Source organism: Cucumis sativus, unplaced genomic scaffold, assembly GCF_000004075.3.
Source record: "Cucumis sativus cultivar 9930 unplaced genomic scaffold, Cucumber_9930_V3 scaffold54, whole genome shotgun sequence".
Taxonomy (NCBI): domain Eukaryota; kingdom Viridiplantae; phylum Streptophyta; class Magnoliopsida; order Cucurbitales; family Cucurbitaceae; genus Cucumis; species Cucumis sativus.
In genome coordinates, this window is record NW_022279554.1 from 19,475 (window position 1) to 91,563 (window position 72,089).

General features: G+C 36.7%; 4 protein-coding genes, 2 long non-coding RNA genes and 1 pseudogene across 6 annotated transcripts in view; 4 read left to right on the forward strand and 3 right to left on the reverse strand.

The window, feature by feature from the left end:
- The window catches only part of LOC116406023 (E3 ubiquitin-protein ligase UPL6-like), a gene marked incomplete at its 5' end in the record, with an annotated part of 2,080 nt that extends 1,375 nt beyond the window's left edge, over positions 1 to 705 (forward strand). Inside the window, 2 exons of the mRNA XM_031889722.1 lie at positions 307 to 380; positions 486 to 705. Of these exons, the coding sequence (XP_031745582.1) occupies positions 307 to 380; positions 486 to 567 (156 nt within the window). The remainder of the gene's footprint in view (positions 1 to 306; positions 381 to 485) is intronic.
- A 14,561-nt stretch (positions 706 to 15,266) lies between these two features.
- On the reverse strand, positions 15,267 to 24,329 carry LOC116406024 (annotated as a pseudogene).
- Positions 24,330 to 26,279: 1,950 nt separating this feature from the next.
- Positions 26,280 to 28,098, reverse strand: LOC116406025. The gene is made up of 2 exons (XR_004219099.1): positions 28,056 to 28,098; positions 26,280 to 27,128 (listed from the first exon to the last, which is right to left on the reverse strand). It is a non-coding gene; the product is annotated as an uncharacterized LOC116406025 (long non-coding RNA).
- A 588-nt stretch (positions 28,099 to 28,686) lies between these two features.
- Positions 28,687 to 29,166, reverse strand: LOC116406016 (chaperone protein dnaJ 49-like). The gene has a single exon (XM_031889717.1). It carries the CDS (start codon positions 29,164 to 29,166, stop codon positions 28,687 to 28,689), a length of 480 nt encoding a protein of 159 aa, XP_031745577.1.
- Positions 29,167 to 30,271: 1,105 nt separating this feature from the next.
- Positions 30,272 to 31,334, forward strand: LOC116406026. Its single transcript, XR_004219100.1, has 3 exons — positions 30,272 to 30,694; positions 30,946 to 31,055; positions 31,276 to 31,334. It is a non-coding gene; the product is annotated as an uncharacterized LOC116406026 (long non-coding RNA).
- Positions 31,335 to 31,380: 46 nt separating this feature from the next.
- On the forward strand, positions 31,381 to 32,937 carry LOC116406017 (E3 ubiquitin-protein ligase UPL6-like). The gene is made up of 5 exons (XM_031889718.1): positions 31,381 to 31,395; positions 31,840 to 32,087; positions 32,175 to 32,261; positions 32,385 to 32,525; positions 32,713 to 32,937. The coding sequence occupies exons 2-5, from the start codon at positions 32,064 to 32,066 to the stop codon at positions 32,935 to 32,937; spliced, it is 477 nt and encodes a 158-aa protein (XP_031745578.1). The 5' UTR covers positions 31,381 to 31,395; positions 31,840 to 32,063.
- Positions 32,938 to 44,221: 11,284 nt separating this feature from the next.
- Positions 44,222 to 45,156, forward strand: LOC116406018 (E3 ubiquitin-protein ligase UPL6-like). Its single transcript, XM_031889719.1, has 4 exons — positions 44,222 to 44,359; positions 44,447 to 44,533; positions 44,658 to 44,798; positions 44,986 to 45,156. Exons 1-4 carry the CDS (start codon positions 44,336 to 44,338, stop codon positions 45,154 to 45,156), a joined length of 423 nt encoding a protein of 140 aa, XP_031745579.1. The 5' UTR covers positions 44,222 to 44,335.
- The last annotated feature ends 26,933 nt before the right edge of the window (positions 45,157 to 72,089 follow it).

The following is a 72,089-nucleotide window of genomic DNA, read 5'->3' on the forward strand; positions in this document are numbered from 1 at the left end:
TTTTTCAATTAATTTCGAATTCATACAATGTATATGCCTGTATTAGTGTTTGAAACTGGGTGATAAATTGATTACCATTATTCAGACTTCTAGTCCTCTCTTATGTTTCTATGACTATGAAAACAAACTTTGGACTTGTATTGTTTGTAATGCTCTGTTTGGTCAGGCACAACCATGATCAAGAAATTTGTGATAGGAAACAGAGAAATATCTTCACTTTTTTAATGATGTTCTTTTATGCTTCTGCTGGATTGAAAAACCAAATGTGGGAACTTCGAAATTTGAATTTTTATTTCATGCTTTCAGGAGCATTATGTCATTGAGATGTTTTGGGAAGTTATCAAAAGTTTCTCAATGGAAAACCAAAAGAAATTTCTGAAGTCAGTATTTTCATTACACATCAGTTGGTTACTTCTTGTCTCAAGTTGGCTTAAAGAAAAACTGAACTTCAGAAATATAACAATTGTATCTTGCTTTTTCATTAGGTTTGTAACTGGTTACTCTCGAGGACCACTTCGTATCCTCATTATTCTTAATTATTTGTTTTGGTTTCCCTTAAGGGGATAAGTTGGTTCCTTCTAGAGCTTAAACTAATTTATCCTGCTAGCAAAAATCATGTGAAAAAGTAACTCAGTATGAGACAAGGTACATTTCTGACTAGTACTTTATTGTGCAGAGACTGGCAGATGGTTTAAGTAGCTTTAAAACAAGTGAATAAATCTTATTGATTTACCTGGTTCCGGAGGCAGAAGCTAACAGGTGCAGCTGGGGAGCGCTTGAAGGAAGCACGCAATATCAACCGATCACTCTCACAACTCGGGTAACCGATCAAAACTATTGGGAGATATTTCAAATTTCATTTAAGCAGTGATCTTTCCAATGATTTTTTTCTTTATTTATTTTGTAATGTCAATTAATTGGCTAATTATTTATCAGAATGCTTGTTGATATCGCTGCATGTTTTATTTTGTAATGTTTGTACTTTTTAGTTGTGATTTGTGAATATGCTAGGATTGATTTGATTTGCTCTTCTGACTGTTAAGATCGGAATGATGTTGCTCATCTGAAAGAAGGCAGCATCATGTGCTTGAAGACTTGTAGAGTATGGAGAGTGAATGGTCAAATTTGAGGAATCGTATCTGCTGGCTTTGTAGTCCAAACAGGTTGTCTGGCTAACTTTCTTTTTCTCATTTTCAACCAATTAGGATAGCTGTCATGTTTTTTGAATTCCTTGCATTGTTGAGTAGTAACTTGGCATTTGTTTATTAAAAGGTTTTAATTAAGATTATGGTGTTCATAACTTTGTAGTGTCACACTAAATAACTTAAAAGAGTTAGTTTGATAGTTGACAAACATGATAGTAATGTTATTGAATAATGACATTCCTAGTACTTCTGCCAAAAGGAAATCTTTCCCGGCCCAACGAGTGATATTAAAATCCCCACCTATGCACCAGGCCACGGCCGAACAATCAGCCAAGGAAGACAATTCGGGCCAAACCAATTTCCTTTCTCTGCAACCACAAGGGCCATAGACATTTGTGATCCAACAAACCTTTTTGCACAAAGTGAGGCATTTGATTGACAAAGAGAGGCGTCTTTTAATGACCTCTGTTACAGATATTTTACTGTGTCCCACATGGTAAGAATTCCCCCAGAAGATCCAACAGAAGCCACATAATCCCAGCCAATATCCTTAGAACTCCACAATGATTTTATAAAAGCCGAGTTCAAGGTGTCCTTCTTAGATTCTTGAATCATGACTACAATTGTTGATGAATTTTTTAAGTGTTGCACGTTTAGAGGAGTCGTTCAAACCCTTAGTGTTCCAGGAGACAACCTTAATAATGACTGGGAGGAGGAAAAGGCAGTTGCACATCTAATTTAAGCCAGAATGATTCCACAATCACCGACTATAGACACTAAATCTTTAGGCAAATCCAGGGGAATTTTAATAGGGAGAATATCTTCATCATTGAACAAGACATTCAGATCCATCCCATTAATTTCTGGGACTAATTTAGGGTCAACTTCAGTGTTGGGGACTGCCAATTTAACTGATCTCAACAGTAAGTTGATTAAGTTGGGCAGTAGGAGGGACACGAGACAAGGCATCTGCTGCTTTGTTTTCTAGTCCCGGTTTATACACGACATCAAAATTGTAGCCAAGAAGCTTAGCAATCCACCTCTGATGTTGAGGTTGGATAACCCTTTGTTCCAATAAAAGTTTCAATGATCGTTGATCAGTTTTCACTACAAACCTCTTGCCCAAAAGATAAGGTCTACAGCGTTGCACAGCCAAAACTACAGCCATTAATTCCCGTTCATAAACTGGTTTAGCACGATCCCTCATAGCTAATGTCTGGCTCAAAATAAGCAATTGGCCGATGATTTTGAATTAAGACAGCACCTACCCCGTATCCAGAAGCATCGGTCTCTATTTCAATTGGTAAGGAAAAATCTGGCAGTGCTAAGATTGGGAGAGTCATCGTAGCCATCTTTAAATTCTCAAAAGCTTCAGCAGCTGCAACAGTCCATTCATATGCTCCTTTCTTCAATAATTGAGTCAAAGGAGCAGCCACACTTCCATAATTCATTACAAATCTTCGATAATTCCTGTCAACCCAAGAAATCCACGAACTTCACGGACATTAGTGGGCACGGGCCATTCTTTGATAGATCTAATTTTCTCGGGATCAACCTCTACACCCTTGCCCGAAATTATATGGCCAAGATACTCCACTTTCATTTTGGCAAACCCACACTTGTGCATATTAGCATATAATTTATTCTCTCGCAGCACCTCTAGCACCCATTCTAAATGTTGAAGATTTTCATCCAAACTTCTGCTGTAAATTAATATATCATCAAAAAAGACTAAGAAAACCTGTGTAGGTAAGGTTTAAAGATACTATTCATCAAAGCTTGAAACGTTGATGGTGCATTGGTGAGCCCAAAAGGCATGACAAGAAACTCATAATGCCCCTCGTGAGTTCTAAAAGCTGTTTTCTTCACATCCTTTTTACACATTCTAATTTGATGATATCCCGCCTTGAGATCAATCTTCGAAAATATATTAGCCCCATTAAGTTCATCAAACAATTCCTCTACTACTGGAATAGGAAACTTGTCTGGAACGGTCACACTATTCAACGCACGGTAATCTACACAAAACCGTCAACTACCATTTTTTTTCACCAACAAGACTGGGCTCGAATATGGACTAGTACTAGGTTTTTATGCCAAATGCCATCATTTCATCAACCAATCTTTCCATCTCCTCCTTTTGCTGGTATGCATATCTATGAGGCCGAACATTGACTGGATTAGTCCCCTTCTTAAGATGTATATGATGTTCAATGGTACATTGTGGTGGCAACTCTCCAGGCCAATCAAAAACATCTTCGTTCTTAGCTAACACGGCTGGAATAGACTCATGAGTGGTAGGCACTTCATCAACCCCATACATCGCTGCAAATGCCATTCCACCTTCCAAAGATCTACACTCAATCAGAAATCCCTGATCAAGTTCTGTCCATGTCTTCATCATGTGCTTCAAACTCACCCTAGCCTTCGTACGACTCGGATCTCCCCTCAATACAACCTTCTTCCCATTTTGTATGAATGTCAAAGTAAGTTTTCACCAATCTACTTCGGTTACTCCTAATGTATGTAGCCATTGCATACCAAGAATGACATCCACTCCCCCCCCAATTCCAATGGAAGAAAATTATCCACAACCTTCCATTCACCCAATAGTAGTTCCACTTGTTTACAAATTCCCTTCCCTTTTACAGCAGATTCAAACCCAAAAATAACCCTATAATCAGAAGTTTTCTGCAACTGCAACAACAATTGAGTTACTAACTTTTCAGATATAAAATTATTGGTCGCGCCGCAATCTATCGATACTACTACTGACCTTTCTCTAATCATACCTTCAATTTTCATAGTTCCAGGGTTTGTTGATGAATGCTTCACATCTCCACTTTCTTTTTCTTTTGCTTTTGAAGATGTGAACTTAACCTTGGTGGAGAGATTGGTATTATTAGACTTATCGCCTGTTTTGGTAGACTTGCCTTTTGAAACGGAAGTTTTTGGGTTTCTTGTTTGGACTTCCCCGTCTTCGATACATCTTGCTTGTTGGACTTTGCAACAGCGGCAGGTGTGGATGTCTCATCGTCCTTAGATTTGCTAGTCTTGTTGGATTCGGCATCATCATTCTTCGACTTGCCAGTGATTTTTGGACCTGTGCTACCAAGTTTACTTCCAATTTCAAGAGTGCCTTGATCCTTTGATTTACTTCCAATTTTTGGAGGCTGGTTTCAGCACAGGTGTGGTTTCCTTTTTATCATCATCACCTGACAATCTTTTCACGTTTTTTCCAGAAATAGATTTAGTTGATCCCTTCTTTCTCTTGACCTCTGATTGTTTTAAAGAACTCCTCCCACTCTTGCTGGTTCCATCACCCTTCCTAACAGACTGCTTCAATGTCTTAGTTTCAAAATCACTTGTAGTGTCATTAGTTTACATTTACATTTACGTTGAAGATATAATATTACATTTACGTCATTAGTTTTTGGATGAATTGGTGATTTAACATGCTCTAGAGTGGATAGTTTAGGAGGTCTGTTAGACCACCATTGTTATTTTACTTATAATAGAAGAAAGGAAAGTAAGGCACGTTAGTAATCAACACAGTTACTTATTCAAAAGGATGACAGTTATCTAAAACAGGAAGTTAAATGGATGAGAGGGAGATGGGAAAGGGCAGGCAGTTTTTAGTAAAAGGAAGGGCCTGCCAGAATTGTTCTGGTTTTAATTGTAGTATTTTGAATTGTGTTTATTTCTGTTTTGGATTAGGAGGGTTTCTTTGCTTGTTGTTTGTAATTTCTCTGTAATTTTCTTTCTATTGCAACTTTAAGTCTCAAATATCAATATAATAGAAACAGTACATAAGTGTTCTATCAAGGTTGTATGTTCAGAAGTGAGTAGATAGTTGAGGAAGTCCTATGTTCAAAAGTGAGTAGTTTAGGAGGGTCCTATGTTCAAAAGTTTGCTGGTGTGTATCTTTGTTGGCTCAACATGTTTTGAATACATTTTAGGTTAGATTGAGTTTGTTGCACTTGGTTGTCATTTTTGGTCTTGAAATGCTTTTTTCAACCTTTTTGGTAGATTATGAGTTACGAACCTACATTTAGGATTTGCTAGGTCGTTTTGAAAACTCAAGTAATACCTAGACACGTTTTGAGCACGTTTTAGGTTGGTTTGAACTAAGTTTGTTACACTTACACACTTGGTAGCCATTTTGGGTCTTGTAGTGCTTTTTTCACACTATTGGAACTTTTTTCGTAGGTTATGAGTTACGAACCTACACGTAAGCTGTTTTAGGTCGTTTTGAAAGTTCAAGTGATACTTAGACACATTTTGTTCAAGTGATACTGTTTTAGGTCGTTTTCAAGTGAACTTTTTTCTTCTTGTATGTCAGTTTTACTATTTCTTCATGGTATTTATTTTCGTAATGAATCTTTCATGTTCTGGTAAACATTGCAGAAACACATAATTTCAGCAATCTGTCAAAGAGTTGAAGGAGAAGACAGAAGTACTTAAAGGTCACATGAAGACCTAAAAGTTAGGTAATTTTTTTGAAAAACTTTTTTCTTCGTCTTGCTTAGTTTTAGTGGTATTTGTTAACAGGCTGAGACATACTCTTGTATGCCAAGGCTGGGTGGCCAATTCAATGGATGGCCTGAGACAGTGAAATGACGAGTGTAGAACAAAGTAGACAATCGAGCAGATTTACAAGTAGGAGGATGGTGTTTGGTCTTACTCTAAAGCTACTTGCTAGAAAGGTGATTCTCCCCTTTATTTACACATGTTATCTATATTTAATTACTGTTTTTATGTGATGGTGAATAAATATTTAAGTCGTTTCAAGTTTTTTACATCATGCTTGAGTTAATTACATTTCCCAACTCGCACTAATTTTAAAGTTGAGACTAAGTTTGTTGCACTTACACACTTGGTTGCCATTTTGGATTTTGGAGTGCTTTTTCTACATTTTTTGAAACTTTTTGGTAGGTTATGAGTTATGAAGTAACACTAAAGCATTATTAGGTCGTTTTTAAAGTTCGAGTGATACTTAAGCATTTTTTGAACACCCTTTAGGTTGCTACAAACTAAGTTAGTTTTACATACAGCCATGGTTGCCATTTTGAGTCTTGAAAATTTTTTTTCACACTTTTTGAAATTTTTGGTAAGTTATGAGTTATAAACTTACACTTAAGCGGTGTTAGGGTGTTTGAAAACTTATACGTGTTTTCAATACTTGTTAGGTTTGTATAGAACTAAGTTCGTTGCACTTACACACTTGACATTTTGGGTTTTGGAGTGTCTTTTTGAAAAATTTGAACTTTTTGCTAGGTTATGACTTATGAACTTGTATTGAATATTTGTTAGGTCGTTTTGAAAGTTCAAGTGAAACTTAGACACGTTTTGAACTCGTTTTAGTTGGTTTGAAACTAAGTTTTACACACATTTGATTGACATGTTGGGTCTTGAGTACTTTTTTCATACTTTTTGAAATTTTGGTAGGTTGTGAGTTACAAACTTACACTTAAGCATTGCTTGGTCGTTTTGAAAATTCAAGTGATACTTACACACGTTTTGAATACATTTTAGGTTAGATTGAGTTTGTTGCACTTGGTTGTCATTTTTGGTCTTGAAATGCTTTTTTCAACCTTTTTGGTAGATTATGAGTTACGAACTTACACTTAGGATTTGCTAGGTCGTTTTGAAAACTCAAGTAATACCTAGACACGTTTGAGCACGTTTTAGGTTGGTTTGAACTAAGTTTGTTGCACTTACACACTTGGTGCCATTTAGGGTCTTGTAGTGCTTTTTTCACACTATTTGAACTTTTTGCTTAGTTATGAGTTATGAATCTACAAGTAAGCTGTTTTAGGTCGTTTTGAAAGTTCAAGTGAAACTTAGACACGTTTTGAACTCGTTTTAGGTTGGTTTGAAACTAAGTTTAAAACACATTTGATTGACATGTTGGGTCTTGAAGTACTTTTTCACACTTTTGAAATTTTGGTAGGTTGTGAGTTACAAACTTACACTTAAGCATTGCTTGGTCGTTTTGAAAATTCAAGTGATACTTACACACGTTTTGAATTCATTTTAGGTTAGATTAGTTTGTTGCACTTGGTTGTCATTTTGGTCTTGAAATGCTTTTTTCAACCTTTTTGGTAGATTATGAGTTACGAACTTACACTTAGGATTTGCTAGGTCGTTTTGAAAACTCAAGTAATACCTAGACACGTTTTGAGCACGTTTTAGGTTGGTTTGAATTAAGTTTGTTGCACTTACACACTTGGTTGCATTTTGGGTCTTGTAGTGCTTTTTTCACAATGTTTGAACTTTTTTCGTAGGTTATGAGTTACGAACCTACACGTAAGCTGTTTTAGGTCGTTTTGAAAGTTCAAGTGAAACTTAGACACGTTTTGAGCATGTTTTAGGTCGTTTTGAGTAAATGTATGTATGTTGTGATTGTTTGATTGCATGTATGATACCTTATTGAGATGTGAATGCTTGATTGAGAAGCTGATAGAACACCAAGTAATGGTTCTTATTTGTTCATTAAGCAACCAAACTATTACAGAATACAATACTCAAACCAGTCTTGAAAACACAGAACAAATAAGTACTATTACAGACAATAACCAAGTACAAAATAAAACATTCAAACATCAAAAGTAGTTTACGATAATGGAAAACACTTTCTAAGATTAAAGTAACTGAACAACTTCTGTAATTCTGCTCTCCAGAAAATACAGCCCCTCCACTTCCAGAAACTGATTAACCAACCCCCATCTTTCCTTCCATCTCTCCCTTTTAACCTCCCCCCTGTAACTAACTGTTGTCCCACTAAGGTGGTTTCCACTCCTCCAATTCCATCACCTGTGCACGTGCAATTCCACTTGTCTTTCTTCTGCTATATTGTATTGCAATTGGTGGTCTATCATTACTCTCCCTCTCCAAAGACACCTTGTTCTCAAGGTGGGAAATGAGGAAGCTTTTGTGTAAAATCACAATTCTCCCATGTAGCCTCATGAGGTGGTATTCCTTTCCAACTAACAAGCACTTCCCACTTCTTTGTTGCTGGATTTTTAGGATAGCCAAAATTGTCTGCTGGTAGTAACTCTTGAAATGTAGGAACATCATCAATTCCATATAGTTCGGTAAATGTCATTCCTCCCTCCATAGCTCGACATTTTGTCAAGAAACCGTAATCAGATGGTGTCCATGTCTCCATCATGTGTTACAGACTCACTCTAGTCTTTGTCAAACTCGGGTCACCCCTTATAACAACATTCTTTTCATTTTGTATGAAAGTTAAAGTGAGTTTCCGCCAATCCACTTCAGTTACCCCAACGTGTGCAGCCATTGCATTCCAAGGATGACATCACGATAGAACACTGATGTAGTGTTTCTATTATATTGACAATTCAAACACAACTTACAACATAAGCAAACCGTGAACCTCAGAAAATGAGTCACGTTACATATAATTCACAAACATCAAACAAAGAAAACCTCCTAATCCAAAATTCCAAACAACAAAATACTAATAAGCAAACCAGAATATAGAACACCAATCTTCTGCTTCCCCTGTCTTTCAAGGAGTATTGCAGACCTTTTCCTTCACTCCGAAAACTCACTTTAACAAAGAGGCAGCCACATTTCAGGTACAGAAAATAAAGTAGGTAGTATGTAGGAAGGCTAACCAGAACTGAGTTGCATAAGGTTTGTCTTCGCCTCTAGAGATGTTATATCTTTTCCACCTTTCAAGTTTCTTGTGAATTCGATCAATGACTGGTTGCCAAAAAGACTTTTGTCGAGGGTAGCCTCTCAAAGGGAGACCTAAATATATAATCGGAAGCTGGAATAAAAAGAGAAGAGTATCATCGACAAATTGAAGCAAAGGGAGGTGGATCAAGTCTTTGCCAACAAGGAAACCTTCAAACTGGCTGTTAATATGAAGCTTGTTTATGATTTCTCCTAAAACCTCACTTACTAGGAGGAATAAAAAGGGGGAGAGGGGGTCCCCTTGACGGATACCTCTAGATGTTTATCCGACCTCTAGGCTTACCATTGATGAAGACTGAATACTTTGGATTTTTTAGGCAGCCCATTATCCATGATATCATTTGGAACTAAACTTTTTCAAAGATAAATTTTTTTTCTAAAAAGTTCCAATTCACCCTATCAAAGGCTTTTTCCAAGTCAAGTTTTAAAATCCATCCTTTTTTCCGTTTTGCCCTATAATCTTCCACGCCTCGTTAGCAATTAATATTGGGTTAAGAATTTGCCTACCTTCAATAAAGGCGCTTTGAGTGGGGCTTATAATTGCATCCATAACTTGTTTTAGACGTTCAGATAAAACCTTTGCAACAACCTTGTATGCTAACGTAGTAAGGCTGATTGGACGGAAATCCTTGACTAGAGTCACATTCTCTTTTTTCTGCACTAAACAAATGAAGTTTCTTGGATGCAAGCATTTAATCTTCCATTTATGTGGAAATCATACATTAGTGATTTGAAGATATCCTTGAAAATAGACCATTGGGTGATTAGGAACTTCACTGTGAAGCCATCCGGGCCCGGAGCTTTATTGTTGCCAAGTGCCTTTAATGCCTTAAAGATCTCCTCCACTGAAAATTGGGTAACAAGAGCCTCATTCTGAATTGAGGAAACACAAGACCAATTACTGTTAATAGGGATGAATCTGTCCCCCGGAATTCTGGTATAAAGTGACTCAAAAAATTCCAGCACAAGCCTTTCAATGTCGCGGAATGAAGTCGAGACAACCCCATCATCATTTTTTAATTCAGTTATGAGGTTCCTTCTTTTTTTCGCATTTAGAAACCGGTGGAAGAAGCTCGTATTCTCATCACCCAAAGAAAGCCAATTGAGTTTACTCTTCTGAATAAAATTACGCTCTTCGTTTTGATAAATACTAAGTAATTCCGCTTGCAAAGCAGCTCTAGAATTCAACTCTTCTTGATTTAATCCAATCAACTCAGCCACAGAATCATATTTTTCTAATTTTGACATCAAGGATTTCTCTGTTTTTTTTTACCTTAGCTTGCGCAGCAATATTCCAAGCTTTTACTGCCAATTTAACTGATCTCAACTGCTCATGAAGAATGAAACCAACCCATCCCTGGAAGTTAGAGTTGCTCACTATTTCAACAATAATCTGATTAGAATCACTGGACACCAACCAGCTGTTACAAAACCGAAAAGGAGAGGGACCCAAAGAAAAGAACTAGCCTCCAAGAATAAAGGAAAGTATCCGAGAAGATGCGTGCTTTTCGAGAAACCCGAGAATTTTCAAAACAAACATCCCACGTCTGATTTATGAAGAATCTGTCTAATAATGATCTTCAACGAGAATTACCGTCTCTAGACCAAGTGAACCTTCCATTTTGCAATGGAATTTCCATGAGAGAAACCATGTCAATAAACTTATTGAATAATGACATTCCTCTAGTACTTCTGCCAAAAGGAAATCTTTCCCGGGCCCAACGAGTGATATTAAAATCCCCACCTATGCACCAGGCCACGACCGAACAATCAGCCAAGGAAGACAATTCGGGCCAAACCAATTTCCTTTCTCTGCAACCACAAGGGCCATAGACATTTGTGATCCAACAAACCTTTTTGCACAAAGTGAGGCATTTGATTGACAAAGAGAGGCGTCTTTTAATGACCTCTGTTACAGATATTTTACTGTGTCCCACATGGTAAGAATTCCCCCAGAAGATCCAACAGAAGCCACATAATCCCAGCCAATATCCTTAGAACTCCACAATGATTTTATAAAAGCCGAGTTCAAGGTGTCCTTAGATTCTTGAATCATGACTACAATTGTTGATGAATTTTTTAAGTGCTGCACGTTTAGATGAGTTGTAATATGCATTATGCATATATGTGGTTCTGAGTTTGTATAAATATTATTTCTTATAGTGTATTTAGTTTCTTTAAAAATATAATAATAATAATAAATATAAAAAACAGTTTCTTTTACGAAATTTTATACACTGTCCAACTTTTTACTGAATCAAACTCCAAAAATATTGAATCCAAAAATAATTAAAGAAATTGTAATGTATAACCAAATAACTTGTATATTTTGTGAATACAACATAGTTCTGATTTTTTTTTATCTTTCACTTTTTTTTTGTGGTGAAAAATTGTTTTATAAAGGATTAGGACTTTAGTGAAATAACTCTCAAATTCCCTAATGGATAGCCAGTTTTAATACTCCTAACGTATGCAACTTTAGTGGAATCTGGATGGATATTATTGGAATAACTCCTAACGTCAAATAAAAAGCCTACATCAGAAACTTCTTTTTAAAGGAACATGACTCTTTTAATGGATAAACAAGTCCTCTGGACGGGGTCCATATGAGAAAAGAATTCTAGAAAGTTTCTTATCAATGATCTTTGTCAATATTCTTCCTTTGCAAAATGAACCAAAAATCTTTGCAATATTCTTCGTACCTCCTACTCATCCTCTAGACTTGTTTATCCATTGAACAAAAACAAAGGCTCCATAAGATAGGGTATTTTTGGGATATTGCCTACAATCAAGCGAAAATCTTCTATATATTTTTTTGTGCCCAACTCTTCTATCTTAGATTTTTATCTTTCTATATATTCTCATTTACAAAGATCAAGCCTAGGTCTTGAACTTTTTCCATAAGAAGTGGAATCCTCTATTGAGGTGCTGAGAACGATAATGTACGAGTCAGTCCGTGAAAAACTCACAACTGCTACGTGGGCTTCTTCATCCTAATCGAATTTGCGGAAATTCCATCATCTATCCCATGAAAGGGAAATAGAATTGATTATGTATAATAATGAGTTACTTTGAAAGGAGTGCAAAAGAAAGGCAGAGGAGAAAAGGCGAGACCAAAAGCTTTACCGTCTTCTTTTGGAGCAGGAAGCCTCATTCCTTCTTATTTCCTTTTATTCATTCCCAGTTTCAGCTCTTCTTGCTAAGGATGGATCACTCTTTCATTCGTGAGGTATTAGATAAGTGGCTTAAAAGGAGAAATAATAGTCGAAATACCGTAGGTATTAGCTCAAATTCAGAAATGCAAGGTTTTGACTCCCTCGCTCCTATGCCTTCCTATGCCTTTCATCCTAAAGTTTCTGAAACTTCCTTTTATTTCCAGGTAGACTTTTGAGAGCAGGAAGACAACTAATCATGCTGGTTGGAGTCTCCAACGAGTATCTGGATCTCCCCTCCTCCTCAAACCTTTTTTCTTAAATGCGCTTCTCACGCATATTGAATTGTGCCTCTTGGCACTACCCATAATGATCCTTCTCATTATTTAAGTGCATTTGAACTTCTAAGTCGATCTCTTGTGATAAATGGACATGATACCTTCTTACAGAAAGACAATTGTACCAGTTTGTAATTAGGTTCTGCGTTGAAGACCTTATTTGTAAAGCTCTCTAGAAAATAGATGAAAACGAAGTGAAAGAATTTCATTTTGATGCTTCACTCAATTTTTTGAGGTTGAAAAAGAACTGAAGGGGTACGATCGACCCACGGGGTGTGGCTCATGGTGGTTAAGCTAGTGGCTATCTCATTGCTTATGAGAATTTCACATTCATACTCTTCAGAAAGGTTTTCTCGTATTTGGCATCCAACCTGAATGACATCTAGAATGGTTAATAATTTCTTCATGCCTTGCTTAGCTTCTTCCTGATTCCCAAACTAACGACACAAAGGCAAGGAAAAGAGGTTCAAAGAATATTGATAGTCGCGGCAAAGGTTGAGGTCTCAAGAATCTTCCCCTAATCTCATCTACTCTATGGTTGTCCTATATTCATGTATATCAAGAAAAGCTAAAAGATAGACACCCATTCACTTGTCTTAGTGTACATAAAGTCAAATTATTCGATCTGACATTCTTCCATTTCCTAAAGTCCTAAAAACAAGGTGCTGTGCAGACGCGAGGTTCTAATTGATCAGTAGTTGAAGGAGAGAAAGTAGCTTATTTCTAAGAAATTCTTATTACTATGGTATGATGAACAAGTAAGAAGGAGGGAAGGAAAAAGTCCCAACAAAAGGAACCTACGACAAGGAAGGAAAGCCTATTACCCACAAGAGTGCAGAATCAAGGAAAAGTTGCGGGTACGAGCTCTCTTTCATTCGTCGAACTCAAGCAATCTCCGTTTTACACCTCTACTAAACTGAATTAATTGGCTTTTCCAAACTAGTAAAAAGACTAGAAACCTTGGACCTATGGCTATCCAACCAGGTCTTTCCACATAAAGGGGAAAGAGGTAGAAAGGAATAGCGAAGATCAGTTAAAGATCAAGAGGCATCAAAATGAAATTCTCCTTATATCTTTTCTTTCGAGATGATTAACTTCCTTATTTTTATATCTTGAGTCTATCTTCTTCTTTCTTTATGTAAGACCCAAACTTTGGGTAGTGTAGTCTTTTTCAAAGAGTTTAAGAGGTTTGAAAGAAGGAAAGTTTTTGGTTCAATATCAAAGAATAGTACTTTTTAGGCGTATTGGGTTGACTTGGCAAAATGGTTTTAGAGGTTAGAAAGGGTTTTGAGTGTTTAAGGTTGGCAAGAAAGAAGGATTAAAGAGGTTAGGTGTTTTAGCTAACTTCAGAAAGGAGTTTCTCACAACTCGGAAAATTACACTCAATCTAGACTTGAAAATTCATAATTTGAGTCTAGTTTATTGAAGAAGGTTGCTGGGCGTTTTGGATATGAGAAAGTTGACGTTTGGACAAAAGAAGGCAAAGGGTCAGTTTGCGAGTGAATCTGAGCAAGCTACACTCTTAGAACGCTACAGAACGCATCGTTTGGCGTTTTCTTCCCTCAAAATTTCAGGAAAAATTTTTTAGGGAAGAAAACACATTTAGAGAAACTTTGTAGAAGAAAGTTTTGTCAAAAGAGTTATGGATTTTAAGTTATAACTTTTCTAAGTTGGGTTATGTAGTTTGGGCGAGAAACTAGGTGAGATGACCTTGGAAGTTAACTATGCGTTTTGGACAACTATGTGGCATGATAAGGGCAAGCGGTTTAAGGTTTTAGTGAGGTGTAAAACCTTGTTAGCATGCATTTTAAGGTGTAAAGTAAGTAGGAGGTTCCTTAAGAAGGTTTAAGGTGAATTTAAGCAAGGATGAGGTGTCAACTTGTACTCATGCAATGAACTCTATAAATAGGCCAAATTTAGTATTAAGTTTCTCACAATCCACTCGAGTGTTTTGAGTGAAATTAGTCTTAAAAGTTTTCATTTTGAGTCTATTTTCTAAGTTGGGGTTTTTGATTTAATTTGAGTAACGGAGAGTTGCGTTTTGGCGGTAGAAAGCAAGAAAGGTCAGAATACAGGTGGTTCTGAACAATGTGACTTCCAGAGGGCTGTAGAGTACATCCGTTGGAATCTGAAGTTGAAAATTTTAGGTATGAATAACAAGACGTTTTTCAACAACTTTGTAGAAGGATATATGTTTATTTGAGTTCTGGATTTTAAGTTCTAAAGCTCTTCCTAATTATGGTTGATTAATCATTGATGTCCTTAAAAGTAGAAACGTGACATATCATGTATGCCCTTAAGTATCTCAGCTTGTGTAGGCCAAGTTCAAAAAAGAAAATCAATTATGTTTAATAAGGAAGAAATAAAATATAACTTGTACAAATATTCTGAAAATCAAATGAATAAATGGAGTAAACACAAACTACAATTATAAACATCCAGAAGGGTCAAATGTCTACGAATAGACTAATGAGATTCAAAAATACCAGTCATGCTTGCATAACTGACTGAAAAAAATGTAATGTTTCCAAAAGATGCCGCATATCTCAAGTCCATTATAAGAAAACCTAATGTTCTTCAGTTTGTAGTATCAACAATGCATGAGTAGTGTTAAACATGTCATTTCATTTAGTTTGCTACTATGCCTTCCTCTATTCTCATTCATTCATCATCGATCAAACAAAGTTAAAGAAATTTGATCACAAAAGCTCTTTCAAACAAAAAAATAAAAATAAAAACAAACAAATAATTCAAAAAAAATTAATTATACCAAACAAGGAATAATTAACTAAACAAAATGTAAGGGATGAATCTTAAGAAAACAAATTACTAAAACCATATCTGATACAAATTTAGGGGGTTTTTTTGTCTATCAAATAAACCAATAAAACAATGAACTTCAAGAATTAAAATTCACAAAAATAATTCAATAAAAGAATGGCAAAAAACCTCAATATCACAAAATTAATAAGACGGAATAGATGCATTCTACAAACTTGTTTTATTGCATGCTCACCACCCCTTCCAAAATTTATTTGATAAAAATTTAGTAAACTTAAAACACAGACAATAACAAAATTGTTGCAAACCTGCATTTACTGGTCAATGTCTTTAAATAAGCATTCTCTGACGTCAATTCTTGATTTTTAACTTCATAAGCATCCACCTAACCATGAGACAATTATGAGAATATTTTATTTAACCACTAACAATCATGCTCATGCACAAACATTTAAAATAGAGGTTTTAACATACTATCCTTTTATAGAAATCGTTATCAGTTTTCTTGCCATTCCAAGTTCCACGTCGTCACCCTCTTTCTGTTCATATCATACATTACAAAAGCCAGTAAATGAAAGGAATGATCCATTATGGGTAAAATATTGATAAATAACTAAAATATACTTGTAGCAAATTCATTATCTCCGTTCCTGATATAGATGCTTTCTTTTTCTCCATTAAGACTTGACTTGGTTTAGACATACAAAAACTCCTATATAACCTGAATCCAACTTGAGCCTAGAACCGAAAAATAACTAAAAGGTATCTCACACACAATTTGATGTACTCCTTTTCTTTCTTCTTCACCTCAGGTATTTGTTGAGTTCCTACTTGCTTTGCACACAAACAGAAAACAACATTAGTACTAAAATTATTACATAGAAACTAGTATCTATCTCACAGCATCCAACTACCATAACCTGATTGCCAATAACCCTTCTCTGGAGTTCAACATTTTCCTACTGTAGCTTGTCAATTTGAGCTTTAAAAGCAGCCTTACCTTTGGCTTCCTGTGGAAAAGAACTTCCTTGTTCAATGTTAAATAGAGAGAAATCATAGAATTTAGACAAGTCTCGAGATTGTACTATTCGTGTAACTGTTGCAATCTCCCTATCTTTAACTTGTACTACCGACTTTAGCCTCTCAACTTTGGTCTCCAACCTTGATATATCTTAATGTAGCCTGCCACAAGAAAATAAAGGTGACTGAATACAGGAACCATGGTTGTGTGAAGGAATATTAAAAAGCTTTGCAACATATTACCCTGAAATGAACTACATTTATTCCATATCTTAAACCAATCTCCCATAACAAGAAATGAACCAAAATTAGAAACAGTAGCTCTTTCAACACTACCGAAAGACATAATCTCACGAAGACACTTGGCAATAAAATCGAATCTTTAACGCATCACCATTCTCATCAAATGTTAAACAAATCTGCTGAATCAGTACAAAACCACATGTTACTTGGATCAAATGCAACGGTCCTTACCACCCAAGGTGACTACTTATAACCTATACACCGAAAGACAAGTGTTGATTTTTATGGGCACGAAGTGGCAAATATCCCATGCAAGATACACATAATAATTCATATGAGATGTTAAATCATAAATGAGAGAATAATAAAGTCAACAGAAAGAGACATAAAAACGGCCAGTATGCAATTATCATTTCAGTTACTATTCTGTTATTTTCAACTATTAGTATTCTTTTTCTCAAATATAATGTACTTTCTAACTCCATGTGGCGTTTATTTCAATCACTGCTTCAGAAAAGCAAGCTTAAGATTTTGTTTCTATTTATTTTTTATAAGAAGCAGGAATGTATATATTCAACAAAAGAGCCGAAAAAGAACAGTGCATAAAAAGTTATCCAATGGAGGGAGATGGACCAAATTTGGAGCTTTCTTTGAAGTTTCTCATTGAGTATTTAGCATCTATAGGCTACCGACTAGAGGCTATTTATCCTATAAATTGTGGAATACAGGACGTTTATATACAAGTTGAATTAAATTGGACCATAAGGTTAAAACTTCAACCTCATCCCACTTTTTTCTCATTTAAATAAATTACATCTGAAACACTACTGAGATCCATGACAAAAAACACATAGAGCAATAGGAAAAATATATATATAATATAACTAACCCTACTATTTCTCCATGGAGCATGCCAAACCGAACGTTGTCACTTGCTTGGAATTCTTTCCATAATTGCAGATATTGACCCTATAAGACCACGGATACTAAAAATGTGAAAAGAGCAGGCTTAAAGGGTGTCGCCTAACAAATAAAGCTCAACAATGAGGAGCTTTAGGAATGTCGAAGGCCCATTCACGGTATCAATCATATGTGATATGTCCAAAAAAAAAGGGGAGAGCGTGTACTACAAAATCAAGAACTGAAGAGCTTTCAACATGTCATGCTTGATGATTTGACAACTAATTACATAGGTTTCTAAGTATCATATTGATGTCAACCAGAGGCCTTAACCCCTGAAACATAGGGAAGGAAGCAAGCAAGATTAAGACTCCAGCTATAGCACATATATAGTTAAATTTCATGATTTTCATCCATTAGAAAGGTATAAAAAAATTTATAAACCTTCCAGATGAACCAGATGCAGAAACAATAGTTGAACATCTACCTTTAAGGCCACCATCGTTTCTGAAAATAAAAGATAATATAGATAGATTAGTGACAATTCTACCAAATAAAAACAGAACTAAATAAAAAAATATTAATTTACCCCTTACGTTAAAACTATAAACCAAACAAATGGGAAATGGCTGAAAATTTAAGATTTGAATCAAAACAAAGAATACATTCATCACACGTACCCCAAACTAGATTGAAGATTTATTCGTGATTTAGGCTCGACAACATCAATAAAATGAAACAGTTCCCACCACAAATATGGATGCCATTTGCCAATTGTTTCTCTGTACAGTCGCTCATACTTCTAAGTTATAACAATTCAAATAAAGCTCGTGATTCACATCAAAAATTAAATTAAATACAATACAAGATAAAACAATATTACAACAAAGAAAGATCCACTAATTTTCAATCCCTGTTACCTAGTTAGCCTATGTACATTAGTTTTCTTCATCAGACTCAAAAGACTGGTGTTTTCTCAAAGATTCAATCACATTCAAACGTGAAGTATTTGTGCCATTGTTTCCACCAGTACGAGACTTGAGTTTAGGCAAACTTAGAGAACCGAGAGGCGGTGTCGAAGTCCCTCTGTTCACTTCTCTAAGCACAGATTTTGCTGTGGCTGCAGCAGCTGCATCAGCAATGGCTGAAGCAACTTTCGAATCATTTTGAAGTTTTGAGGTTAGGTTGTTAAGAACACTTACAGCTTGAGGAGGAGCCTCAGGAGAAAGATAGTTAGTTGACTTTTGCATCTCGTTGACTGCCTCAGCAACGGCTGACTTGGCTTTGGTACATTCATATCTTTGAATGTCATAGAGGAGCTCTTTCTGAAGTTGCTTATCAGCTACCAATAAGTCATCAATTTCGTTCTTGTAGTCCTTGAGAAGAACTCGAAGGCATTCCATGAGGGAACCTATTATTAAAGAATACGAATAAAATGTTAAATATGTCTTAGGATCAATTTGAAAGGACTTTTTAAGTGTTCAAAAACACTTTTTAAAGCACTTACAAAACCGTCCCAAACAGGCACTTCACATTTCAATTTAAATTATTTAAGTTTTGGAGTATTCGTACCTATAAGGGGGCTATTCTTGCTTTCCATTAGCCTTTTTAACTCAATGAAGATGGGTATGGTGTTTTGTATGAGACTCTTTCTCACTGCGTGAGTGATGACCTTTCCTCTAGCAGCAGATGCTCCTCCGCTCTCACCCCCTTCCTCACCTACATCACCAGATTCTGATGATGATACTCGATTTATTGATAGTCGAATCTCTTTACAAGCAAGAATCTCAAAGGTATCCTGCGCTTTCAGCCATGGGGAACTAATGAGATTCCAGTCGCAAATACTGACAAAAGAAAATTAGAATAGCAGCAAAATTATTGACTAAAGATGATTGAATGCTTTTGAATATGGACCTGTAAAACAGAACGTGCAGTAGTATCATCTATATTGAGCATACCATCGGATGCTGCAACAAGAACTTCTGCACATAACTTTGCAAAGGTGGCCAGAAGATGCTCGGGAGCCATTTGTTTCAAAAGAGAAACATAAATGCGCATTCTCCTGGACCTCGACCTTTCATCATTGCCTCTTCAAATATAAAGTTGGAAAGATAGACAAAAGATAATCATTTTCCATTACATGTAACTGTATAATAAGGCACATAGTTCAAACATTCCTTACCGGATGGAGAATGGTCGACTTTCAGCTCGTGATGCCTTCGAATCGCTATGTCCAGAATGAGCACGATAGTCATTCAAAACATAAATTGCTTCTATGAAACTGTTGTAAGCCAAAAGTGGGGCCTTCACTGCAAATTCAGTTTCACATTTCAATTCCATTGCCACGTTGGAACGGTATGACCAATATTATAACCATGACAGTGGCTGAAAATGTAAAATTTTATAACCTTTCAAAATGTTACCAAAAAGGTAATCTGCTAGTTGACGAATCTTCTCCGATTCATCAACAAGTGACAAAAGAAACCGAAGAAACAAAACCCCTCTCCATTTCACATAGTCTCTCTGAAAATTAAAACGATATTGCTGAACATTGTTAATCACAAACATGACAGTGAAAATTGGGAGAAGTTCTTAGGAGTTGGGAAAGAACAAATTACCTGTAATAATCTGGATAGAAGTATGAATGTGTGTCTTCTGACAAGTTCACAAGGATCGCGAAGGCACTTTGTGATTTTCGTAAGGTAGCTGTTCAATTCAGAGTTAGTCTGATTGTAACAAGGAACAAGTTTAAAGAGATTCTATTTCCCTGCCATTTCAAAGTATTTGATAAAGCTAGCATATCTCCAAGACTTGTATCATGTATCAGCCTTACCAGTCAACTAGAGCAGTATAGCGTACACAAAAATCTGCCATTGTGATAATAAGATTGTTGCGAAGCGCTGAACAATCACTATTTCCAAGCTCCTAAACCAATATAAAAGACTTAAAACTTTAAGCAATTTGAGTTGTGTCGAACAAAATTTGACTACATAAAAGACACTGATAAAGGAATATAACATGAAATTTTATATACGAAAACAAGGAAAATCTCATAAATTCTAGCGCAGACAATATACTGTAAGTAAAAATAGAACTTAATGAACAAACAAATGAGTAAAAGTTTATCTACCATATATATGAATAGTCGAAAAGATTATATGATTGGCTCATGTCGTATATGTGGTATTATAAAACCAAAATGCCAGAGACCTACATGTAACATTCATTCAAACCATCAAAAGATCAGGCTACATGAGTGATATGAGGCCTGAGATTCGAGACTTAACCTGTACAAATAGAGGAATGTAACTCTTTGCTCGCTTCTCATCAGTAAGGCAAATCTTCCCATTGTCAACCATGCTTGAATGTATAAAGAAGGAGCAGTTTCCTTCAGAGATGCGGTTTGAATTGGTAGTTTATTAGATTTGAGATCACGGTTTCCAGAAGTAATAATGGTGTGGAGAAGTGGTACTATGGTAGTCATGTCAGCCGATGGACAAATGAGAATCAAAGAGCCAATGGTGTAAGCTGCAGTGATTGCTCGGACAAGGACTTGCTCCTAGCAGATGCTTTCTTCCCCATTCGACTACCACTTTTAGGAGGTGGTGTTGTGAAGTTCACATCTTTGTTTGCTTCCGCATGGTTGGATATGTACTTCTCCAATATGTCCGAGGCTTTCGAAAGAAGCTGGTTTACCCATTTTAGGATGAGGGCATCGGCTTCAGTAGATTGCGAAGCCTTCCGCTTGCACAATGTTTTAAGTGTTTTTACATGTGCATTCACCTACCAAGATATCATCATTATTTGAAAATGCGTGTGAGGTATCAAAGAAAAAGAGACTAAATATATACGTACGTGTTGATCTTTAAAAATTGGTGATTAACAGGAAAAGTAGAGTACTATAAGAAAATTCAAACCCAGAACACTTTTTTGGCTTGTATTTAGATTAGTGCTTTATCACTGTACTTTATTAATTTTTCATTATTCCACAAATGTTTTTCAGGCCTTTTATCCGACTGTATAGATATTTGAAACAATAAAAAAGAATAGTGAAACAAAATCAAGAGTGAAAAAATCCCAATTGCCAAAGCACAGGGAGCTGCATTCACACGCATTGGCTGATAATATCCACACTACACACACCGGCCATATATACGCGTTCACTACATGTATTGTCAAATAATTCCAAGAAGAATCTTTCCCACGTTAAAGACATTTTAGTAAAACAATAGCATACACGTTAGCTAGCACATTAGTAACTAGCCCAAACTATAGCATGCATGTATAGAGTCATAGAGATAAATAGTATGTAGTATAGGACAATGTCCGGATGAACAGTGTTCACATACCATAGAAGTCTAGAAGATGAGATTATTGTCCATGGAAGCGTGTTAGAAAACTACGTATAGGTGAATAGTTTTAATTATCTAAACAATTGTACCGGAGAAATAAACCAACCATGATGAAGTGTAAAACAAAGTTTGAAAACAATGATGTTGATGCTTACCTCCGTTGGATGCATGTTGAATTCTTCAACCCTTTTAAGCAATTCATGAGCTAAATCTGCTGCAGGTTCTGGAGGCAGCTCAACAGAAACATTGGAGATGGTTTGTAAGAGAAAAACCCGATCTTGAGCCCAAGCGACGGAATTTGACTCTGAATTGTTTTCTCTCCAAATAAACCTACTTGAGTCACTGAACTTTGAACAGTCCTACCATGATCATCAAGGAGTTTCCAGTGCTGATGAAGAAATTCCCAATCAATGGCTTTCCCAAGATAAGTGGACACTTCTGACAACAGGAACCAGGCACCCGGAGGAGCTGTCCACTTCTCTGGAGGCAAAGATTGGCTTCGCCATAAGGATTCAGATGTCTTTATAATTACCTGAAGTGAATCGGCAATTGTGCGTTTTAATCGTTTCTTTTTTCCTAAGTTGGCACAAACTTTCTTCACCCAAGGAATTACCTCTGCATGACTTATCTCTTTAAGAAGATCCAATACTCCTTTAGGTAAACTTGAAGATTCAGCTCTAGCCAACCGGTCTAGCACTAGTTCTTGAAACGAGTGTTCACACTCTTCTTGAATGCTAGATTCATTGTCAGCAATCAAACGTGGAATTGAGTGTAGCCACTCGACCATGACACTTCCATCTGGGAATCTTCGAAAGGCCTATAGAAGTAAATATAGATTCAATGATAGACCAATAGTGAGTGAAGAATTGAAATTGTAACTTTTAGCAGTTTAGCCTAGTAAAAAATATAAAGCAAAATAAAACTGTATATCAACTTCTAGAAAACATCCATATTTCTAAAGTGGCCAAATGTCGGTGTCCAACACCATTAATGCATGTGACATGATACAGAGACGTCTCCCCTACGTGGCCAAATTGTCAAACTTACTCCTACTCCTACATGCCATCTAAATACAAATTATATCAACTTTAAACTTATTGAACTCTTACTAAAAAACCCAACTTAGTGTAAACATAGGAATTTACCTCGGAAAGAGCCGACATTGCAGCTTTCCGTATGCTAACGAGTGGGTCAGAACAAGCAATTCCTACCGTCTTTAGCATATCACCATCCATTGCTCCACCAAGGACGGTTGTACACTTGGTAACCAGAAATAATGCAGCCTTCCTAACTGCCGCCTTTTGATCCACACACCTTTTCCGCAAAAGACCAAGAATTTCACCATCACCAGCCCCAAAATTTCCTTCATTAAGGCCTTATTCTTGTCATTCTCAGACAGGAACACCACAAGGTGAGCTAAGTTGGTAAGTGCTCGAGCACGAATTGGAGCACTGGCATCTGAACAACGTTGAACCAATGCCACCAAGCACCCAAAAACCCACGAATCCTTTAACTCAATTTTCGAATCAATGACCATTGGATCACTCAAGGACATTATCAGCATTGAGATGAGATCAACCGCTAACAGCCTAAGATTAGACTTTCCTTGAGTCATCTTCACTGCATAATCCACAAACCCAATTTGATCGGGTAATTCCAGCGCTTTAACAACCTCCATTATTGAATCAACTGCTAAACTACGAGGCTCAGATTTCTCAGGCGCCTTCTGAACCAAATACCTTGGAAGATTCACTAGAGCACTCTTAACACCATCTGATTCCTTTGCCACCTTCCCTATTTGAATAGTCACAAACTCTAGCGCAAACGCTCGCGCCTGATCTTTATGATTAAGAATCAATGGTGATAGAGACTTAATCACCTCAACAGCAGTATTCGATAGATCCCCATCCTCAGGACGCAACATAGCACTCAAAATCCGCGAACAAAAATCAGTGAACTTACTATAGATACTTAAATTGGTACATATTTCAAGTGCCAAAACAGGAATATCAATTACAGTTTCAATCAAAGATTTCAAACTATCCGGAAATCGATCCAAATGAATTACACTCATTAAAATCTCTAACCTCTCAAGTACGGGATACAAAACTCTTGCATCCAATTCACCATCATCGTATCTGCCACTAGAACTCTGCCTCGGACGTTTCCGCAAACCCTTACCCTTAAAACCGGCTTTCCTCTTCCTTTTGGGAGCACTAGACTCCTTATTAGAATCATCCTGGTCCTGTTGACCCTGTGGTCGCTGCTTCAAGAATCTCCTCACACACCTGAGAAACGAGAGGAAATCCATGGGATTGAAAAGCGTGAAGACCGGTGCATTAGAGGCCAAAAGAAGAGAGAGATAGACTGTAGAGGCTAAAACCGAAACACAGGTGGAAGATTCATCCATGGCGGAAGCAATGGCGCGAGTAAGAGAGGAAGGAGAGAGGGATTTAGCCGAGAGGTCCTCGTAGAGACGATCGAGTGGTTGTTGTTCATCGGTACTAATTGAGTTGTCTAACAAAGTTTGAAGGTCGAAAAGAGCGGATTGGGAGAGCGGAGGATGGGAATGGAGAGTTGTAGAGTGGTCGAAATGGCGAAATTCTTCGAGCTCTGTGAGAATTCGAGAAATGGCTTCCTCCATGGGAGTGAAGTGTGAAGCCCTCGTGAAGCCGCCGCCGTGTTTTATATAAATTTATTGAGTTTTAAATTTTTATTTCCCGCTTAGACCCTTTCTCCCACCAGCCTCTCAAAGTATGTATACTGTATAGTAACTAAGTTCCAATGTTTAAAAGTAAATTAATGAGCTAATATATAATGAGTGCAAACTATAAGCTAATTTTAGTTGTAGTAGTAATGCTTTTGCTAGTTGATGTTTCGTTTGATTAAACTTTATGTTGATATTTGTTTGTTACTTTAAGTTTCTACGGTATATTGTCTATATATTTAATCAATCGAGCTATATATACAATGATGTTAATGGCTTATACATTTAACCAATTGAGTTATTAAAACGACGTTGATGACTTGCACACATTTACTTCAGTTGAGTTATTCAACAACGTTTTGAATTAAATGATAGTCTAACTCAATACTTCAACCATATATATGATATTATAACTCAATACAGTAGATCGTTTTTATGTGAATTGTGAATATGTGGTAATTGACAATCACATATTTAGTTACAAAATTTTTTTAAATTCGAGAGTTGTGAAACAAAGTGATCGAACTCTTTAAGAAATGACACTACCACAAGTTTGATAGAAAATGTTAAAAACAAAGGTTGAGAGTGTTTCTAAAGCATTTTTTAGTATATTTAAAAAATTAATTTACCAATCACTTCATTAATTTTATTGATTTTTTATGTTTTAAAATTAAACATTTTAAAATCAAACCCAACTCACCGTATATTGGAATGAGCTTTGAACAATTTTAAGAGTTTTTTTTGGGTAATTGTAGTAGATAGCCATTTGAGGAATAAAAATTAAGGATATAACAATATTTTTTAAAAATTGCAAATATAGCAAAACTATCGTTGATAGACTTGTATCGTTAATAAACTTGTATCGTTAATAGACTTGTATGATCTATCCGTGATAGACCAATATTTACAATATAGTCTATTAGCGATAGACTTGTATCATTGATAGAATTTGACAAATTTTGTTATATTTGTAAATTTTTTAAAAAGTTACTATATATTTAATTATTTTGAATATAATAGCTAAATTTGCAACTATCCTATTTTTTAACGATTTGTTGAAAATTTAAAATTAAGTTTTTTTTTATTAGGTAGTGATATATATAATAGTATTTCTTATATTAAGAAAAGTTTTTAAAAAATGTTTGTTTATAATACAGGAAATGGTGAAAAATAACAAATTTAATGAAAAAAATGTAAATATTTTAATTTATTTTACTATTTTTAAAAACATCTCTATAATTTATCACTTTTTATTCTAACAAGAAAATGAAAAGAGAGGTTAAAGACATCAATTATTGTTGTATGGTAATGGAAGCAAACTTTGGAAAGATAATTGAACCTTGGGAAGAGTACTCCTTGAATATAAATTGAAATTTAGTTTGGAATACCAAATTCATAACAAACTTTGCTACAAAATTTCCACAATAAATTGGTGTGTGCAAAAGAAAATGAGCCTTTTATGGGCTAAACTTTTGGTTCATTCATAATTGGTTTCCATTTGTTACGTAATTTTATTTTAATCTAATAAAATCAATTGAATTATTTATGACTTTCGTTGGCATTGTATTGTCGTTGGAAAGATAAAGCAAACGATATATGGTTGTTGAATGTTCTTTACATCGCAATAACGCAAGATTGAAATATTCATAACATAAATCGTTCTATTCATGATCAAGAATATATTATTAAATAGTTGAGTTATGTTTAGCATGACACTCAACAAAAATCACCCAGTCGAACGAACTTAAGGACATACATGCTTTAAAGTTATTAAAATAAACTAAATGAAACTTTACTCATTGTTAATTAATGATCTCAAGAGCAAATGGAAGAAGATCGAAGGAGACCAAAATTTATTTCTAACATTCAATAACAGTTTGATAGTTTGTTTAAGGTAATAAATAGCTAGAAACATGTGGATTTAAACTACTGATCATAAAAAAAGAAAGGCGTGTCAATTATTGTTGATAAACTATATATACTAACATATATTGATCACATATTGGTGACAATAACTAATTAACAAACGAGCAAGACTAGTTATTGCATTTCTTTCTTTGGTACACAAATAGTTACAAATAACTTTTCACATAGACACGAAGTTAAAATCTTGGAGATATACATGTTCAAAATTTTATAGATTTATATATTCATGAAACGAGAAGAATGGTAGATTGATCAAACATATATATATATAACTACAAAAGTTCATATTTATAATTTAACAAAAAGAAAGGTATAAATATAATGTATATGGGAAGAAGTGAAATAAAAAAAAGAGAGGAGAGTTTCATAAATAATATAGAGCAAAGATATACAAAACAGGAGAGGAAGAGAGAGGTAAATTAGGCCCACATAATAAAAAATGTGAAAATTGGGAGAAAAGAAAGAGGTTTTGATGGATGGGAAGATCCCCTCCTCTTTTTTCTCTCATCTCTTCAAACTACCAAATGTTATTCTTTGGGAGGAAGTGATTTGAGAGATCTCTTATTCTAAAAGGTATGAGAAGAGATAAGAAGGAGGGACTAGACCGTGGTGGTGGTGGAGAGGACGGCAGCAGTGGAAATGTCATATTTCGAGTCACCGAAGATGCGTTGACGAAAGTCAGAAACCATAAGGGGAAGGCCCTTTCGAAGGGACACGGTGGGCTCCCAACCAAGAAGGTCCTTAGCTTTAGAAATGTCAGGTTTTCTTTTATGCGGGTCATCTTCCGTGTTCGGTCTGAACTCTATCTTTGCATTTGGATCTATTGTCTCTTGCACTACCTGCACAATAACTTTATTGGTTAGAAAGAAAGTACTTAAACAAAATATTTTAGTGCATCTCGAGTTGCACCTATATTTGTGTCACTTATTCAAATATTCGATGAAAAGCGAACACATATATAACAATTATTTTGTTGATATGGAACCATTTGGGTAGCTTCATAAAATAGAATTAAGGATCTATATTTAAAATAGACTGTATCATATAAATTATTAGGATGTCCTTTTTTATCACAATTTAAGTCTATAGTTTAACTTGTTAGAAAATAAAGAAATGCAACCTTATAAAGTGTTTTGATCTATAGATAATAACTAAGTCGACTATTCTTAAAATTAGTTTTGCTTCTCCATGAATTCAGTTTTGGTTGTACAAAACAAAATATTTTATTGAAAAAACCTACGAGACAAGAAAAGTTTAAAACATTGTTATGGAAAGAAAACCTATTAGTGTTTATCTATTGATGTAAAATTTTGTTATATTTTATAAATATTTTAATTCATTATCCTCTATTTGAAAATAAGTGTTTGTAATATAACTAAAACCAATATCAATAGTTTGAATTGGTTGGTCAATTTACTTAAAATGCTAAAATAGCTCCCACCAATACAAACTTATTATTAATTTTAAAATCATATTTTTTTACTTACAAAAAAATAATATACATACCTATATTCATTTTAATTTTATGATTTTGTTAGAGTTTATTTTTTCATAAGATTCAAATTAACCATCCCAATTATCTCAACTTAAATGTTTCATGAATGAAGTTAATTATTTATTACGTGAAAGAAACTTAGAGGGCAAAGCAATTAGGGTTGATGAGTAAATGTTCCAAAAAAAGGATTAAACCTAAATATTTTAAATGCTAAAAGAGAGTAGATTAGTTTAGGAGTATAAATGTGAGAATGGGGGAGTAGAGAGCTGACCTGAGCAAGTTCGAGCATAGTGAATTCGCCGGGGTTGCCAGATTAAAAGGCCCACGTGCTCGCCTTCCATCAGTTTCATTAGCCCCTCCACCTGTGACAGTTTATTATTATTATTATTATTATATATGTAAAACTCTAAACAATATCACAATAATAAATTAATTACAAAGTTATATAATATCCTATCTTTAAAAATCACATTTGCTAAATTCGAAATTAAGATGAAACAGTCCGTTAATTTTGTAGTGGTAATAAATAAATGTGTATATATTTTACCAATCAGAAACGTATTGAAAACTCCGGGTTTGCTTGCCATCTCCATAAACTGTCAACGGCTCATTTCTTAATGCCTGTGGGAGTTTTCACAATATAATATTTACTATACTTTTCAAACTTTAATCCAACATAACGTGGGGGGTAATATATTAATAATTATGCAATTAATTACTTTGTGACCACCAAGAAATAACAAACTTACTTACTGTTGCATTGTTTATATCCAAGCAAGGTTAACAAGTGAAGTTACAAGCAACAGAAGATGGATACTAATCTCCAAAAAAATAACCGGATATCATTTCTAAGAAAAGAAAGAGAACCACATTTACCTTTATCACCTTATGCTACCTCGAGATTATTCAGCTTTGCACAGTGAGGAGTTGGGAGATTTTATTCCACTGGAGTCTTGGAGTTCTACGTCACAATAACGCGAAACAAGGTTTCGATAATCCCTTATCACACTGTTCTCTATTTCAGCTCGAGCTGGGCTTCCAAGAGGATATCTTACATCAAAATTTGATGATTTGACAAAAAATTCCACGCCATGTTTCTCTGTAACCATAGGAATACTATAGGATTGATTTTCATGCAAAGAATATTCAGGCTCTGGAAATGGCATATAAGCCAACAAGTAAATTAACAATGGTAACATTAGAAGAATGATAAAAAATTTGGGACCTCTCCCATCAGATTCAGTCTTCTGTTGGCTTTCCCTACCTCCGTTGGGATCAATTTTATTTTCAGACGAATCATGATTCGTTTCACTTCTCCGATGCCTTGCATTCTGCTGTTGGTGCTGATACTGATCAACAAAAACCGTGTGATCATATTCCATACTTTCTTTTTGTAGTTTGTGATCCTAGCTAAACTCAGGTTAAAGAGTTATGTTTATATTTGTATATTTGAATGGAGTTAATTGCAAATACAACGATTAGATACAAAATATTTGCATATGTAACACATATTGTATTGCTAATATAAATATATCACTCATAGAATTTGCTATAATTATACTTGTTTAAACATACTAATACACACTTAATCTTCTTAGTTCAATAATGGTATGGAGTGGAACAAACTTCCTACGTTAGGATAAAAGGGTCACACAAATTACCTTCGTAGTAAACTTACTTTTGACATTATTCATTTAACTTAGGGTAAGTATAATGGATTAGCAATTTTATGAATAATAATTAAGTATATAACAATATCTTTTAAAAATTGTAAATGTAGCAAAATATATTTGTGATAGATTTATATCGTTAATAGACTCTTATGGCTTATAAGCGAATGACATATGTGATTTAAAATAACTGCAGCAATTAGTTTAAAATGTTGTTATATATCTACGAATTTCTTAATTGTTATATTCATTTGTCATTAGTTGTATTTAAAAGGGATGACCAGAAAAACATTAAAACAAGAGGTTTACTTTTGATAAAAGAAAATTTTAAATTTAAATTGCTAAAATAGCAAAATGTCATGTCTAAGTGAAAATTATATCAACAATAATCACGGTCGAACTCAAACTCCCAAAAACAATGATTACATTTATTCCCTAATTTGCTAATTCATTTTGGATTAGGTTTATTTTTGACAACAATAAAAAAATTGAGGTGTGGAACAATGATATTATAAATGCCAAAGAGTAGTTAAGATGCAAAATATAAATTTATATTTGCAATATTAGGTCAAAATGAATGATAATTTAGTTAGATTTTTGTCAAATAAATAAAAATGTGAACCATACCAAAAGCAAATATAGATGCTTTTTTATTATTGAATTTTCATAGAATAAAATAATAAAAAAAAGTAGAAAATATTTGCCTTTTAACTTTTTCTTTTTTAATTTTCATACAAAATATTTAATCCAAAAATTAAATAACTCTCCTCCACGGTCAATTTTCTTTCCCTCTTCTTCAACCTCAACGGTCTCTTTTATTTCAAATTTCTTTCCCCTTTTTCTTCTCCATCGGTTTACTCTGCCTCTCATCTCCCCTTCTCTTCTTCGTCTTCCTCAAACCCTGCGATTTCCTATCTCTCAAATTCCGTTTCGCTCTTCCTATACCTCCAAAATTTCGCTCTTCCTCTCTAACGTGAAGCAGCCAAGAAACTCTATCTTGCGACATACCCATCTCGTCGATCCACCACTTTCTTCTTCTTCTAGCCTTAACGGTGCCGAAATCAAGGGCCGCAGACCCCCTCGGAAACCCAAGTCTTCCAAAGAAAATTCTCCACCGTCAGATCGGTTTTCGATTCCAAATCCTGAAGAGCCCGCTTCCACCTAGGCCTCCCTCTTCTAACCCGACCGTTCCTGAGAGTTCGCTATCACATACTGCTTTTACCTGCAATCCCGATCCAAGGTAATGCTAAAATAATGTTGCTAATATCTGGAATATGGTATTACTGAATTTAGTAAAAATAAATAAATAAATAAAAGAAGTATACCTGTAACAACTAACAGTTGTGAGCACTGTCGGAAAAAGGCAATGAATTTGTAAATCGAAGTGCAGATAGTTCTGTTGTTTAGGATGGAAAAGCATGAGTATCACGTTTCTATATTCAACGGACTGGTACTTGTAAAATTTAGGCTCATAATCATTTTATTGTGCAGAGACTGGCAGATGGTTTAAGTAGCTGGTTCCGGAGGCAGAAGCTAACAGGTGCAGCTGGGGAGCGCTTGAAGGAAGCACGCAATATCAACCGATCACTCTCACAACTCGGGTAACCGATCAAAACTATTGGGAGATATTTCAAATTTCATTTAAGCAGTGATCTTTCCAATGATTTTTTTTATTTATTTTGTAATGTCAATTAGTTGGCTAATTATTTATCAGAATGCTTGTTGATATCGCTGCATGTTTTATTTTGTAATGTTTGTACTTTTTAGTTGTGATTTGTGAATATGCTAGGATTGATTTGATTTGCTCTTCTGACTGTTAAGATCGGAATGATGTTGCTCATCTGAAAGAAGGCAGCATCATGTGCTTGAAGACTTGTGGAGTATGGAGAGTGAATGGTCAAATTTGAGGAATCGTATCTGCTGGCTTTGTAGTCCAAACAGGTTGTCTGGCTAACTTTCTTTTTCTCATTTTCAACCAATTAGGATAGCTGTCATGTTTTTTGAATTCCTTGCCATTCTTGAGTAGTAACTTGGCATTTGTTTATTAAAAGGTTTTAATTAAGATTATGGTGTTCATAACTTTGTAGTGTCACACTAAATAACTTAAAAGAGTTAGTTTGACAGTTGACAAACATGATAGTAATGTGATAGTGAGTGCAAGGGTAAAAAGAGCTGCTTCTGTTGGGTTAAAGGGATGTTTGTGTTTTTTAGTGTGATGTGTTTTGTTTTCAAGTTCGTTAGTAGACGTATTACTTAATTGAGCATTTTGATACCATAGCCAGTGTAGGGGAAGATGAATGGAGGGTGCTATGAGACTAGTTAAGACTTATATGTATCCTAATTTTAGTAATATATAAAATTGAGAGAATTTCCTTTGATTTTCAGGAACAAGGATGAATAATCAATGAAAAATGAATGAAAAGGTTTATCCATGCAAGCTTCAAACCAAAGTCAAGGATGTCGATCCTTCCAGGGGAGTCCAAAGTTCCAAGATTGTTTATCCATGCATCATTTTGTCGATCTACTAAGATTAAATTGTCTCGTTGTAGTTGCAAGACTGGAACAATAGACGGCAGTTTACACCACCCAGTGACTTCCATGCTGACGCGATGAATGATTATTTCATTTCTCAGGTAATTGTTCTCAATGAATGTTTTGGTTCTAACGACCTGCTATCTGATCGTAATTCTAATTATTTACTTGGCCTTGTTTCTTTGTAGGCAGTGATAGAAAATACCAGAGCAAATGATATACACAAGCGAGTTCCCTTTTTAGTACCGCTTACTAGCAGGGTTAAGATTTTCACTGTAAGCAAGTTATTTTTTTGGTTTCCTTATCCACAATATTGAATTTCTTGGATGACTGTTAGTTATAGAAATATGTAAGATATTTTTTATTTATGGTTACTTTCTCTATAACTCATTTCACAGACACAACTAGCAGCAGCTAGGCAAAGGAATGGATCTCTTGCTGTTTTTGCCAGAAACCGGTTTAGAATTCGACGAAATCATATATTGGAAGATGCTTTCAGTCAGATGAGTGCATTGTCTGAAGTTGATCTTCGAGGATCGGTAATTTCAGACTTCCATGATTTATGAAAAATGAAATTGTTATCTTACTTTTTTCTATCTTTTTCTTTGCCCTCGTGAAAACGACCCCTTCCCTCTTCTGCATCCTATAGTTGCAGAGTTACTTGTAATTGTTTATTAGTTTTTTCTTGTTTGTGTTGGGTCAATTGCTTCACTTTTCTGCATGCAGATACGTGTGTCTTTTGTTAATGAATTTGGAGTTGAGGAGGCAGGAATTGATGGTGGTGGTATTTTTAAAGATGTCATGGAGAACATTACACGGCAGCCTTTGACGTGCAGTATGGTTTATTTAAGGTTATCACGACATTCCTTATTATTAGCATGGCATGGCTTTGTTAATCCTGTAGTATTATTGGATAACATGAAGCGTGATGAGACAGCCATAGTTGTTTGAAATCGCTTTTCAAAATAAAAATAGTTGTGAGATCACATTTCAATATAAAAATTGGTTGCTTGAAATCTATTTCATAAAATTTCAGTAATATGTGGGTATGTATTGTTCATTTTTTCTAATATAAGTTATTTTCTGCTTGGTAATCCAGCAAATTGCTGACCATTTGCTCTACCCCAATCCTGGTTCGGGAATGATACATGAGCAACATCTCCAGTTTTTCCATTTCCTCGAAGTTCTTTTGGCAAAGGTATGGCCATAATTCCCAATCATACATGGAATTTACTTTGGTTGATTAGTTTTTTCTTTTTTTGGATAAGGATATCCTGGTCTTGGCCTTATCATGGAAGATTCTTATATATCTTTCACCCATACTTTGGTTGAATTTTGGAACATTAATGTATCGCCTGACATTCATAAATACAATGTCATAATTTGAAATCTGCTGTCTTCCTACATTATGCATGTTTTTCTGTTATTGAAGTTGCTGCCCGGTTGTGCTAAAAGTTCTCAAGCAGTCATGCTAAAAGATCTCAATCACATTAAATGATTTTTGACAGGATGTTGTTGTTTTACCCTTCTTCCTGTAGGTCATGTTTGAAGGAACTTTGTTGATATACTTTTTGCAACATTCTTCTTGAGCAAGTTAAAACAGAAGTAAGGTTTTTAAAGATTTACTGTCTTACTGTTTTGTATTTTGTGCTGATCCACTAATCGTAGTATTGATGGTCATGACAATGACTAGTTGCAAGTTACTTGAATTTTTAGGGTTCTAAAAATCTTACATTTTATTATGGGTGCACTGCCTACTAATGAGATTGTCAATTGCTAACTTCCAAATGTTGAATTTGGGATTTCCATGCTACATTCACTTTCTTGATCTGCAATTACAGAGCTACTCTATACTGGAATAAAGTCTCATCTGAACTGTACATTGCTTTTGATGCTGTAATTGCAAAGCTAGGAAATCTTTATGTATAATGCCTTTTTTTTTATCATTTATTAATGAAAATGAGAAGCCTTTTTATAGGCTGGAGATTACAAGAGTTGTTAAACTAACTTGGGGTTGAGTTAGTTTACTTATAACTAACTCAAGATACAAAATTGTTAATTCAAATAACTAATCCTAAACTATAAAAATGGTAATTCAAACACCTCCTCTAGGATAAAACTCAAGAAACATAAAGAAGGGGGATGTTCTACATTAGCTTTTGTCAAGGCTTTAGCCAAAATTTTATTTATCAACTGTGGGGGAGGATTTGAGAGCTCCCCAATCTCTACACACTTCTCTAATGAGAGTCTATACCAAAATCAAGATACCCATACCCTTCCACTCAAGAAACTTAAGTAATTGCTTAGAGAAATAACAAAATACTTGGCCCCACTCTAACAAACACATTCCTAAGGGCCCACACAAATAGAAAAATACCAACTAACTCTCAATCATTCTTTCTTCTTCCTATTCTTGTCTCTACGGGAATACACCTTTACTATGGGAGGTCTATCATTACCCGCCCCCAAATAGCCACCTTGTCCTCAAGGTGGAATTCAGGAAACTGTTTCTTGAATAAGAGCAGCTTGTTCCCACGTTGCACTTTCAAGTGTCCCCTCACTCCAACGGATCAAAACTTCTAAGTTGTCCTCCTTTTCTATTGTTTTGCGAACTCCCAATACTTCTACCGGAGACACTTGCATAGACAAATCAGCAGCCAAATCTTTTGAAATTGGGAATAATGGCCTGTTTGAACCCACGACCTTGCGAAGAACAGAAACATGAAAGACCGGGTATAAGCGATTCCTTGGGAAGGGCCAAACGGTATGCAACGAAACGAATTCGTGCCACGATCATAAATGAACCAATGAATCTTGGGGCTAATTTGGAGTGCTTAAAACGGCTGAGAGAGGACTGTCGGTAAGGGCGTAACTTCACATAAACCCAATCATGAACCTCAAACTGCACCTCCCGTCTTTTAGCATTAGCATATTTGACCATTCGCTGCTGTGCTTTCAGTAAATTGGCCTTCAAAACGCCCAAAATTTCATCTCTTTCTTTCATCTCTTTCTTTCATCAAATGGTCTACTTCATCATTCACCCGGCTCGAGCCCTTCACATATGGTAATATAGAGGGGGGTGGTTGCCCATAGAGGGCCTCGAAGGGGGTCATCAATGTGGCTGTACGGACTGTTGTATTATAGCTTAATTCAGCCCAAGCTAGCCATTTAACCCATTGTTTAGGTGTGTTCATAGAAAAACACCCTAGATACGTCTCCACCCCTCGATTGACAACTTCCGTTTGACCATCTGTTTGGGGGTGGTAAGTGGTGCTTCATCTCAACTGAGTTTCCAACAACCTCCACAACTCTTCCCATAATAGACTTGTGAAAATACGATCACGATCCGACACTATACTTCAGGGGCATCCATGCAAACGAATAATCTCTCGCATAAAAACAGCAGCAACCACTTTTGCACCAAATGGATGTTTCAAGGGGATGAAATGTGCATACTTGGAAAGAAGATCCGCAACTACCAATATAACATCATAACCCTCGGATTTGGGGAGGCCCTCAATAAAATCCATACTAATATCTTCCCACACACGGTCCGGAATGGGTAATGCTTGAAGGAAACCAGCCTGAGTTAAAGACAAGTATTTGGCTTGTTGACACACGGAACATTCAGCAACATAGGTGCGGATATGGGCTGTCATACCTCGCCAATATACCTCCCTTGCTAGCCTTTGATATGTTTTCAATGCACCATGATGTCCCCCTATCTGGCTGTTATGGAACTCAGCTAATAATAAAGTAATATAGGTGAATCCTCCTCCTTGTAGCGAATATCCATCTGGAGCTGCTGTCCATTTATCAAGGATATCGAATATTGTTAAGAGATTCATTTCCAGCCACTTGATCGATGAAAACGAAGGGTTTAGCCGCCCACAATACTTACGAGGCCCAATTCAAATACCGGTGGTAATCTCTATAAGGCATCGGCCGCTTTGTTTTCCAATCCTTTCTTGTACTCAATCACAAAATCATACCCCAATAGTTTAGCGATCCATCTCTGATATTCTCCCCGATAGCCCGTTGTTCAAGAAGAAACTTCAAACTTTTCTGATCTGTACGCACCACAAAAGGCTTACCCAATAGATATGGTCGCCATTTTTGAACAGCCAGCACTATTGCCATAAGCTCCCGTTCATAAACAGCCTTAAACCTATGGGTAATAGGTAAAGCTTGACTGAAAAAGGCCACTGGTCGTTGATTTTGCATTAGGACAGCCCCAATACCCACACCCGAAGCATCAGTTTCCAGCACAAAACTTTGTGAAAAATCAGGAATACCTAGCATCGGGACAGACATCATTGCTGACTTTTAACTGCTGAAATGCGTTCTCGGTCGTCTCATTCCACTTAAAGTTACCTTTTTTTAACAGTTGTGTCAAGGGGGCAGCACAATAGAACCGTAGTTTGCAACGAATTTCCGATAATACCCCGTTAGCCCCAAAAAACCCACCTAGCTCCTTCACGTTCTTGGGTGCTGGCCATTTAACCATCGCTTCTATTTTTGTTGGATCCGCTGCCACCCCCTCTGAAGAAATAACATGGCCCAAGTATTCAATTTTGTCAACCGCAAATTGGCATTTTTTAAAGTTGGCTACCAGTTGATGAGCTACTAGAGTTTCCAAAACCATTGCCAATTGGTGCAAATGCTCGTCCAAGGACTTGCTGTAAATTAAGATGTCATCAAAGAAAACCAAAACAAACTTGCGTAAATATGGGCGAAGAACATCACTCATGATTGATTGGAATGTTGCCGGAGCGTTTCAACCCAAACAGCATCACAAGGAATTCATAGGGCCCCTCGTGGGTTCGAAACGCTGTTTTGTGAACATCGGCTGCCCGCACAAATAGAAAAATATCAGAATGCTTGTTTTTCTTTATTTATTTTGTAATGTCAATTAATTGGCTAATTATTTATCAGAATGCTTGTTGATATCGCTGCATGTTTTATTTTGTAATGTTTGTACTTTTTAGTTGTGATTTGTGAATATGCTAGGATTGATTTGATTTGCTCTTCTGACTGTTAAGATCGGAATGATGTTGCTCATCTGAAAGTAGGCAGCATCATGTGCTTGAAGACTTGTAGAGTATGGAGAGTGAATGGTCAAATTTGAGGAATCATATCTGCTGGCTTTGTAGTCCAAACAGGTTGTCTGGCTAACTTTCTTTTTCTCATTTTCAACCAATTAGGATAGCTGTCATGTTTTTTGAATTCCTTGCCATTCTTGAGTAGTAACTTCGCATTTATTTATTAAAAGGTTTTAATTAAGATTATGGTGTTCATAACTTTGTAGTCACACTAAATAACTTAAAAGAGTTAGTTTGACAGTTGACAAACATGATAGTAATGTGATAGTGAGTGCAAGGGTAAAAAGAGTTGCTTCTGTTGGGTTAAAGTGATGTTTGTGTTTTTTAGTGTGATGTGTTTTGTTTTCAAGTTCGTTAGTAGACGTATTACTTAATTGAAAATTTTGATACCATAGCCAGTGTAGGGGAAGATGAATGGAGGGTGCTATTAGACTAGTTAAGACTTATATGTATCCTAATTTTAGTAATATATAAAATTGAGAGAATTTCCTTTGATTTTCAGGAACAAGGATGAATAATCAATGAAAAAGGAATGAAAAGGTTTATCCATGCAAGCTTCAAACCAAAGTCATGGATGTCGATCCTTCCAGGGGAGTCCAAAGTTCCCCCCTTATTTTTCTCCATTTACTTTGATTTTCAAAAGCTTTTAGGACAGAAAAAGCAATTTTTTGAGTGGGTGTGGGTAATAGCTTGCTTAGCTTGCATGTTTAGTGTAAACTTGGGGGTTCAAATTTTGCCCAAATTTCAAAATTTTTCAGAATTCTTTCCATACAATAATGAGCATTATACCTTCTTAGCTTAATTAGATCTTGCATAAAAAGCATGATTGGCAACCCTTGAGCACTGAGCTCGGGTTTATGATGTGAAATTCTGAATTTTGATGAGTATATGTGCTGAAATTTGAGCATAAGCTGCTGTCTTTTTTGTTTTAAGCTCCTTTTAGCTATTTCTTATTGAGATGTGAATGCATGATTGAGAAAATGGTATGTGTGTTGTGAATGCTTGATTGCATGTATAATAAATAAGTGCATGGATACTTTTCTAGCTTTGTCTTCCTTTGTTGCTTTGTCGTGACTTACCTATGATGCACTTAGTCCAAACCTAGCCTAGATAGAGTAAAAAAGGATAGGAGGCACTCTTTAGAAACTGGGATGGTTTTAACAAATTTGTCTTGTCAAACATGAGTTAGAAGCCTCTTGTCTAGCCACAATGAACTAAATCCCTTTAGAAAAGGGTCGACATTAACAAAACTTATTGTCACTTCGAAGGGAGCAATCAAACTTAATTAGTAACTAAATGTAGAACCATAGAAAGGTTAGCCCACCGGTTCTAGCAAGGCCTAGTTACCACATTGCATACCAAAGAAAGAAAAGAGAAACTTGACAATGCAAAATATAAAACAGTAAGACAATCAAGAGCTATAAAAAAAATCAAACAACATATCCAATATACATTAGAAAAAGCCCATAAAAAATGGGGGAAAACTTCACTTTTGGCCTAACCAAAACCAGACTACCTACTCTTAGCGTTCTAAACATAGCATCGAGTTTGATGAGGGCTTTGAAAAGAGGAGGAATCCTCCCCGATCCACATTAGGGGGAAAACAAGGCTTGTTGTCACTCCGAAGGGAGCAGTCAACTTAGCATTGAGTTTGACGAGGGCTTTGAAAAGAGGAGGAATCCTCCCCGTTCCATAGTAGGGGGAAAACGAGGCTTGTTGTCACTCCGAAGGGAGCAGTCAAACTTAGAAACTAAGTTTAGAACCATAGAAAGGTTAGCCCACCGGTTCTAGCAAGACCTTGTTACCACATTGCATACCAAAGAAACAAAAGAGAGACTTGCAAATGCAAAACGTAAAAAGGTGAGACAATCAAGAGCTATAAAAAAACAAACAACACATGCAATATACATTAGAAAAATCCATAAAAAAACAAAGAGCCAACTTGGTTCGGTCAAGTAGAATGTGTTGAGTTCCCTAACTATCAGAGCTTTTAGCAGAAAACTTTACTTTTGGCCTAACCAAAACCAAACCACCTACTCTTAGCGTTCTAAACTTAGCATCGAGTTTGATGAGGGCTTTGAAAAGAGGAGGAATCCTCCCCGATCCACATTAGGGGGAAAACAAGGCTTGTTGTCACTCCGAAGGGAGCAGTCAAACTTAGCATTGAGTTTGACGAGGGCTTTGAAAAGAGGAGGAATCCTCCCCGTTCCATAGTAGGGGGAAAACGAGGCTTGTTGTCACTCCGAAGGGAGCAGTCAAACTTAGAAACTAAGTTTAGAACCATAGAAAGGTTAGCCCACCGGTTCTAGCAAGACCTTGTTACCACATTGCATACCAAAGAAACAAAAGAGAGACTTGCAAATGCAAAACGTAAAAAGCTGAGACAATCTAGAGCTATAAAAAAACAAACAACCCATGTAATATACATTAGAAAAATCCCATAAAAAAACAAAGAGCCAACTTGGTTCGGTCAAGTAGAATGTGTTGAGTTCCCTAACTATTAGAGCTTTTAGCAGAAAACTTTACTTTTGGCCTAACCAAAACCAAACCACCTACTCTTAGCGTTCTAAACTTAGCATCGAGTTTGATGAGGGCTTTGAAAAGAGGAGGAATCCTCCCCGATCCACATTAGGGGGAAAACAAGGCTTGTTGTCACTCCGAAGGGAGCAGTCAAACCTAGCATTGAGTTTGACGAGGGCTTTGAAAAGAGGAGGAATCCTCCCCGTTCCATAGTAGGGGGAAAACGAGGCTTGTTGTCACTCCGAAGGGAGCAGTCAAACTTAGAAACTAAGTTTAGAACCATAGAAAGGTTAGCCCACCGGTTCTAGCAAGACCTTGTTACCACATTGCATACCAAAGAAACAAAAGAGAGACTTGCGAAAGCAAAACGTACAAAGGTTAGACAATCAAGAGCTATAAAAAAACAAACAACACATGCAATATACATTAGAAAAATCCCATAAAAAAACAAAGAGCCAACTTGGTTCGGTCAAGTAGAATGTGTTGAGTTCCCTAACTATCAGAGCTTTTAGCAGAAAACTTTACTTTTGGCCTAACCAAAACCAAACCACCTACTCTTAGCGTTCTAAACTTAGCATCGAGTTTGATGAGGGCTTTGAAAAGAGGAGGAATCCTCCCCGATCCACATTAGGGGGAAAACAAGGCTTGTTGTCACTCCGAAGGGAGCAGTCAAACTTAGCATTGAGTTTGACGAGGGCTTTGAAAAGAGGAGGAATCCTCCCCGTTCCATAGTAGGGGGAAAACGAGGCTTGTTGTCACTCCGAAGGGAGCAGTCAAACTTAGAAACTAAGTTTAGAACCATAGAAAGGTTAGCCCACCGGTTCTAGCAAGACCTTGTTACCACATTGCATACCAAAGAAAGAAAAGAGAAAGTTGACAATGCAAAATATAAAACAGTAAGACAATCAAGAGCTATAAAAAAAATCAAACAACATATCCAATATACATTAGAAAAAGCCCATAAAAAATGGGGGAAAACTTCACTTTTGGTCTAACCAAAACCAGACTACCTACTCTTAGCGTTCTAAACATAGCATCGAGTTTGATGAGGGCTTTGAAAAGAGGAGGAATCCTCCCCGATCCACATTAGGGGGAAAACAAGGCTTGTTGTCACTTCGAAGGGAGCAGTCAAACTTAGCATTGAGTTTGACGAGGGCTTTGAAAAGAGGAGGAATCCTCCCCGTTCCATAGTAGGGGGAAAACGAGGCTTGTTGTCACTCCGAAGGGAGCAGTCAAACTTAGAAACTAAGTTTAGAACCATAGAAAGGTTAGCCCACCGGTTCTAGCAAGACCTTGTTACCACATTGCATACCAAAGAAACAAAAGAGAGACATGCAAATGCAAAACGTAAAAAGGTTAGACAATCAAGAGCTATAAAAAAACAAACAACACATGCAATATACATTAGAAAAATCCCATAAAAAAACAAAGAGCCAACTTGGTTCGGTCAAGTAGAATGTGTTGAGTTCCCTAACTATCAGAGCTTTTAGCAGAAAACTTTACTTTTGGCCTAACCAAAACCAAACCACCTACTCTTAGCGTTCTAAACTTAGCATCGAGTTTGATGAGGGCTTTGAAAAGAGGAGGAATCCTCCCCGATCCACATTAGGGGGAAAACAAGGCTTGTTGTCACTCCGAAGGGAGCAGTCAAACTTAGCATTGAGTTTGACGAGGGCTTTGAAAAGAGGAGGAATCCTCCCCGTTCCATAGTAGGGGGAAAACGAGGCTTGTTGTCACTCCGAAGGGAGCAGTCAAACTTAGAAACTAAGTTTAGAACCATAGAAAGGTTAGCCCACCGGTTCTAGCAAGACCTTGTTACCACATTGCATACCAAAGAAACAAAAGAGAGACATGCAAATGCAAAACGTAAAAAGGTTAGACAATCAAGAGCTATAAAAAATCAAACAACACATGCAATATACATTAGAAAAATCCCATAAAAAAGCAAAGATCCAACTTGGTTCGGTCAAGTAGAATGTGTTGAGTTCCCTAACTATCAGAGCTTTTAGCAGAAAACTTTACTTTTGGCCTAACCAAAACCAAACCACCTACTCTTAGCGTTCTAAACTTAGCATCGAGTTTGATGAGGGCTTTGAAAAGAGGAGGAATCCTCCCCGATCCACATTAGGGGGAAAACAAGGCTTGTTGTCACTCCGAAGGGAGCAGTCAAACTTAGCATTGAGTTTGACGAGGGCTTTGAAAAGAGGAGGAATCCTCCCCGTTCCATAGTAGGGGGAAAACGAGGCTTGTTGTCACTCCGAAGGGAGCAGTCAAACTTAGAAACTAAGTTTAGAACCATAGAAAGGTTAGCCCACCGGTTCTAGCAAGACCTTGTTACCACATTGCATACCAAAGAAACAAAAGAGAGACATGCAAATGCCAAATGTAAAAAGGTTAGACAATCAAGAGCTATAAAAAAACAAACAACACATGCAATATACATTAGAAAAATCCCATAAAAAAGCAAAGATCCAACTTGGTTCGGTCAAGTAGAATGTGTTGAGTTCCCTAACTATCAGAGCTTTTAGCATAAAACTTTACTTTTGGCCTAACCAAAACCAAACCACCTACTCTTAGCGTTCTAAACTTAGCATCGAGTTTGATGAGGGCTTTGAAAAGAGGAGGAATCCTCCCCGATCCACATTAGGGGGAAAACAAGGCTTGTTGTCACTCCGAAGGGAGCAGTCAAACTTAGCATTGAGTTTGACGAGGGCTTTGAAAAGAGGAGGAATCCTCCCTGTTCCATAGTAGGGGGAAAACGAGGCTTGTTATGAGGATTTTCCCTTGTGAAATTATTATAAAAGTGACAAATGAAAATATTGATTGGTTTCTGAACCACTGTGGTGCCCTTGTTTGTTATTTTCCCTTATGTTGCTTTATGCTTGGTTTTCTAATTGATAATATCATCTTAAAGTGTTCTAATTGATAGCACATATCTCTTAGTGTTAGTACTTTCTTACCTTTCTCTCTCTTACATATATAGGGGATATGTTGAGCATTTTCGCTAGCAAGGATTATGTACTTAACAAGGCCTTAGTGGATTAGAGAGTTAAGAAATTTGCATATGCTTGCATCCAGACTGTACACCATAATAGGTAATTAGTTTTTCCATTTCAACATTCCTTATTAAAAACTTGTCCTTTTTAACGTTTTGAATGGAAAAACAGATGTTTGATCTATCATTGTTGATTTTGTTGGCTTTCTATGCTATGATCCTTTAATTGTATATGATATATTTCTTTTGTTGAAAAGTGATATATTTCTTAGATTTTGTTCAGATATATATAATTGACATAAAGGTTTTTTTACCTTCAGCTAACGAATTCAGACTAATCTTATTTATATATATGATAAGTTGTCTTTATTTTTCCTCTGAATTATTCTTACTTGATGTTGTTCTTGATAGAAACCAATTGAGGAATCAACTTTTGGCTGCACCTGTGAACTCTAACACACCTGCAACTCTATTGTTAGACACAATTATTTTCTTATTACAACCTGAACTCCCATGGGTTTGTAAAATTGTTGGTTACTTCCTGGAAAGAAATGCATATGCGTTGATTAGGGATATCACTTTGACAGGGAAGGTATAAATGTACTTCCTTTTTTTTCTACTTGCAAGTGGTTTTTTTTATAGACATTCTGTTTTGCCGTGGATTATCCTCTGCAGGTGTTGTCAGAGAACTAATTCACACTCAAACTATTGCAGGAAAGTGCAGATTCACATTCCAAGAGTTCAATGGCTTCTCTAGAACATCTGCTGTCTCTTTTGAGTTCTCATGTTGGTAAGAAGCCATGTTGTTGCCCACGTGTTGATCCCAATTGGAGTTTCTCCTCTCAAATTCTTACTCTTCCTTTACTGTGGCGGACATTCACATTTCACACCTCTCTCTACCCAATGGACAAAGTTGCATGTGTCATCCTCTACTAGGTTTGTGTACCTTGCTGTTTGGATATAATGGCGTTAGTAATGGTTTAAAGGTCATGTTTTCTCAATAACGAGAAACATAACATGCATGTACTTCATTTAAAAAAGAAAAAAAAACTCTATAGATTTTTTTTGAAAAGATCTTTTTAAGTACAACTTGGTGTGGGACATAAAAAATTATGACTATTCTAGCATACAGAATGGAGTTAGTTCCAGTACTCTGGAGTTTTATTAAAAAGTGCCACGAGAATAAAAAATGGTCATCCTTTTCAGAGAAATTGGCATATTTATCAGGAGATGCACCTGGTTGGCTATTACCTTTGGCTGTTTTTTGTCCTGTGTACAAGTAAGATTTGGCATGATAGTAATGTGATAGTGAGTGCAAGGGTAAAAAGAGCTGCTTCTGTTGGGTTAAAGGGATGTTTGTGTTTTTTAGTGTGATGTGTTTTGTTTTCAAGTTCGTTAGTAGACATATTACTTAATTGAGCATTTTGATACCATAGCCAGTGTAGGGGAAGATGAATGGAGGGTGCTATGAGACTAGTTAAGACTTATATGTATCCTAATTTTAGTAATATATAAAATTGAGAGAATTTCCTTTGATTTTCAGGAACAATGATGAATAATCAATGAAAAATGAATGAAAAGGTTTATCCATGCAAGCTTCAAACCAAAGTCAAGGATGGTTTATCCATGCATCATTTTGTCGATCTACTAAGATTAAATTGTCTCGTTGTAGTTGCAAGACTGGAACAATAGACGGCAGTTTACACCACCCAGTGACTTCCATGCTGACGCGATGAATGATTATTTCATTTCTCAGGTAATTGTTCTCAATGAATGTTTTGGTTCTAACGACCTGCTATCTGATCGTAATTCTAATTATTTACTTGGCCTTGTTTCTTTGTAGGCAGTGATAGAAAATACCAGAGCAAATGATATACACAAGCGAGTTCCCTTTTTAGTACCGTTTACTAGCAGGGTTAAGATTTTCACTGTAAGCAAGTTATTTTTTTGGTTTCCTTATCCACAATATTGAATTTCTTGGATGACTGTTAGTTATAGAAATATGTAAGATATTTTTTTATTTATGGTTACTTTCTCTATAACTCATTTCACAGACACAACTAGCAGCAGCTAGGCAAAGGAATGGATCTCTTGCTGTTTTTGCTAGAAACCGGTTTAGAATTCGACGAAATCATATACTGGAAGATGCTTTCAGTCAGATGAGTGCATTGTCTGAAGTTGATCTTCGAGGATCGGTAATTTCAGACTTCCATGATTTATGAAAAATGAAATTGTTATCTTACTTTTTTCTATCTTTTTCTTTGCCCTCGTGAAAACGACCCCTTCCCTCTTCTGCATCCTATAGTTGCAGAGTTACTTGTAATTGTTTATTAGTTTTTTCTTGTTTGTGTTGGGTCAATTGCTTCACTTTTCTGCATGCAGATACGTGTGTCTTTTGTTAATGAATTTGGAGTTGAGGAGGCAGGAATTGATGGTGGTGGTATTTTTAAAGATGTCATGGAGAACATTACACGGGCAGCCTTTGACGTGCAGTATGGTTTATTTAAGGTTATCACGACATTCCTTATTATTCGCATGGCATGGCTTTGTTAATCTTGTAGTATAATTGGATAACATGAAGCGTGATGAGACAGCCATAGTTGTTTGTTCAACCTTTTTGGTAGATTATGAGTTACGAACTTACACTTAGGATTTGCTAGGTCGTTTTGAAAACTTAAGTAATACCTAGACACGTTTTGAGCACGTTTTAGGTTGGTTTGAACTAAGTTTGTTGCACTTACACACTTGGTTACCATTTTGGGTCTTGTAGTGCTTTTTTCACACTATTTGAACTTTTTTCGTAGGTTATGAGTTACAAACCTACACGTAAGCTTTTTTAGGTCGTTTTGAAAGTTCAAGTGATACTTAGGCACGTTTTGAACTCGTTTTAGGTTGGTTTGACACTAAGTTTTAAACACATTTGATTGACATGTTGGGTCTTGAAGTACTTTTTTCACACTTTTTGAAATTTTGGTAGGTTGTGAGTTACAAACTTACACTTAAGCATTGCTGGGTCGTTTTGAAAATTCAAGTGATACTTACACACGTTTTGAATACATTTTAGGTTAGATTGAGTTTGTTGCACTTGGTTGTCATTTTTGGTCTTGAAATGCTTTTTTCAACCTTTTTGGTAGATTATGAGTTTCAAACTTACACTTAGGATTTGCTAGGTCGTTTTGAAAACTCAAGTAATACCTAGACACGTTTTGAGCACATTTTAGGTTGGTTTGAACTAAGTTTGTTGCACTTACACACTTGGTTGCCATTTTGGGTCTTGTAGTGCTTTTTGCACAATATTTGAACTTTTTTCGTAGGTTATGAGTTACGAACCTACACGTAAGCTGTTTTAGGACATTTTAAAAGTTCAAGTGATACTTAGACACGTTTTTAACTCGGTTTAGGTTGGTTTGAAACTAAGTTTGTTGACCTTATCCAATTGGTTGCCATTTTCGGTCTTGAAGTGCCGTTTTCACACTTTTTGAACATTTTGGTAGGCTATGGGTTACCAACTTACACTTAAATTTTGTTAGGTTGTTTTGAAAGTCCAAGTGATACTTAGACACGCCTTGACCACTTTTTAGGTTGGTTTGGAACTAATTTTGTTGCAGTTGCGCACTTGGTTGCCATTTTGGGTCGTGTAGTGTTTCCTTTTTTTCCATACTTCTTGAACTTTTTGGTAGGTTATGAGTGACGAACTTACAAATAAACATTCTTAGGTCGTTCTGAAAGTTCAAGTGATACTTAAACACGGTTTGAAATTCTTTTAGATTTGTTTAAGACTAAGTTTGTTTCACTTGCATACTTGGTTGCCATGTTAGGTCTCAAAGTGCATTTTTCACGCATTTTGATTTTTTTGTTAGTTTGTGAGTTACGAGCTTACACTTAAGGATTGTTAGGTCGTTTTAAACACATTTTGCATTGGTTTGAAACTAAGTTTGTTGCACTTACACATTTGATTGAAATGTTGGGTCTTGAAGTACTTTTTTTCACACTTTTTGAAATTTTTTTAGGTTGTGAGTTACGAACTTACGCTTGAGTATTGTTTGGTCGGTTTGAAATCTTAGACACGTTTTGCACTCTTTTTAGGATGGCTTGAAACTAAGTCCGTTGCACTTACATACTTCGTTGCCGTTTTGGGTCTTGAAGTGCTTTTTTTACACTTTTTGAAATTTTGGTAGGTTGTGAGTTACAAACTTACACTTAAGCATTGTTTGGTCGTTTTGAAAGTTTAAGTGATACGTACACACGTTTTGAATACATTTTAGGTTAGATTGAGTTTGTTGCACTTGGTTGTCATTTTTGGTCTTGAAATGCTTTTTTCAACCTTTTTGGTAGATTATGAGTTTCAAACTTACACTTAGGATTTGCTAGGTCGTTTTGAAAACTCAAGTAATACCTAGACACGTTTTGAGCATGTTTTAGGTTGGTTTGAACTAAGTTTGTTGCACTTACACACTTGGTTGCCATTTTGGGTCTTGTAGTGCTTTTTGCACAATATTTGAACTTTTTTCGTAGGTTATGAGTTACGAACCTACACGTAAGCTGTTTTAGGAAATTTTAAAAGTTCAAGTGATACTTAGACACGTTTTTAACTCGGTTTAGGTTGGTTTGAAACTAAGTTTGTTGACCTTATCCAATTGGTTGCCATTTTCGGTCTTGAAGTGCCGTTTTCACACTTTTTGAACTTTTTGGTAGGCTATGGGTTACCAACTTACACTTAAATTTTGTTAGGTTGTTTTGAAAGTCCAAGTGATACTTAGACACGCCTTGACCACTTTTTAGGTTGGTTTGGAACTAATTTTGTTGCAGTTGCGCACTTGGTTGCCATTTTGGGTCGTGTAGTGTTTCCTTTTTTTCCATACTTCTTGAACTTTTTGGTAGGTTATGAGTGACGAACTTACAAATAAACATTCTTAGGTCGTTCTGAAAGTTCAAGTGATACTTAAACACGGTTTGAAATTCTTTTAGATTTGTTTAAGACTAAGTTTGTTTCACTTGCATACTTGGTTGCCATGTTAGGTCTCAAAGTGCATTTTTCACGCATTTTGATTTTTTTGTTAGTTTGTGAGTTACGAGCTTACACTTAAGGATTGTTAGGTCGTTTTAAACACATTTTGCATTGGTTTGAAACTAAGTTTGTTGCACTTACACATTTGATTGAAATGTTGGGTCTTGAAGTACTTTTTTTCACACTTTTTGAAATTTTTTTAGGTTGTGAGTTACGAACTTACGCTTGAGTATTGTTTGGTCGGTTTGAAATCTTAGACACGTTTTGCACTCTTTTTAGGATGGCTTGAAACTAAGTCCGTTGCACTTACATACTTCGTTGCCGTTTTGGGTCTTGAAGTGCTTTTTTTACACTTTTTGAAATTTTGGTAGGTTGTGAGTTACAAACTTACACTTAAGCATTGTTTGGTCGTTTTGAAAGTTTAAGTGATACGTACACACGTTTTGAATACATTTTAGGTTAGATTGAGTTTGTTGCACTTGGTTGTCATTTTTGGTCTTGAAATGCTTTTTTCAACCTTTTTGGTAGATTATGAGTTTCAAACTTACACTTAGGATTTGCTAGGTCGTTTTGAAAACTCAAGTAATACCTAGACACGTTTTGAGCATGTTTTAGGTTGGTTTGAACTAAGTTTGTTGCACTTACACACTTGGTTGCCATTTTGGGTCTTGTAGTGCTTTTTGCACAATATTTGAACTTTTTTCGTAGGTTATGAGTTACGAACCTACACGTAAGCTGTTTTAGGAAATTTTAAAAGTTCAAGTGATACTTAGACACGTTTTTAACTCGGTTTAGGTTGGTTTGAAACTAAGTTTGTTGACCTTATCCAATTGGTTGCCATTTTCGGTCTTGAAGTGCCGTTTTCACACTTTTTGAACTTTTTGGTAGGCTATGGGTTACCAACTTACACTTAAATTTTGTTAGGTTGTTTTGAAAGTCCAAGTGATACTTAGACACGCCTTGACCACTTTTTAGGTTGGTTTGGAACTAATTTTGTTGCAGTTGCGCACTTGGTTGCCATTTTGGGTCGTGTAGTGTTTCCTTTTTTTCCATACTTCTTGAACTTTTTGGTAGGTTATGAGTGACGAACTTACAAATAAACATTCTTAGGTCGTTCTGAAAGTTCAAGTGATACTTAAACGGTTTGAAATTCTTTTAGATTTGTTTAAGACTAAGTTTGTTTCACTTGCATACTTGGTTGCCATGTTAGGTCTCAAAGTGCATTTTTCACGCATTTTGATTTTTTTGTTAGTTTGTGAGTTACGAGCTTACACTTAAGGATTGTTAGGTCGTTTTAAACACATTTTGCATTGGTTTGAAACTAAGTTTGTTGCACTTACACATTTGATTGAAATGTTGGGTCTTGAAGTACTTTTTTTCACACTTTTTGAAATTTTTTTAGGTTGTGAGTTACGAACTTACGCTTGAGTATTGTTTGGTCGGTTTGAAATCTTAGACACGTTTTGCACTCTTTTTAGGATGGCTTGAAACTAAGTCCGTTGCACTTACATACTTCGTTGCCGTTTTGGGTCTTGAAGTGCTTTTTTTACACTTTTTGAAATTTTGGTAGGTTGTGAGTTACAAACTTACACTTAAGCATTGTTTGGTCGTTTTGAAAGTTTAAGTGATACGTACACACGTTTTGAATACATTTTAGGTTAGATTGAGTTTGTTGCACTTGGTTGTCATTTTTGGTCTTGAAATGCTTTTTTCAACCTTTTTGGTAGATTATGAGTTTCAAACTTACACTTAGGATTTGCTAGGTCGTTTTGAAAACTCAAGTAATACCTAGACACGTTTTGAGCATGTTTTAGGTTGGTTTGAACTAAGTTTGTTGCACTTACACACTTGGTTGCCATTTTGGGTCTTGTAGTGCTTTTTGCACAATATTTGAACTTTTTTCGTAGGTTATGAGTTACGAACCTACACGTAAGCTGTTTTAGGAATTTTAAAAGTTCAAGTGATACTTAGACACGTTTTTAACTCGGTTTAGGTTGGTTTGAAACTAAGTTTGTTGACCTTATCCAATTGGTTGCCATTTTCGGTCTTGAAGTGCCGTTTTCACACTTTTTGAACTTTTTGGTAGGCTATGGGTTACCAACTTACACTTAAATTTTGTTAGGTTGTTTTGAAAGTCCAAGTGATACTTAGACACGCCTTGACCACTTTTTAGGTTGGTTTGGAACTAATTTTGTTGCAGTTGCGCACTTGGTTGCCATTTTGGGTCGTGTAGTGTTTCCTTTTTTTCCATACTTCTTGAACTTTTTGGTAGGTTATGAGTGACGAACTTACAAATAAACATTCTTAGGTCGTTCTGAAAGTTCAAGTGATACTTAAACACGGTTTGAAATTTTTTAGATTTGTTTAAGACTAAGTTTGTTTCACTTGCATACTTGGTTGCCATGTTAGGTCTCAAAGTGCATTTTTCACGCATTTTGATTTTTTTGTTAGTTTGTGAGTTACGAGCTTACACTTAAGGATTGTTAGGTCGTTTTAAACACATTTTGCATTGGTTTGAAACTAAGTTTGTTGCACTTACACATTTGATTGAAATGTTGGGTCTTGAAGTACTTTTTTTCACACTTTTTGAAATTTTTTTAGGTTGTGAGTTACGAACTTACGCTTGAGTATTGTTTGGTCGGTTTGAAATCTTAGACACGTTTTGCACTCTTTTTAGGATGGCTTGAAACTAAGTCCGTTGCACTTACATACTTCGTTGCCGTTTTGGGTCTTGAAGTGCTTTTTTTACACTTTTTGAAATTTTGGTAGGTTGTGAGTTACAAACTTACACTTAAGCATTGTTTGGTCGTTTTGAAAGTTTAAGTGATACGTACACACGTTTTGAATACATTTTAGGTTAGATTGAGTTTGTTGCACTTGGTTGTCATTTTTGGTCTTGAAATGCTTTTTTCAACCTTTTTGGTAGATTATGAGTTACAAACCTACATTTAGGATTTGCTAGGTCGTTTTTGAAAACTCAAGTAATACCTAGACACGTTTTGAGCACGTTTTAGGTTGGTTTGAACTAAGTTTGTTGCACTTACACACTTGGTTACCATTTTGGGTCTTGTAGTGCTTTTTTCACTCTATTTGAACTTTTTTCGTAGGTTATGAGTTACGAACCTACACGTAAGCTGTTTTAGGTCGTTTTGAAAGTTCAAGTGATACTTAGACACATTTTGTTCAAGTGATACTGTTTTAGGTCGTTTTCAAGTGAACTTTTTTCTTCTTGTATTGACTGTTTTACTATTTCTTCATGCTCTGTATTCATGGTATTTATGTTCGTAATGAATCTTTCATGTTCTGGTAAACATTGCAGAAACACATAATTTCAGCAATCTGTCAAAGAGTTGAAGGAGAAGACAGAAGAACTTAAAAGTCACATGAAGACCTAAAAGTTAGGTAATTTTTTGAAAACTTTTTTCTTAGTCTTGCTTAGTTTTAGTGGTATTTGTTAACAGGCTGAGACATACTCTTGTATGCCAAGGCTGGGTGGCCAATTCAATGGATGGCCTGAGACGGTGAAATGACGAGTGTAGAACAAAGTAGACAATCGAGCAGATTTACAAGTAGGAGGATGGTGTTTGGTCTTACTCTAAAGCTACTGCTAGAAAGGTGATTCTCCCTTTATTTACACATGTTATCTATATTTAATTACTGTTTTTATGTGATGGTGAATAAATATTTAAGTCGTTTCAAGTTTGTACATCATGCTTGAGTTAATACATTTCCCAACTCGCACTAATTTTAAAGTTGAGACTAAGTTTGTTGCACTTACACACTTGGTTGCCATTTTGGATTTTGGAGTGCTTTTTCTACATTTTTTGAACTTTTTGGTAGGTTATGAGTTATGAAGTAACACTAAAGCATTATTAGGCGTTTTTAAAGTTCGAGTGATACTTAAACATTTTTTGAACACCTTTTAGGTTGTTACAAACTAAGTTAGTTTTGCATACAGCCATGGTTTCCATTTTGAGTCTTGAAAGATTTTTTTTCACACTTTTTGAAATTTTTGGTAAGTTATGAGTTATAAACTTACACTTAAGCGTTGTTAGGTGTGTTCGAAAACTTATACGTGTTTTGAATACTTGTTAGGTTTGTATAGAACTAAGTTCGTTGCACTTACACACTTGACATTTTGGGTTTTGGAGTGTCTTTTTCAAAATTTTGAACTTTTTCTAGGTTATGACTTATGAACTTGTATTGAATATTTGTTAGGTCGTTTTGAAAGTTCAAGTGAAACTTAGACACGTTTTGAACTCGTTTTAGGTTGGTTTGAAACTAAGTTTTACACACATTTGATTGACATGTTGGGTCTTGAAGTACTTTTTTCATACTTTTTGAAATTTTGGTAGGTTGTGAGTTACAAACTTACACTGAAGCATTGCTTGGTCGTTTTGAAAATTCAAGTGATACTTACACACGTTTTGAATACATTTTAGGTTAGATTGAGTTTGTTGCACTTGGTTGTCATTTTTGGTCTTGAAATGCTTTTTTCAACCTTTTTGGTAGATTATGAGTTAAACTTACACTTAGGATTTGCTAGTCGTTTTGAAAACTCAAGTAATACCTAGACACGTTTTGAGCATGTTTTAGGTTGGTTTGAACTAAGTTTGTTGCACTTACACACTTGGTTGCCATTTTGGGTCTTGTAGTGCTTTTTTCACTCTATTTGAACTTTTTTCGTAGGTTATGAGTTACGAACCTACACGTAAGCTTTTTTAGGTCGTTTTGAAAGTTCAAGTGATACTTAGACACGTTTTGAACTCGTTTTAGGTTGGTTTGACACTAAGTTTTAAACACATTTGATTGACATGTTGGGTCTTGAAGTACTTTTTTCACACTTTTTGAAATTTTGGTAGGTTGTGAGTTACAAACTTACACTTAAGCATTGCTGGGTCGTTTTGAAAATTCAAGTGATACTTACACACGTTTTGAATACATTTTAGGTTAGATTGAGTTTGTTGCACTTACACACATGGTTGTCATTTTTGGTCTTGAAATGCTTTTTTCAACCTTTTCGGTAGATTATGAGTTACGAACTTACCCTTAGGATTTGCTAGGTCGTTTTGAAAACTCAAGTAATACCTAGACACGTTTTGAGCACGTTTTAGGTTGGTTTGAACTAAGTTTGTTGCACTTACACACTTGGTTGCCATTTTGGGTCTTGTAGTGCTTTTTTCACAATATTTGAACTTTTTTCGTAGGTTATGAGTTACGAACCTGCACGTAAGCTGTTTTAGGTCGTTTTGAAAGTTGCAGTGAAAGTTAGACACGTTTTGAGCACGTTTTAGGTCGTTTTGAGCATGTTTTAGGTCGTTTTGAGTAAATGGTATGTATGTTGTGATTGTTTGATTGCATGTATAATACCTTATTGAGATGTGTATGCTTGATTGAGAAGCTGATAGAACACCAAGTAATGGTTCTTATTTGTTCATTAAGCAACCAAACTATTACAGAATACAATACTCAAACCAGTCTTGAAAACACCGAACAAACAAGTACTATTACAGACAATAACCAAGTATAAAATAAAACATTCAAACATCAAAAGTAGTTTAGGATAATGGAAAACACTTTCTAAGATTAAAGTAACTGAACAACTTCTGTAATTCTGCTCTCCAGAAAATACAGCCCCTCCACTTCCAGAAACTGATTAACCAACCCCCATCTTTCCTTCCATCTCTCCCTTTTAACCTCCCCCTGTAACTAACTGTTGTCCCCACTAAGGTGGTTTCCACTTCCTCCAATTCCATCACCTGTGCACGTGCAATTCCACTTGTCTTTCTTCTGCTATATTGTATTGCAATTGGTGGTCTATCATTACTCTCCCTCTCCAAAGACACCTTGTTCTCAAGGTGGGAAATGAGGAAGCTTTTGTGTAAAATCATCACAGTTCTCCCATGTAGCCTCATGAGGTGGTATTCCTTTCCAACTAACAAGCACTTCCCACTTCTTTGTTGCTGGATTTTTAGGATAGCCAAAATTGTCTGCTGGTAGTAACTCTTGAAATGTAGGAACATCATCAATTCCATATAGTTCGGTAAATGTCATTCCTCCCTCCATAGCTCGACATTTTGTCAAGAAACCTTAATCAGATGGTGTCCATGTCTCCATCATGTGTTACAGACTCACTCTAGTCTTTGTCAAACTCGGGTCACCCCTTATAACAACATTCTTTTCATTTTGTATGAAAGATAAAGTGAGTTTCCGCTAATCCACTTCAGTTACCCCAACGTGTGCAGCCATTGCATTCCAAGGATGACATCCTGATAGAACACTGATGTAGTGTTTCTATTATATTGATAATTCAAACACAACTTACAACATAAGCAAACCGTGAACCTCAGAAAATGAGTCACGTTACATATAATTCACAAACATCAAACAAAGAAAACCTCCTAATCCAAAATTCCGAACAACAAAATACTAATAAGCAAACCAGAATATAGAACACCAATCTTCTGCTTCCCCTGTCTTTCAAGCAGTATTGCAGACATTTTCCTTCACTCCAAAAACTCACTTTAACAAAGAGGCAGCCACATTTTCAGGTATAGAAAATAAAGTAGGTAGTATGTAGGAAGGCTAACCAGAACTGAGTTGCATAAGGTTTGTCTTCCGCCTCTAGAGATGTTATATCTTTTCCACCTTTCAAGTTTCTTGTGAATTCGATCAATGACTGGTTGCCAAAAAGACTTTTGTCGAGGGTAGCCTCCCAAAGGGAGACCTAAATATATAATCGGAAGCTTTTCTACCTTGCACCCTATCAGATTTGCTGTTTGAAACAAATCTTCCTCTCCCACATTAACGCCGCTAAGGGCTGATTTTTCCCAGTTTACTTTCTGCCCCGAACACCATTCGAATAATCTAATGACGTTTTAAAGTTTAAGGAGCATCTTCACATCATACTTACAAAAGAGAAGAGTATCATCGACAAATTGAAGCAAAGGGAGGTGGATCAAGTCTTTGCCAACAAGGAAACCTTCAAACTGGCTGTTAATATGAAGCTTGTTTATGATTTCTCCTAAAACCTCACTTACTAGGAGGAATAAAAAGGGGGAGAGGGGGTCCCCTTGGCGGATACCTCTAGATGCTGTTATCCGGCCTCTAGGCTTACCATTGAAGATGAATACTTTGGATTTTTTAGGCAGCCCATTATCCATGATATCCATTTGGAACTAAACTTTTTCAAAGATAAATTTTTTTCTAAAAAGTTCCAATTCACCCTATCAAAGGCTTTTTCCAAGTCAAGTTTTAAAATCCATCCTTTTTTCCGTTTTGCCCTATAATCTTCCACGGCCTCGTTAGCAATTAATATTGGGTCAAGAATTTGCCTACCTTCAATAAAGGCGCTTTGAGTGGGGCTTATAATTGCATCCATAACTTGTTTTAGACGTTCAGATAAAACCTTTGCGACGACCTTGTATGCTAACGTAGTAAGGCTGATTGGACGGAAATCCTTGACTAGAGTCACATTCTCTTTTTTCTGCACTAAACAAATGAAGTTTTCTTGGATGCAAGCATTTAATCTTCCATTTCTGTGGAAATCAGACATTAGTGATTTGAAGATATCCTTGAAAATAGACCATTGGGTGATTAGGAACTTCACTGTGAAGCCATCCGGGCCCGGAGCTTTATTGTTGCCAAGTGCCTTTAATGCCTTAAAGATCTCCTCCACTGAAAACTGGGTAACAAGAGCCTCATTCTGAATTGAGGAAACACAAGACCAATTACTGTTAATAGGGATGAATCTGTCCCCCGAATTCTGGTATAAAGTGACTCAAAAAATTCCAGCACAAGCCTTTCAATGTCGCGGAATGAAGTCGAGACAACCCCATCATCATCTTTTAATTCAGTTATGAGGTTCCTTCTTTTATTCGCATTTAGAAAGCGGTGGAAGAAGCCCGTATTCTCATCACCCAAAGAAAGCCAATTGAGTTTACTCTTCTGAATAAAATTACGCTCTTCATTTTGATAAATACTAAGTAATTCCGCTTGCAAAGCAGCTCTAGAATTCAACTCTTCTTGATTTAATCCAATCAACTCAGCCACAAAATCATATTTTTCTAATTTTGACATCAAGGATTTCTCTGTTTTTTTTTTTACCTTAGCTTGCGCAGCAATATTCCAAGCTTTTACTGCCAATTTAACTGATCTCAACTGCTCATGAAGAATGAAACCAGCCCATCCCTGGAAGTTAGAGTTGCTCACTGTTTCAACAATAATCTGATTAGAATCACTGGACACCAACCAGCTGTTACAAAACCGAAAAGGAGAGGGACCCCAAAGAAAAGAACCAGCCTCCAAGAATAAAGGAAAGTGATCCGAGAAGATGCGTGCTTTTCGAGAAACCCGAGAATTTTCAAAACAAACATCCCACATCTGATTTATGAAGAATGTGTCTAATAATGATCTTCAAGGAGAACTACCGTCTCTAGACCAAGTGAACCTTCCATTTTGCAATGGAATTTCCATGAGAGAAACCATGTCAATAAACTTATTGAATAATGACATTCCTCTAGTACTTCTGCCAAAAGGAAATCTTTCCGGGCCCAACGAGTGATATTAAAATTCCCACCTATGCACCAGGCCACGGCCGAACAATCAGCTAAGGAAGACAATTCGGGCCAAACCAATTTCCTTTCTTTGCAACCACAAGGGCCATAGACATTTGTGATCCAACAAACCTTTTTGCACAAAGTGAGGCATTTGATTGACAAAGAGAAGCGTCTTTTAATGACCTCTGTTACAGATATTTTACTGCTGTCCCACATGGTAAGAATTCCCCCAGAAGATCCAACAGAAGCCACATAATCCCAGCCAATATCCTTAGAACTCCACAATGATTTTATAAAAGCCGAGTTCAAGGTATCCTTCTTAGATTCTTGAATCATGACTACAATTGTTGATGAATTTTTTAAGTGCTGCACGTTTAGAGGAGTCGTTCAAACCTTAGTGTTCCAGGAGACAACCTTAATAATGACTGGGAGGAGGAAAAGGCAGTTGCACATCTAATTTAAGCCAGAATGATTCCACAATCGCCGACTATAGACACTAAATCTTTAGGCAAATCCAGGGGAATTTTAATAGGGAGAATATCTTCATCATTGAACAAGACATTCAGATCCATCCCATTAATTTCTGGGACTAATTTAGGGTCAACTTCAGTGTTGGGGACTGCCAATTTAACTGATCTCAACAGTAAGTTGATTAAGTTGGGCAGTAGGAGGGACACGAGACAAGGCATCTGCTGCTTTGTTTTCTAGTCCCGGTTTATACACGACATCAAAATTATAGCCAAGAAGCTTAGCAATCCATCTCTGATGTTGAGGTTGGATAACCCTTTGTTCCAATAAAAGTTTCAATGATCGTTGATCAGTTTTCACTACAAACCTCCTGCCAAAAGATAAGGTCTACAGCGTTGCACAGCCAAAACTACAGCCATTAATTCCCGTTCATAAACTGGTTTAGCACGATCCCTCATAGCTAATGTCTGGCTAAAATAAGCAATTGGCCGATGATTTTGAATTAAGACAGCACCTACCCCGTATCCAGAAGCATCGGTCTCTATTTCAAATGGTAAGGAAAAATCTGGCAGTGCTAAGATTGGGAGAGTCATCGTAGCCATCTTTAAATTCTCAAAAGCTTCAGCAGCTGCAACAGTCCATTCATATGCTCCTTTCTTCAATAGTTGAGTCAAAGGAGCAGCCACACTTCCATAATTCATTACAAATCTTCGATAATATCCTGTCAACCCAAGAAATCCACGAACTTCACGGACATTAGTGGGCACGGGCCATTCTTTGATAGATCTAATTTTCTCGGGATCAACCTCTACACCCTTGCCCGAAATTATATGGCCAAGATACTCCACTTTCATTTTGGCAAACCCACACTTGTGCTGCATATTAGCATATAATTTATTCTCTCGCAGCACCTCTAACACCCATTCTAAATGTTGAAGATTTTCATCCAAACTTCTGCTGTAAATTAATATATCATCAAAAAAGACTAAGAAAACCTGCGTAGGTAAGGTTTAAAGATACTATTCATCAAAGCTTGAAACGTTGATGGTGCATTGGTGAGCCCAAAAGGCATGACAAGAAACTCATAATGCCCCTCGTGAGTTCTAAAAGCTGTTTTCTTCACATCCTTTTTACACATTCTAATTTGATGATATCCCGCCTTGAGATCAATCTTCGAAAATATATTAGCCCCATTAAGTTCATCAAACAATTCCTCTACTACTGGAATAGGAAACTTGTCTGGAACGGTCACACTATTCAACGCACGGTAATCTACACAAAACCGTCAACTACCATTTTTTTTTCACCAACAAGACCGGGCTCGAATATGGACTAGTACTAGGTTTTTATGCCAAATGCCATCATTTCATCAACCAATCTTTCCATCTCCTCCTTTTGCTGGTATGCATATCTATAAGGCCGAACATTGACTGGATTAGTCCCCTTCTTAAGATGTATATGATGTTCAATGGTACATTGTGGTGGCAACTCTCCAGGCCAATCAAAAACATCTTCATTCTTAGCTAACACGGCTGGAATAGACTCATGAGTGGTAGGCACTTCATCAACCCCATACATCGCTGCAAATGCCATTCCACCTTCCAAAGATCCACACTCAATCAGAAATCCCTGATCAAGTTCTGTCCATGTCTTCATCATGTGCTTCAAACTCACCCTAGCCTTCGTATGACTCGGATCTCCCCTTAATACAACCTTCTTCCCATTTTGTATGAATGTCAAAGTAATTTTTCACCAATCTACTTCGGTTACTCCTAATGTATGTAGCCATTGCATACCAAGAATGACATCCACTCCCCCCCAATTCCAATGGCAGAAAATTATCCACAACCTTCCATTCACCCAATAGCAGTTCCACTTGTTTACAAATTCCCTTCCCTTTTACAGCTGATTCAGACCCCAAAATAACCCCATAATCAGAAGTTTCCTGAATCCTCTTCTTCAACTACTTCTAGTTCTTCCCCATTTGCCCCAACAACTAAAACTCTAAGTTCCTTATGATCTTTCACTTTACACTTATGGCCCACAAAAAATCATTCCTCACAACGAAAACAGAGACCTTTCTCACGTCTAGCCTGAAATTCAGCATCAGAAGTCGTTTTAGTGGTCCTTCTCGTCGATTAGGTTCACCAGCCACTCCTCGAAGTGTAATCATCCGCATTGGAACAATCCCTTCTGACTTTGACTTATTATCATTAGAAATCACAGGAATTTGAGGTTTAAAAGAAGCAGAAACCTGGAATTTTCCATCCGCTGCACGTTTGAAACTTGATTCTCCCCTTATCACTTCTCGGTTCTCAATCTTTTGGGCCAACTTCATCATTTGAGCAAGCCCCATAGGTTCCCAACATTCCATGCCTGCCTTAATCCATGGTTTCAAACCATTCATAAATGTTTCTTCTAAGACAGCCTTTTGTAGAAAAGGCAATGGTGCTACTGATTTGTCAAATAAATTCCGATATTCTTCCACTGTAATTTCTTGCTTGATCTTTAAAAATCTTCCCAGAATTGATCCCTCACGACTCGATCGAAATCAAACAATAAGTCTCTTCTTTAAATCGTCCCAATTAACAAACGGTTCACGATCTTCATGAGATTTATACCAATCCAAAGCTGCTCCATCAAAACTAATAATGGACACAGTCATTTTCTCTGACTCACTCAGTTTGTGTATCTGAAAGTATCTCTCAGCCCTAAACAACCAAGAATCAGGATCATTTCCCACAAAAACTGGCATTTCAATTTTTTTAAATTTGCTTCGGTCGCCCGCAGAATCTTCACCCTCCAACTTGGTATGTTTTTCCTCAGATTTTCCTCCCATCATCGTCCAATCACTGACATCAACCATGCTGTCAACTTTACTTGATGATCCTTCTAGTACTTCTTCCATCGTTGTCTTCTCTTTGATCATTCCTTCAATATATTTCAACAGTGTTTCTGGTTGCTGTTGTTGCTTCTCAGCCTGTACTCCTAACCTCTCAATACTCTTCGCCAAAGATGACATGTTTTCCTTGATTGTTGGCAGATCATGTAATTCTGCTCGAATGCCGGATATTTCTTGATCTACCATTTCCAACTTTTCCTCAATTCGCTTTTGAGCCATGATATAGAACTTCACAGATTCGATTTCTACGATACCAAAATGATAGAACACCAAATAGTGTGTTCTACTAATTTATTAATCAGCCAAACATTTACAGAAAACAGGTTCTAACACAGTCTTGAAAACAAAGTACTCGACAATTTGGAAGACAAAAAGCCCTAGAAGAGTGAATATCACACTTTGGAGAATGCAAAATGGACTATGAACTGTGCAGAAGTTTTGCAAATGAAACCTCCCTTTCTCAGTTTATCTCCTCATGTTTGTCCCTTGTGTTTGCATGCTTTAGAAGATTTACATCATATTTTCTTCTCCTGCTTACATGCAAAGAAGTGTTGGTTTGGCTTACTTGGCTATCTTCATTTGAATTGGGTTTTCGACTATAGATTTAGGAGAACGTGGTCCAGCTTATTTCATGTCCCATTCTCAAGAAGAAACCAAGATTGATTTGGTTAAATGCAGTAAAGGCCATTTTACCAGAAATTTGGTTTGAACAAAATCAACTAACATTTCAAAATAAAGCTTCCTCTTGGACAACTCGAGTCGAAATGGCTAGAATCAATGCTTCTACTTGATGCTCTCTTTCAAAAGACTTCAAAGATTTCTCCATACAAGATATAAGTCATAATTGGCCGACTTTCATTTTTAATTCTTAGTCCACTACTGTACTCTTATTTTATTTCTTTTGGATTTCTAGTGGTCTTAAATCTATGTTGTATAGTTATTGGGCAGTTTGTATGATCTATTCTAAACCTTGTCGTTGGTTTAGTCTTTTGGTTTAAGTCTCGATATGGTGAGAATGCTAAGTGGGTGTCAACCTAGATGAGATGTCCAAGTGCACTAGCTGATCCTAGGGCTTCTTTGTATTATCTTTTGTCTTGTCTACTCATTTTCAGCTTAATGAAGAGGCTTCTTTGTATTTCTTCATGGCTTGTATTCATGGTAATTAGTTTCGTAATGAATCTTTCATGTTCTGGTAAACATTGCAGAAACACATAATTTCAGCAATCTGTCAAAGAGTTGAAGGAGAAGACAGAAGAACTTAAAGGTCACATGAAGACCTAAAAGTTAGGTAATTTTTTGAAAACTTTTTTCTTAGTCTTGCTTAGTTTTAGTGGTATTTGTTAACAGGCTGAGACATACTCTTGTATGCCAAGGCTGGGTGGCCAATTCAATGGATGGCCTGAGACGGTGAAATGACGAGTGTAGAACAAAGTAGACAATCGAGCAGATTTACAAGTAGGAGGATGGTGTTTGGTCTTACTCTAAAGCCATAGTTGTTTGTTCAACCTTTTTGGTAGATTATGAGTTACGAACTTACACTTAGGATTTGCTAGGTCGTTTTGAAAACTTAAGTAATACCTAGACACGTTTTGAGCACGTTTTAGGTTGGTTTGAACTAAGTTTGTTGCACTTACACACTTGGTTACCATTTTGGGTCTTGTAGTGCTTTTTTCACACTATTTGAACTTTTTTCGTAGGTTATGAGTTACAAACCTACACGTAAGCTTTTTTAGGTCGTTTTGAAAGTTCAAGTGATACTTAGACACGTTTTGAACTCGTTTTAGGTTGGTTTGACAATAAGTTTTAAACACATTTGATTGACATGTTGGGTCTTGAAGTACTTTTTTCACACTTTATGAAATTTTGGTAGGTTGTGAGTTACAAACTTACACTTAAGCATTGCTGGGTCGTTTTGAAAATTCAAGTGATACTTACACACGTTTTGAATACATTTTAGGTTAGATTGAGTTTGTTGCACTTGGTTGTCATTTTTGGTCTTGAAATGCTTTTTTCAACCTTTTTGGTAGATTATGAGTTTCAAAGTTACACTTAGGATTTGCTAGGTCGCTTTGAAAACTTAAGTAATACCTAGACACGTTTTGAGCACATTTTAGGTTGGTTTGAACTAAGTTTGTTGCACTTACACACTTGGTTGCCATTTTGGGTCTTGTAGTGCTTTTTGCACAATATTTGAACTTTTTTCGTAGGTTATGAGTTACGAACCTACACGTAAGCTGTTTTAGGACATTTTAAAAGTTCAAGTGATACTTAGACACGTTTTTAACTCGTTTAGGTTGGTTTGAAACTAAGTTTGTTGACCTTATCCAATTGGTTGCCATTTTCGGTCTTGAAGTGCCGTTTTCACACTTTTTGAACTTTTTGGTAGGCTATGGGTTACCAACTTACACTTAAATTTTGTTAGGTTGTTTTGAAAGTCCAAGTGATACTTAGACACGCCTTGACCACTTTTTAGGTTGGTTTGGAACTAATTTTGTTTGCAGTTGCGCACTTGGTTGCCATTTTGGGTCGTGTAGTGTTTCCTTTTTTTCCATACTTCTTGAACTTTTGGTAGGTTATGAGTGACGAACTTACAAATAAACATTCTTAGGTCGTTCTGAAAGTTCAAGTGATACTTAAACACGGTTTGAAATTTTTTAGATTTGTTTAAGACTAAGTTTGTTTCACTTGCATACTTGGTTGCCATGTTAGGTCTCAAAGTGCATTTTTCACGCATTTTGATTTTTTTGTTAGTTTGTGAGTTACGAGCTTACACTTAAGGATTGTTAGGTCGTTTTAAACACATTTTGCATTGGTTTGAAACTAAGTTTGTTGCACTTACACATTTGATTGAAATGTTGGTCTTGAAGTACTTTTTTTCACACTTTTTGAAATTTTTTTAGGTTGTGAGTTACGAACTTACGCTTGAGTATTGTTTGGTCGGTTTGAAATCTTAGACACGTTTTGCACTCTTTTTAGGATGGCTTGAAACTAAGTCCGTTGCACTTACATACTTCGTTGCCGTTTTGGGTCTTGAAGTGCTTTTTTTACACTTTTTGAAATTTTGGTAGGTTGTGAGTTACAAACTTACACTTAAGCATTGTTTGGTCGTTTTGAAAGTTTAAGTGATACGTACACACGTTTTGAATACATTTTAGGTTAGATTGAGTTTGTTGCACTTGGTTGTCATTTTTGGTCTTGAAATGCTTTTTTCAACCTTTTTGGTAGATTATGAGTTACAAACCTACATTTAGGATTTGCTAGGTCGTTTTGAAAACTCAAGTAATACCTAGACACGTTTTGAGCACGTTTTAGGTTGGTTTGAACTAAGTTTGTTGCACTTACACACTTGGTTACCATTTTGGGTCTTGTAGTGCTTTTTTCACTCTATTTGAACTTTTTTCGTAGGTTATGAGTTACGAACCTACACGTAAGCTGTTTTAGGTCGTTTTGAAAGTTCAAGTGATACTTAGACACATTTTGTTCAAGTGATACTGTTTTAGGTCGTTTTCAAGTGAACTTTTTTCTTCTTGTATTGACTGTTTTACTATTTCTTCATGCTTTGTATTCATGGTATTTATGTTCGTAATGAATCTTTCATGTTCTGGTAAACATTGCAGAAACACATAATTTCAGCAATCTGTCAAAGAGTTGAAGGAGAAGACAGAAGAACTTAAAGTCACATGAAGACTAAAAGTTAGGTAATTTTTGAAAACTTTTTCTTTGTCTTGCTTAGTTTTAGTGGTATTTGTTAACAGGCTGAGACATACTCTTGTATGCCAAGGCTGGGTGGCCAATTCAATGGATGGCCTGAGACGGTGAAATGACGAGTGTAGAACAAAGTAGACAATCGAGCAGATTTACAAGTAGGAGGATGGTGTTTGGTCTTACTCTAAAGCTTGCTAGAAAGGTGATTCTCCCTTTATTTACACATGTTATCTATATTTAATTACTGTTTTTATGTGATGGTGAATAAATATTTAAGTCGTTTCAAGTTTGTACATCATGCTTGAGTTAATACATTTCCCAACTCGCACTAATTTTAAAGTTGGACTAAGCTTGTTGCACTTACACACTTGGTTGCCATTTTGGATTTTGGAGTGCTTTTTCTACATTTTTTGAACTTTTTGGTAGGTTATGAGTTATGAAGTAACACTAAAGCATTATTAGGTTTTTTAAAGTTCGAGTGATACTTAAAACATTTTTGAACACCTTTTAGGTTGTTACAAACTAAGTTAGTTTTGCATACAGCCATGGTTGCCATTTTGAGTCTTGAAAGATTTTTTTTCACACTTTTTGAAATTTTTGGTAAGTTATGAGTTATAAACTTACACTTAAGCGTTGTTAGGGTGTTCGAAAACTTATACGTGTTTTGAATACTTGTTAGGTTTGTATAGAACTAAGTTCGTTGCACTTACACACTTGACATTTTGGGTTTTGGAGTGTCTTTTTCAAAAATTTTGAACTTTTTCTAGGTTATGACTTATGAACTTGTATTGAATATTTGTTAGGTCGTTTTGAAAGTTCAAGTGAAACTTAGACACGTTTTGAACTCGTTTTAGGTTGGTTTGAAACTAAGTTTTACACACATTTGATTGACATGTTGGGTCTTGAAGTACTTTTTTCATACTTTTTGAAATTTTGGTAGGTTGTGAGTTACAAACTTACACTGAAGCATTGCTTGGTCGTTTTGAAAATTCAAGTGATACTTACACACGTTTTGAATACATTTTAGGTTAGATTGAGTTTGTTGCACTTGGTTGTCATTTTTGGTCTTGAAATGCTTTTTTCAACCTTTTTGGTAGATTATGAGTTACTAACTTACACTTAGGATTTGCTAGATCGTTTTGAAAACTCAAGTAATACCTAGACACGTTTTGAGCATGTTTAGGTTGGTTTGAACTAAGTTTGTTGCACTTACACACTTGGTTGCCATTTTGGGTCTTGTAGTGCTTTTTTCACTCTATTTGAACTTTTTTCGTAGGTTATGAGTTACGAACCTACACGTAAGCTTTTTTAGGTCGTTTTGAAAGTTCAAGTGATACTTAGACACGTTTTGAACTCGTTTTAGGTTGGTTTGACACTAAGTTTTAAACACATTTGATTGACATGTTGGGTCTTGAAGTACTTTTTTCACATTTTTTGAAATTTTGGTAGGTTGTGAGTTACAAACTTACACTTAAGCATTGCTGGGTCGTTTTGAAAATTCAAGTGATACTTACACACGTTTTGAATACATTTTAGGTTAGATTGAGTTTGTTGCACTTACACACATGGTTGTCATTTTTTCTTGAAATGCTTTTTTCAACCTTTTCGGTAGATTATGAGTTACGAACTTACCCTTAGGATTTGCTAGGTCGTTTTGAAAACTCAAGTAATACCTAGACACGTTTTGAGCACGTTTTAGGTTGGTTTGAACTAAGTTTGTTGCACTTACACACTTGGTTGCCATTTTGGGTATTGTAGTGCTTTTTTCACAATATTTGAACTTTTTTCGTAGGTTATGAGTTACGAACCTGCACTTAAGCTGTTTTAGGTCGTTTTGAAAGTTGCAGTGAAAGTTAGACACGTTTTGAGCACGTTTTAGGTCGTTTTGAGCATGTTTTAGGTCGTTTTGAGTAAATGGTATGTATGTTGTGATTGTTTGATTGCATGTATAATACCTTATTGAGATGTGTATGCTTGACTGAGAAGCTGATAGAACACCAAGTAGTGGTTCTTATTTGTTCATTAAGCAACCAAACTATTACAGAATACAATACTCAAACCAGTCTTGAAAACACCGAACAAACAAGTACTATTACAGACAATAACCAAGTATAAAATAAAACATTCAAACATCAAAAGTAGTTTAGGATAATGGAAAACACTTTCTAAGATTAAAGTAACTGAACAACTTCTGTAATTCTGCTCTCCAGAAAATACAGCCCTTCCACTTCCAGAAACTGATTAACCAACCCCCATCTTTCCTTCCATCTCTCCCTTTTAACCTCCCCTGTAACAAACTGTGGAGGCCCTCAATAAAATCCATACTAATATCTTCCCACACACGGTCCGGAATGGGTAATGCTTGAAGGAAACCAGCCTGAGTTAAAGACAAGTATTTGGCTTGCTGACACACGGAACATTCAGCAACATAGGTGCGGATATGGGCTTTCATACCTCGCCAATAGACCTCCCTTGCTAGCCTTTGATATGTTTTCAATGCACCATGATGTCCCCCTATCGGGCTGTTATGGAACTCAGCTAATAATAAAGTAATATTAGGTGAATCCTCCTCCTTGTAGCAAATATCCATCTGGAGCTGGCTGTCCATTTATCAAGGATAGTCGAATATTGTTAAGAGATTCATTTCCAGCCACTTGATCGATGAAAACCGAAGGGTTTAGCCCGCCCACAATACTTACGAGGCCCAATTCAAATACCGGTGGTAATCTCTATAAGGCATCGGCCGCTTTGTTTTCCAATCCTTTCTTGTACTCACTCACAAAATCATACCCCAATAGTTTAGCGATCCATCTCTGATATTCTCCCCGATAGCCCGTTGTTCAAGAAGAAACTTCAAACTTTTCTGATCTGTACGCACCACAAAAGGCTTACCCAATAGATATGGTCGCCATTTTTGAACAGCCAGCACTATTGCCATAAGCTCCCGTTCATAAACAGCCTTAAACCTATGGGTAATAGGTAAAGCTTGACTGAAAAAGGCCACTGGTCGTTGATTTTGCATTAGGACAGCCCCAATACCCACACCCGAAGCATCAGTTTCCAGCACAAAACTTTGTGAAAAATCAGGAATACCTAGCATCGGGACAGACATCATTGCTGACTTTTAACTGCTGAAATGCGTTCTCGGTCGTCTCATTCCACTTAAAGTTACCTTTTTTTAACAGTTGTGTCAAGGGGGGCAGCACAATAGAACCGTAGTTTGCAACGAATTTCCGATAATACCCCGTTAGCCCCAAAAAACCCACCTAGCTCCTTCACGTTCTTGGGTGCTGGCCATTTAACCATCGCTTCTATTTTTGTTGGATCCGCTGCCACCCCCTCTGAAGAAATAACATGGCCCAAGTATTCAATTTTGGCAACCGCAAATTGGCATTTTTTAAAGTTGGCTACCAGTTGATGAGCTACTAGAGTTTCCAAAACCATTGCCAATTGGTGCAAATGCTCGTCCAAGGACTTGCTGTAAATTAAGATGTCATCAAAGAAAACCAAAACAAACTTGCGTAAATATGGGCGAAGAACATCACTCATGATTGATTGGAATGTTGCCGGAGCGTTTCAACCCAAACAGCATCACAAGGAATTCATAGGGCCCCTCGTGGGTTCGAAACGCTGTTTTGTGAACATCGGCTGCCCGCACCCGAATTTGCTGATAACCTAACTTTAAATCAATTTTGGAGAATATGGTTGCCCCAAATAATTTGTCTAACAGTTCATCAACAACAGGAATCAGATACTTATCTGGTATAGTGGCAAGATTCAGTGCTCGGTAATCAACGCAAAATCGCCAGCTACCATCCTTTTTCTTAACAAGGAGCACTGAAAAGGCACTTTTGCTTGGCTGAATTATTCCGGCTAGCAGCATTTCCTTAACTAGTTTCTCTATCTCATCTTTCTAAAATTGGGGATAACGATACGGGCGCACGTTCACTGCACGAGCCCCTGGTTCTAATTCAATAGCATGATCATGATCGCGAGGTGGGGGTAATTGATTGCTTGGTTCAAACACAATGCTAAAGGACTGAAGAACTTTTGAATTTCTGGTTGTAGTTTACTCAAGTAGTCTGCTATGTGTTCCCTTGCTTCGCCCACTCCCCACTGTACAACTGCACTTAATTCGATTGACACGCCTTGATCTTCCTTCTCAAAGGTTTTCATTATCGATTTCAGTGACACTTGGGATCTTACTAAACTTCTATCCCCTTGAAGAATTACCACCCATTCACCCCGTGAGAATTCTGTTAGGATTCTACACCCTTTCTAATAAAATACCCAACTATGGCTAAACAGAGACAGCACCCTGTGATCCTTTATTTATATATATAGCCCAAAGTTACAGCTACAATAAGGAATGAAAACAAGAACAATGAACAACAAGAACATACCAGCACCCTTCACAAGAAGGATACCCCTCTCCTATCGGCTGCTGCCGCCTCCCTTTCTTAAAAGATAACCAAAAAGATACCTATCCCTATTTCTCAATCATTCTATTTATACTCACCCTCAAATTCCTACCCAGTGGGACCCACCTGCACATTCTTTTATTTCCCACTCATTCTCTCTCCTTACATGTTGGTGAGTTTCCCTTCTTACCCTTCCTAACATACGTATGTATGATTGGGGGTCTCACAACACCCCTCGGTTCCAAATTCACCTTGTCCTCAAGGTGGAATGTGGGAAACTGTTGATTCATTTGATAGACAGCTTCCCATGTGGCTTCAGTTTCTGGTAAATTCTTCCACTTGACTAGCCATTCGTTAGCTCCCAATTCTTTGTTCCAGCGAATTCCCAATACCTGTTCTGGCCATAGTTGTAATTCGAAATCTGTTGTCAACATAGGTTGCTGTTGCTGCACAACCTTCTGCTTACCTAACTTGAGCTTCAACTGTGAGATGTGGAACACATCATGAATACTCGCCTCTCGTGGAAGTTTCAATCTATAGGCCACCTCTCCTATCTCTTCAATGATTGTGTAAGGCCCGTAGAATTTTGGAGCCAGCTTTTCACACCTTTTCCGAGCTAAGGATCTCTGCCTATAAGGTCTGAGCTTTAGGTATACTTCATCACCCACCTTGAACTTCAATTCCCTTCTTTTGGTGTCTGCCCATTTCTTCATGCGGTTTTGGGCTAAGTGAAGATTCTCCTTCAAGGCGTTCAATGCCAGATCTCTCTCCTTGAGCATTATTTCTACCTCATCATTCTGAGTTTTTCGGGTTCCGTAGGATAGAATCGGGGGTGGTTGCCTTCCATATACAATCTTGAAAGGGTTGGAACGTATGGATGAATGGAAAGTAGTGTTATACCACAGTTCAGCCCATGGAATGAACTTATGCCACCTTTGAGGTTGCTCATTGCAAAAGCATCTCAAGTATGTCTCCAGACATTGGTTTACCCTTTCCGTTTGCCCATCTGTTTGTGGGTGGAACGCCGTGCTTCTTTTCAGTTTAGTTCCCATAGTTGTAAATAACTCCTTCCAAAAATGACTAATGAAAACTTTATCCCTGTCGGATACTATGGATTTTGGAACCCCATGCTTGCTGATGATCTTTTCAATGAATGTCGTCGCCACTTGTTTAGCTGTGAAAGGGTGCTTCATAGTGATGAAATACGCATACTTGCTCAATCTGTCTACCACCACCATTATCACATTCATTCCCCTGCCTTCGGTAACCCTTCTATGAAATCCATTGACCATTCTTCTAGTATGGCTTCCGGAGCAGGAAGTGGATGTAATACCCCTGCTGGTTTCGTGGCCTCATATTTGTTCTTTGACAAATCTCACACTGTTCCACATATTTCTTTATATCAGCCTTCATTCCCTCCCAGTACAGCTCTCCGCTCATCCTTTTATATGTCCTCAAGAATCCCGAGTGTCCTCCAAGATGGAGTCATGGAATGTATGCAGCAATGTGGGATCACTGACGACTTCTTTGATAACACCACTCTCTTCTTGTAGAACAGTTTCCCATTCTCCCAGCTAAATTTGCTAATTCCCTCTGGATTCTGTTTCAATTCTTTAATGGTTTTCTGTAATTCCTCATCTTGGTTGACTTCCTTGTCTATCACTTCCATGTCTACAATGCCAGTTGTCGTCAAGGAGTTTACTTCCAGCGGATATTCCATCCTAGAAAGGGCATCTGCTGCTTTGTTTTGTAATCCAGGTTGGTATAATATTTTCAAAATCGTATCCCAGCAGTTTGGTCAGCCATTTCTGAAATTGGGGTTGTACTTCCTCTGCTCTAGGAGAAATTTCAATGCCTTTTGATCTGAGATAATTGTAAACTTCCTTCCTAATAGATAATGACGCCATTTCTGCACTGATAATACTACAGCCATCAGTTCTCTTTCGTAAATGGACTTGGCCTGAGCTCGTGTCGACAATTTCTGGCTGAAGAAGGCTATGGGGTGACCATTCTGTGAAAGTACAGCTCCCAATCCTGTCCCTGAAGCATCTGTTTCGATTAAAAAAGGTAGATCCCAATTCGGCAGTGCTAGCACCGGATAGTAGTCATGGCCATCTTTAATTTTTCAAAAGCGTCGGTTGCTTGTTCATCCCACGCAAAAGAATTCTTTTGCAACAATCTGGTCAAGGGGCTGCAATTTCTCCGTATCCTTTCACAAACCTACGATAATAGCCCGATAATCCCAGAAATCCTCTCAGACCCGTGACATCTTTCGGCTGAGGCCATTTCACCATGTCTTTGATCTTCTCCTCATCAGCCTGTACTCCTTTACTCGAAATTATATGCCCCAAATATTGGATTTTGGAGTGAGCTATGACACACTTCTTCTTATTTGCAAATAGATGGTTATCCCTCAACACTGCAAATACCATCCCTAGATGTTTCTCATGTTCTGATATATCCTTGCTATATACAAGTATATCATCGAAGAATACCAATACACACCTTCTTAAGAAAGGTTTGAATACCTGATTCATCAAGGACTGGAAGGTGGCTGGTGCGTTTGTAAGACCGAAGGGCATTACCAAAAATTCATAGTGACCCTCATGTGTTCTGAACGCGGTCTTCTCAACATCTTCCTTCTGCATCCTTATTTGATGGTAACCAGACTTCAGATCTAGTTTTGAGAAAACCGTGGCTCCATGTAATTCATCCAGCAGTTCTTCTATCACTGGGATAGGAAATTTGTCCGATATGGTTACTTGGTTGAGTTTCCGGTAATCTACACAAAAGCGCCACCCTCCATCTTTCTTTTTGACCAATAAAACAGGGCTGGAGTAAGGGCTATGACTGGGACGTATCACACCTGCTTGCAGCATTTCCACCACCAATTTCTCAATTTCCTCCTTCTGTACATAACCATATTTATATGGTCTGAAATTGATGGGCCTTTGGTTCGGTAAAACCAATATACGGTGATCTATTTCTCTCTTAGGGGTAGTTGTTTTGGATCCTCAAAGATGTCTGCATACTGTTGTAACAGATTTTTAATCATTGGAATCTCTTCCTCGTCCCCTTTCATTTCCTGCTCCACTTCCACCTCCGTGTCTACTTCATACTTTTGGAATTCCAACAGAAAACCCTGATCTTCATTTTCCCACGTTTTCTCAATGGTTTTCAGGGAACATTCTGCTTGGATGAGGGATGGGTCTCCTTTCAAGATAATTTTCTGTTTGCCTAACCAGAAAGACATTGTTAGAGATGGCCAATGTATCTTCATGGTGCCTGTTGTATCCAGCCACTGCATACCCAATATTACATCCACATTTCCCAACTCAATAGCAAAAAAATCAGCCACCACCACCACCCCTTGTAGTTCCAATTCCACTCTCTTGCAAACACCCTTGCCTGTACACTTGGTGCCATCTCCAATTGTAACCAAACGGGTTACCTTTTTCCAAATATAAGTTCTTTTCCTTTACTGTCCGGTTATGTATAAAATTATGGGTTGCTCCACTATCAATCAGCACTATCACTCCTTTGCCCTTTATATTTCCCTTCAGCTTCATCGTTCCCTTCGATGCCATCCCATGGATTGTCTTCAATTCTATTTCCTCCCCTTCAGCAAAATCCAGATGGTTTAATTCCACTGTTTCCCCTGGTTCCCCTTCCATCTTGCCTTCCTCTTCCTTGCTCTCCTCTTCATTCATGATAAATAACATCAGCTCCCTTTTTTCCTTCACTCTACATCTGTGCCCTGGTGTATATTTCTCATTACATTTAAAACATAGGCCCTTATCCAATCTGGACCTGAATTCTGCGTCTGAAAGTCGTTTGATAGGAGGTTCACTTTTTTGATAACTACCCTTAATAGGTATAGTTACTTGTTTTATGGGGAAATCTGTCCTCCTCATGTAGCCTTTGTCTGTTCCATCTTGGATTTTTCCTGCATACTCTTCTTTTTTCTTTGGTTCCACTGTCCTGCCCTCGGTCTTAGTCAATTTCATTGCTACATTCCGATCATTGACTAGTTGAGCCTCCCTCATACAATCTTCCAATGTTCGAGGTAACGACTAACGACTTCTGCCTGAAGATTGGGTTCCAGACCGGTCAGAAAAGCATCGCGTAACACACTTTCCTCCATGTGAGGGAGGGGAGCTGAATATGTGACAAATTTCTTCACATACTCACTGTAGGATCCATCTTGTTGAATCCTAATCAAGCGTGCCACTAGACTTGTTTGTCCTGAGTCCTTGAAGAAATCAAACATCCTCCCTTTCAAATCTTCCCATGACTCTACTTTCTTCCTATTATGCGTCCACCTGTACCAGTCCACTTCCTCTTGCCCAAAACTGACCACCGCCACTCTGATCTTCTCGTTTTCTGGCAGGTTGTTCATCTCAAAGAAATGTTCTGCTCTATAT

Bases quoted from the DNA above. Each gene is read 5' to 3' on its own strand.
- LOC116406016 (XM_031889717.1), bottom strand. From the start codon at position 29,166: ATGGAATATGATCACACGGTTTTTGTTGATCAGTATCAGCACCAACAG.
- LOC116406017 (XM_031889718.1), top strand. From the start codon at position 32,064: ATGAATGATTATTTCATTTCTCAG. The intron at 32,088-32,174 runs GTAATTGTTCTC...GTTTCTTTGTAG, and splicing joins ATGATTATTTCATTTCTCAG to GCAGTGATAGAAAATACCAG. The intron at 32,262-32,384 runs GTAAGCAAGTTA...CTCATTTCACAG, and splicing joins GCAGGGTTAAGATTTTCACT to ACACAACTAGCAGCAGCTAG.
- LOC116406018 (XM_031889719.1), top strand. From the start codon at position 44,336: ATGAATGATTATTTCATTTCTCAG. The intron at 44,360-44,446 runs GTAATTGTTCTC...GTTTCTTTGTAG, and splicing joins ATGATTATTTCATTTCTCAG to GCAGTGATAGAAAATACCAG. The intron at 44,799-44,985 runs GTAATTTCAGAC...TTCTGCATGCAG, and splicing joins AAGTTGATCTTCGAGGATCG to ATACGTGTGTCTTTTGTTAA.